The 60357-nt window shown below is 40.2% G+C and overlaps 5 protein-coding genes across 6 annotated transcripts; 3 read left to right on the top strand and 2 right to left on the bottom strand.

The window, feature by feature from the left end:
* The first annotated feature begins 1124 nt into the window (after positions 1-1124).
* Positions 1125-24760, top strand: mospd1 (motile sperm domain containing 1). Of its 2 annotated transcripts, XM_072439899.1 has the most exons (7): positions 1125-1247; positions 3801-4067; positions 4458-4533; positions 6205-6434; positions 7290-7451; positions 8591-8625; positions 24749-24760. In XM_072439899.1, exons 2-6 carry the CDS (start codon positions 3914-3916, stop codon positions 8620-8622), a joined length of 654 nt encoding a protein of 217 aa, XP_072296000.1. In that variant the 5' UTR covers positions 1125-1247; positions 3801-3913; the 3' UTR covers positions 8623-8625; positions 24749-24760. The 2 variants fall into 2 exon arrangements, with proteins under 2 accessions (XP_072296000.1, XP_072295999.1); XM_072439898.1 differs by lacking the exon at positions 24749-24760 and having other exon boundaries at positions 8591-10323.
* mmgt1 (membrane magnesium transporter 1) lies at positions 14252-18462 on the bottom strand. The gene is made up of 4 exons (XM_072439896.1): positions 18325-18462; positions 16469-16521; positions 16278-16381; positions 14252-15320 (listed from the first exon to the last, which is right to left on the bottom strand). The coding sequence occupies exons 1-4, from the start codon at positions 18422-18424 to the stop codon at positions 15167-15169; spliced, it is 411 nt and encodes a 136-aa protein (XP_072295997.1). The 5' UTR covers positions 18425-18462; the 3' UTR covers positions 14252-15166.
* Positions 18621-20525, top strand: pfdn6 (prefoldin subunit 6). Its single transcript, XM_072439897.1, has 4 exons — positions 18621-18829; positions 18956-19026; positions 19315-19439; positions 19984-20525. The coding sequence occupies exons 1-4, from the start codon at positions 18766-18768 to the stop codon at positions 20102-20104; spliced, it is 381 nt and encodes a 126-aa protein (XP_072295998.1). The 5' UTR covers positions 18621-18765; the 3' UTR covers positions 20105-20525.
* On the bottom strand, positions 24449-25347 carry her5 (hairy-related 5). Its single transcript, XM_072432431.1, has 3 exons — positions 25213-25347; positions 25020-25121; positions 24449-24937 (listed from the first exon to the last, which is right to left on the bottom strand). Exons 1-3 carry the CDS (start codon positions 25258-25260, stop codon positions 24449-24451), a joined length of 639 nt encoding a protein of 212 aa, XP_072288532.1. The 5' UTR covers positions 25261-25347.
* Positions 25348-30897: 5550 nt separating this feature from the next.
* her11 (hairy-related 11) lies at positions 30898-33273 on the top strand. The gene is made up of 4 exons (XM_072432419.1): positions 30898-30951; positions 31563-31658; positions 32120-32204; positions 32636-33273. The coding sequence occupies exons 1-4, from the start codon at positions 30898-30900 to the stop codon at positions 33271-33273; spliced, it is 873 nt and encodes a 290-aa protein (XP_072288520.1).
* Positions 33274-60357: the final 27084 nt, after the last annotated feature.

Raw genomic sequence — 60357 nt, 5'->3', positions numbered from 1 at the left:
CTTTGGGCCTAGAGCGTGTTGTGTTTTCGTGCTACAGTAACTAGGCTAACAATAAAAAGCATATCTTCACATACCAGTTGTAACCACTTGTGTTATTATACATATACAACGGACCTATAGAAGTCTCGTTTAAACTATGGTGTTGATATTAAAACTACACTGTTGCATTCGTTGTTTTGATAAAACATTGATATTATGGCTGTGTAATAGGATCCAGAGCCTAGATTTATGAAACAATTAATATAGAGTGAGTTTCCAGGCTGTCCCATGACCTCGTGCAACATAGGACAAATGCTGCTGCCACATTAAAGCAGACAGTATAGATTTGATTCTTACTGTATAGCTACAATCCAGAAGTCCCACAACACACACACCTGTAATCTATGCTTTATAGCAGAAAATTGGTATTATATCTAAGCCGAAGTGGGCTTAAGCTACAGATACTCGTGGGAAAGTCCTTTGCTTCTCTGTTTAAAGAGTCTGCTGGTTATAAGCGGGTACTACATGTTAATACAGTCGACGCATTTTGTGGCAGGATGTATACGTGTTCAATGTACGTAAATTATGAACAAAAAACAGTTGCGTAGCGTGGTGTCCGACGTAAAGGCACGTTCTCACGCACGTTCTCACGCACGTTGTCTAGTCCGATGAGGCAAATTGAACACTAGAATAACAGTCGCCCTGGCAACCTCCAGAGACCGAAGAATCCAAGTCCACCAGCCATGTTATGACTGTAAAACGCACTCTGGAAACCCGTTCAAACAAACCCACGCGTCTCAGCTTCAGGACTTTCCCCCCCATTCAACAGATATAATATTTAGTTGTGAATAGTTCGTTGCTATGACGACGGTGCTGGTTTTTATCACCCCGAAACCCGCGGAAAAGAGGAAGCTGTAGTATGTTTAGGGGGAATATTCACTTTTATAGTTCAGGGATAGAGTTCGTGCATTTTTAGGGCCACAAACACACCATTATATATGCCTTTAAACCCTTTGATTCATAAATGTTCTACTTTCTACGTGATTTTATACTAGAACGCAGCTTTTTCCACATTCACAAGATGGCCGCCGCGATTGCCAGGACAACAAATCCCACACTAGCTCTAGCTTTTCTTACACCCACAATGCACTGCGCGAGGGCTGCATAAACGACAAAGAAAAAGGGCCAAAACAACAACACCAGGGTGGGATCTGAACCTAAACTGGCGATATCTTCCACGTTAAACCCGCCCGCGCCCCGAAAAGAAGGTAAACAATGAAACCTTTACGCGAATAGCATTGAAACGTGTTCTTATTTTGAGATGTCACGTCCTGTAGCTGGCGTAAAGTGTGTTTAAGCGACATTTTTTTCACCATTTGTACGAGCTTGCTAATGCCAGCTAGCTAGCCTTTACGGTGTTGTTTTGTTCATGTTGAGCCTTTAGCTGACGTTAGAGTCTTTAAAGTTTACCTTCAACTTGTAGCGACTAAACCAGGAATACAGGACACAGTCAAGACTAAACTAGGCCTTACAAAACTAGAGAAAACCCGACAAACATTGGACTAAAACAGGACTAACCCGCGATTAAACTGTTATAAGCAGCTGTAATTATGCTGGACCAAGCCGAGACTGTAATGTCACTTGAGTTTTTCAGAAATCTGTGCACGATCTTGCCCTCTCTGGCATTTATTTGGTCAAATGTGTGCTAAAAATGACACTTAATAAGCGTGTAATAACATACGCGACGTCGCCCTCGACTATAATCATTAAATATGCATCATCAGTGTTTTCCCTGCGGTTTGTTTACATTGTTTGTTAGCTCGTAGCGATTACGCAGCACATTTATGTCAAGTTAGCTGACATTTGTACCACCGATCGGTCGATTTGGTGAATACGTGTATAATTTCAGTTGTCTTGAGTGCGAGTCTATGTAAATAAACGAGTCACATCATAAAATATCCGCTGTTTTTTTTTAAACGAGGGAGAAAAACATTGTATAAGGCGTTGCAACATTCGACTGTGTCCATGTCAACACGGGCGACCACGTGATCCCCACATGGCGTCGACACCGCACGTGTTTTTGTCGTCATAATATCTGTTTTTAATGTGTAATGAGTGTTTGTAATGTTTTAGTAACGCGGTAATAAACGAGTCATTAACGTGTAAAACTTTGTAGTTGTCTCGCGTGTACAGGGCATTTTACACTGGGCACTGACTTCTAGGATGTATTACTCTTAATGGGTACTAAAATGATGATGATGATTCTTATTATTATTATGATAAGGATGATGACTATTGTTTTTATGATTCTTATTATGTCTATGTTTAAATTACAGTCACTGCTGCATGGGTTTCGGTTTCCTGTCAGTGGCACCATTTTGAGGACTGTTTTGTTGTTGAATATTTGCTCTTAAATAGTTAATTTCTTTGGCATTGGCAACAATCCTAATCTTTTATCTCTTAAACCCATGGACGCACACGGTTGCCATGAAGTCCTGTTCAAATGTGGTTGAAGTGTAGCTTAACCTTGACCTTAAACTGTTTTATATGTTTTGTTAAATCATCGCATGTCAAGTTAATCCTCAATAAATCCAACCTAATGTCTAGACAGGAATAAAATCCAACTAAAATGTCCTTAACATAGAGAACATATCTGTTAAAAGTAAGACTGCAACTAATGATTGTTTTGCTTACTAAGTGATTATTCTTTCGATTAATCTATTAGTTGTTTAGAACATGAAATACATGTAAATATGACATTTTTACTAAATTTTTTCCCAAGTGAAGTTAAGATGACGCTGCTTGAGGTCGTCCTGATACAGTATATCACAGATCAAATCTTTTTTTTTTTGAGGAAAAACGCTAAAAGTACATGTTTCCCCGTGTCATTTTGATTTCATTCCTGCTTTGTGCGAGTCATAAAACATTTCCTCTCATGACATGTTTTGGAGTCTGTTTATTATTCCATTACTAAATTAGTTGACAGTTATCTCAAAATTGATCAGTTGCAATTAACGTGTCGCCGCCCTATTTAAAAGTCCAAGCTAGATCCCCCTAAGAGGACAAACAAGAAGAACTAACCAGGACTGAACAAGTAGATTATATGATTCACACATGTTCACACACTGGTTTGGTCCTGGTTTCATCCCGGTTTTGTTGTCTCAGTGTAGACTTGGTCCTCTTCTGGTCCTCTGCTCTTTGACGAATGTGCGCATGATTGTGCATGTTGTGTTCACGTTGAGCCTTTAGCTGACATTAGAGTCTTTAAAGTTTACCTTCAACCTGTAGGGACTAAACCAGAAATACAGGACACAATCAAGACTAAAACCTTACAAAACTATAGAAAAAACGACAAAACTTGGACTAAAACAGGACTAACCCGCAATTAAACTGTTGTAATTATGCTGGACCAAGCCGAAGCTGTAATGCAACTTGAGTTTTTCAGAAATCTGTGCACGATCTTGCTCTTCCTGGCATTTATTTGGTCAAATTAGTGCTAAAATGACACTTAATAAGCGTGTTATAGCGTATGCGACGTCGCCCTCAACTATAATCATTAAATATGCATCATCAGTGTTTTCCTTGCGGTTTGTTTACATTGTTTGTTAGCTCGTAGCGATTACGCAGCACATTTATGTCATGTTAGCTGACAATTGTACCACCAATCGGTCGATTTGGTGAATACGTGTATAATTTGAGTGTATGACTGTGCCCCAGAGTAAGCAGAAACTCACAACCCGCCTTTTTTTATATGTAAATCGTGCCGCACTTTGCAGACTTTCCTTCACTTTCTACTATTTGTATTGACACTCTCGTTGCAGCACTGTGTTATGGACTACAGAGGCTGAGAGCTTCCTGAAGGGGAGAGATTGCGATCGCGCGAGCCTGAGGCGAGCGGGGCAGCTGTGGCACTGAGACAGAGCAGCGGGCGCCAATGCAGCAGCAGCATCGTCAGCCTGATCTCGTGGAGGGCAGCCTTCCCGTCTTCGTTTTCCCCACCGAACTCGTCTTTTACGCAGATGACCAGACCTCACACAAACAAGTGCTCACCCTCTACAACCCCTATGAGTTCGCCCTCAAATTCAAAGGTTTGTACAGAGACGGTAAACATGTGTAAATACTATGGTAAGCTGTCGTAAAAAAAAGTACATTGGAAGTTCACATTACCATAAAAATCCTACTTGATGGGTGAGGCAATAAATAAATCAGAAAAAGTTAAGATGTTCCAGTTGTTCGATTTATAATTATTCAATACAGAAACCGATGTATTTGATATAAACTATGAAAATGGAGAATAAGGGAAGTTACGATCTCTCACGCTCTTTATAATGTAATTTGAAGTGTAGAATTATGCACTTTTTACACACTATATCTACAACTTGACCTAATTAAAGCAATCTGAACATTTCTCGCTTTGACCAGTTCCATTTATACTGAAAGAATGTTTTGATCTCACAGTCTTGTCTTTGCTTTTCTAGTTTTATGCACGGCTCCGAACAAATACAGTGTTGTGGACGCGACTGGAGCGGTCAAACCACAATGTTGTGTCGACATGTGAGTAGTTCTCTCCAAACAACACATGTATTCTTCATTTTGTACTTAAAAACAAGGAAAATACTTGATGATATGTCAATTTTATGCCTACTTGATGTATTCGGGCTGCAGTCGACTAAAGACAGGCTTAAATATATCACTGAACAGCACAGTTATTTGTAAAAACACAGAATAAACTCATGATTTGCTCTCAAAACGCCAGATTACTCACTCAGTGCTTCCTCATTTCTGTGGCGCTCCATATATATATATATCTTTATTATTTATTTATTTGAATTACAGTGCGTATTTATCAGTGTTCCAGCAGCAGCTTCAACATAAATATGCCAAAATTTACATAAAAGCTGCATTTCATCTGCAGATAAAAAACATTAAACATTGAATAAAACAGAGAAAACAGAGACTATTTTCAGTAATGATAAAAAAAAAAAACAGCCAGAAACAAAAAAGAACAAGAAAAAAGCACAAAATCATCAAAATAATTAGTCAAGTTAATCATATATTCAGTATTTGTCCCAAGAAAAAGCAGAATTTACACAAGAATCTAAAATGAAAAATGGCAAAATATATATTAAAACCTAAATTGTGCCAAATAAAGTATAAATTTGTACACTTTGAATAAAACCTAAACAATGTAAACCACCTACAGCTTGGAACAACCTCCACGTTATGACCTACTCGTGCCCACTTGAGCGACAGCCGAGAGGAAAGACGCTTTTTAACTGGATGAAAAGCCTTTTGTGGATTTGTCAGGAGCAGCTGGGTTTAAAAGAGCGACGGGAGAAACGGGACGCTGCATTAACGAGATCGGGACGAGGACAAAACGGCTCGGGACGTATCACGCTGCATGTAAACCAAGTACAGGATGTCGTAAAGGTTTAAGGCGGGGCTTTTAAAACGTTTCTAAGATGACGAAATAACAAAACGCGCAAAAGACTTGAACGAGTTTGAAGGAAAAGGTGCGAAACACTTCACGAAGTCATGGAAAGTAGTTGTCAATGTGATGCTCTTTGGTGAAGGGGACGTCAATGTATAGAAAATATATATGTGAATAAACAAGGCACTTTCTTAATGCCTTTATTAATTATGACATGTCGCAATGGATCTGGTCAGGGGGAGGAACAGGAACTCGCTGGTTTCCTTTGTTTATTTGTCCGTTCTTTTATATTGCTGCACGTGTTCACCGTCTTAAAACGTCTTTCTCTGTATTTATTTTCGGTACGTTTAAAGGTGCACTGTACATAACGTGTTTGTTTCCTGCTCGTCTCCAGGAGTTTGCAGTAAGAATGGGCGGTAATGACAAAAATGAATGTCTCGGTGTTTTCTGGAGCTTCCTGAAACTATTGACAGAAATGTGCTAAAACGTGTCTTTAAACGCGTTAGCCAAGGTGGAATTGTCAGACAGATGTGAAGTCTCAGTCAAATTGAACGCAAAAGTGCAGAAATATCACTTTTTTGAAATTTTACAACCAAACTTTTTCTAATTCGTATGATTAATCAGGTCTTTTTTGCATTTCAACTCAAAACGATAACATTGATGTTCAGATTTTGCGATATTTTCACATTATTATCTAAACGTTGATGGTCTCATCTCGTTTTGTGTCTGTCTGACGTTGTAACACCCTTCGTGCTCCGTAAGCTCCATGATCTTTGACTTTTCCGCCCGCGCAGAGTCATCCGCCACAGAGACGTCCGCTCCTGCCACTTCGGCGTCTACGATAAGTTCCGGCTGCAGGTGTCGGAGCAGAGCCAGAGGAAGGCGCTCGGCCGGAAGGAGGTGACGGCGACGCTGCGGCCGTCGTCCGCGCACGACCCCCCGACGCCGCGGCCCCCCGACGACGAGCGGCGGAAAGAGCACGCGCCGGACGCCGAGTTCTACGAGCAGGCCTCGTGTCCGACGGGTGAGGAGAGCGGCAGGGCGCGGCCACAAGAGGGAGCCGTAACGCCCGATACGCAGAGAAGCGGCGGTAGTATAAAGAGCAGGCGTCTTCTTTTGATTCGTGGTCAGTGGTTCTCGTGGCTCAGCACTCTGTCTAATTTAAGATTTACTCTGCACAAAGAGGCAAAGTTAGCGCAATGCTACAAGTCATTTATCAACGTATGCGAATGAGAGACTATTTTTCCCAAAACTCCTGACTGAAATGAGCCCCAATTCAAACTGAAGTCGTCCTTGAACCCGTTAGAGAACACACAATTGGCTGGACTCTTTGTGTAGCTGTAGTAGTTTTAGCCTCTGATTTACTCTGATCAGAATAATAATATACACAGCGATGCTAATCTAACGGGACGTAATTGCAGACGCGGCTGTCTTCACTCTCACGCGCATAACGTGTTTTCTGTCGGATATATAGCTCACTATTTTACATTTTTGAACTCTAGGGTCTTTTTTTTTTGTCTATTTCTTTTTAAAGAATAGGAAAGCAAGTGAGTTGTACAAAGCTGTGGGTAAATTAAGGCACAGTAAGGCCACATGCTTTTATTTTGGGGCTTTAACAGTTTGGTTGTTAAGCCTGGTTTGGAATCTGTTTTTGGTTTATTCTTAGTGTAGTTTAGACTCATTAACCCACAAATAATTTCTAGTTGTCCTCGTTAAGATCTAGCTGGGCCTAGATTGGTAATAATTTGTCAAACTGGAGAAAAACTCTTTAATCGTTTTGTGTTTTTAGTGAAATCCGTTGTCCTCCCGGTGTTTTAACAGCGCTTTTCCTCTTCTCCCCCTGGCCCCTCCCCCTCTCCCCCTGGCCCCTCCCCCTCAGAGCCGCGCCCTGTGGCTGGCGGGCCCAGTTTGTTGACGGTGCTGCTGGGCCTGGTCTGTATGGCGGCGCTCATGCTCCCGACGCTGGGCGAGCTGGAGTCTTCTGTGCCTCTCTACCTCCACTTAAGTGTTAATAAGAAACTAGTAGCTGCTTACGTTCTCGGTGAGTTCAAGACGCCACAACATGCACACAAAAGGCTTAACACGCACTGTCGCGAGCACGGGCCGCGAGCACGGGCCGCGAGCATGGGCCGCGTCCGAACGTCCACGCTGCGTCCGAATGTCCAGCAGGTGATAAACTAGTCGGTATAGACCACAATGCACCGCGAGAGTCAAGAAAACAACAGTGTCAGGAGCTAATGAACAAAGCATTCGTAAATGTGTTAGTTTGATAGTTTCCCATCTGGGACAAACGTCTAGTCCTAAAGCTGGATCAATATCATTATAGTCCACACATTTTTCAAGTGCACTGAAGTCTGATAAATTGTGCTATCGTTTAGTACATTTGGGATTATACTGCCAATAACACAAAACATGACACTATTCTCTCAGATATCATCCTTTTGGGGCGTATCATAAATGTTAAAACAGGCGATTTTCCCAATTTAAAGGAAAATATTTACCTGCATTTTATATCTTCATACCAAGATTTACCAAGAACAATATTAATGTTTCGTTCAATCAAACATGAGCAACAGGCCTAGACATGTTATTAAAACAAACATGGCAGACTTTAGAGTCAAACACATTCTAAAATTCAATATCACACAAAATAATAGATCAAGACTTTTCTAAGACTTCAGGAAAGATTCTAGATTTAGTATTGATTAGTAGCTAGTTTTTTTTTGTATTTTAGTATTATATTTCTTTAGTATTAAATCATCTCTGTGTAAATGTCTCAATAGGTCAAAAGGTCACAATATAGTCGTAAAAATAATCATCATAACCATTTAGAAGCTAAATTAAGTCTAATCTATCGGCCAAAAAATAGACTTAAATGTTTTTTATCAGGCTTTTTTGTCACAGTTAACTTTATTTTGTCTTTCAGAAAGTAACATTGCGTAAAGTCGGTCACAAACTTGAGGAATAAATAACATGTCAGACCAAAGGAATGAAAGAAAATGAGAGATTTCACTGTTGTTTAGTCTCGATAAGCGTGAAGAATCGTCAAATCGTCATGTTTTTTTTAACACTGACATTTGACATCGTGACACCCCCATAGTCACAATAACACATTTTCACCACAGAAAAAAACTTGTTTGCGGCAGGCCTCATTCTCGTGTTTGTTTCGTCTTTTCGCAGGTCTTCTCACGATGGTCGCCCTCCGCACATGACGCAACGGAACCGACTGTGGAAAACACGCGTTAAATGTACAAAACAAACTGGCGTCCGGCTATAGAGCGACACGCCAATGACACAGCGGTGTATATTGCGGTATGGCGGAGCCGTCCGGGGCGCTAGAGGAGCCGGCCCCGCCTTGACAAAGGGGAGATTGTGAAGAAAACGAGGCCAGTCGAGTATCAAAGGCCTCGGAAACTCTTGTGTTGTTTGTTTGTTTTTTACAGTAAAGGGTGAAGCGTGGAGGGGTTTCGGTGTAAGATGTGTTCATGTACAGCTAAGCCCAAAGCTGTTCCTGGTTTATACTCATATTCTGAAGAACGTTTTATGTGATCTTTTAATGTGCTGTAATTTACACAATCTCCAGCAGAGGGCGACGATAAGACGACCAATCCGTTCTTTGTGCTTCAGTAGAATAAAAAACAGGATTTCTACAAAAATAGTCAGAATATTTTAAGAAAACATCAAGAATGGGCTAAAATGTGCCTGTAAGTGTCTCAAGTATCGCCAAACGTGTGATTGAACCATGAAATGAACCTCAAAAGTGCAGAAACATCACTTTATACCCTTTTTTGAGGTCATTTTAAATAGTTTTAATCATAGGCGATACACTCGATATTCTAATGTTGCATATCTACAAAATATGGGTGTCACAATAAACAATTTTATTCATTTTAATACATTTCTGTTGCAATTGTTTTTGCAGTAAAGTTAGGCGTAACCTCTTTTTGAGTGCGGATTGAATTGAAATGATGACATTTTCCATCTTAAACAGTCATTTTTAGTCCTTACTGTTAAATTGTGACCTGAACACTCACGATTGTCTATGTTGACCGAATGATGTCAACACCCCTACACCAGTACGAGCTGAATTACGAAAGCAAAGGAGTTTAAAATGATTTCAAAATGCCTAAATAAAGATAATATCTGTTCATAAACTGTGAAACAATCCATCATTGAACAGTTTTGAGCAGATGGGGGGAAATGCGCCACTTTTTGTAAACGCAGCTGCCCCGAGGCGACCTGACAGAGATGTGGCTGCCATTCTGCGCAAACAAACTCCCTCGAACTTGTTTGCGGAATATGTTTTGTAAGATATTTTTTGCGCATTTTGGAAGAGAAGCCAATGGATCTCCGGTTTCGTGATTGGGCTCAGCTTTCGACTCCGATCTCGTCCTTGGTTTGGACTCTGGTCTGGACTCTGGTCTGGATTTGGGACTCTGCCTTAGACTCTGGTTCGGTCCCTGGTTATGTTTTTAGCCTGGTCTGGTCACTCTGCCTCCAGGTCTGCGGTTTGGTTTTGACTCTGGTCTGGACCCTGGTCCGGACCCTGGTCTGGTCACTAGTTTGGTCCGTCGCCTGGTCTTTCATCTGGTCTCTGGTATTTTTTGTTTTCCGGTCTAGTCTCTGCTCTGGACCCTGGTCTCTAGTCTAGTCCCTGGTCTTGACCCTGGTCTAGTCCCTGGTTTGGTCTCTAGATGGACCCTGGTTTTAGCTATACAGTCCCTGGTCCGGTCTGGTCCCCGGTCTGGTCCCCGGTCTGGGCCCCGGTCTGGGCCCCGGTCTGGTCCCCGGTCTACTTTGGGCTCAGCTGTACATAAAGATTGCGTGCTTGTTTTGGACGAAGCGTAGAGTTTGTGTGAATCTGAAGTTTGTCTCTTTTACTTTTCTTTGTTTCGTTTTGATGTTTCACCAAAGTCTGTTTCTGGAGACGCTTGTCCGTCTGCCACATCCACTTGTCATCAAATGTTGAATAAAGTCTCAAAGTTTGCCAAACGTTTGGTTGTGTTACTGTTTTCTGTACATGTGTGTTTAGTCCTGGTTTATGCTCTTTTTATCACGATGGAGTTTGGTTTAAACTCTCCTCAGAGCTGGTTTGGGTCGGCCACCTGGCTGTTTCCATGGAGATGACATAAGCTTAATAGGCCCTTCAGACGCTTTGTCAGCAGAACGTTCAAAATGCCACAAACAGACCAAACATCTAAATGTTTTTAAGTCTTTAAAACTAAGAAATAAACAACAATTTTGAATTTCCAAAGTAGAAATATCAATTGGTTTGTTTCTCCAGATCAAAGGATGGAAATGTTTTTAGCCTCAAAATGATATTTGAGCTTCATATGTGTGTGATATTTTCCTGATGCTGATCCAATTTCTAATCAAGGCCAGACAAGGCTCTTTATGATCCCAGAATACAGTGAGTGTCGTGTCTCATGAACGTAAGACTGCAGAACACGCTTCAATGAGTTTCATCTTCAACACTAAATATAATATCACTTTATCTCTTTATTTAACGCTGAAGGGCTTTCTAAAAGTGTAGGAAAGAACACATCTTGTCATGTTTTTTTAAAATAATGTGTTTGTATTTATACTTCAAATGTCTCTAGTTTCAATTCTGGTTTAAATATCGATTAGTATCCGATTTTCAACAACTTTACAATGAAATTTGTTAATGTAACAAATGCAGCTTATACAGGATTTGGACGAGGATTTGAATTACAACAAGTTCAGTCAATAAATCTCAACTAATTGCTGGTTGAAAGGATCGTCAACTAATCGAGTAATAAAAGGATTGATAGAATAGATAAGGCTTGAATTTAACACGGGAATTTTTTTGGGATGAAAAATGACTTCAAGCGGCTTCACTTTAACTTTATCCTGATGTTGATTTAGTAGAAATCTCATTCACTTTCCTTTTATAACCTAAACAACCACCAATAATCCATTGATTAAAAAAAGAAGGCCAAATGAATCAATTAACTAAATAATACCGTAGTTGGTTAGATTTAATGATTTATTAAGTTAAATTATGTCACTGAACAATAGGCAAGGCAAGGCAAGTTTATTTGTAGAGCACATTTCATACACAAGGCAATTCAAAGTGCTTCACAGCAGGAAAAATGCATTCAAATCACAAATAAATTACAGAAATAGAAATACAATAAAATTAACTAAATTAAAAATGATCAATCCAACTGATTTTCTAAACTAATAAAATCACAAACAAAAGAGAAGAGTGCAAAGAAAAAATCCTTTCAGTCATATGCACAGCTAAACAAAACTGTTTTTAGCTTAGATTTGAACATTGTCAGAGTAGAACCTGTCTCACATCTTCAGGAAGACTGTTCCAGATTTTAGCTGCATAAAACTGAAACGCAGATTCCCCATGTTTTGTCCTGACTCTGGCACCAGCAGGAGGCCGGTCCATGTTTTGTCCTGACTCTGGGCACCAGCAAGAGGCCGGTCCCTGAGGTCCTAATAATAATAATAATAATAAAAATACTTTTACTTTTGTTATGGGTGTTGAACAACACTTATTATTATCAAATATACCCTTAGGGAAGACTACGGAACGGGGAAAATAGCATGATATTAAATCCAAAATTGTAGATGAAAATAATACTACATTTTTCAAAATGATCCAGCCCTAAACACAAGTTTACAGCCTTTCAAAGCTGGTTTCAATTCAGAATTTGTTTAAAAAATAATGTTTCTGAAATCCCAAATGCAAGAAACACTGTCAGTTTGATGTACTTAAGAACCATTTATTATAACGGTTGCATTGGTGCAAAATGTATGTGGTGTTTTGTTTAAAGGGTCTCACAGGTTAAGGATGGCTGACAACGTTTAAGAGAGAATAACATTTAGTAAAACATAAATCTTTTGAAGCATTTGAATTACTTTTGTGTGAAATGATTCAGGGGTAAACTTATGACATTTGTCTGTGACAACAAACAAAGAAGATGAAGACTTCCAATTTCTATCTACTCTCTTCAGAACCATGGACAGAGAAGAGATAAAGAGCTTCATTCAGAAGAAATAATATGGTTCAAAAACAAAAACAAAGCATTTAGAAAGATTTAAAATGTATGATTTTATTTTAAAGATAAACTGAATTAGTTGTTTATGCTGTGCATTTAACCACATTGTCTGTTTCAGCATATCTCACCGTCCCATCACCGTTCATGCTCATGCTCATGTTTGTGTTCATGTTCATGTTCATGTTCGTTCTTTGTTGTTTGTTCAAACTTATATATTTTATAAATGAGTTAATTTTTCAAATACATGCACTTTCTGTTGTTGCAAGGATTGTTTTTTATTTGTCCACTCCACCTGTGAAGCAGGTTGATGAATAGCCACAGTTTTGACCTTTCATGCATTTTTTATACATTTCATTGTCTTCTGACAACAGGAAAATGGCCTTTCTTAAACTATTTTCTCAAGCGTGGTGCGTGTCTGTATGAGTTGTATTATTTTGAACCACAGTTTACTTTAATTCTGTGTAAAATGAATTAACTGATGGTGTGTGGATGATTTTACATGCTGTAGATCAGGGGCGCACACACATTTTTGGCTCACGAGCTACTTTTATGTTCAAAAAGCTGGAGCTGCAGCACGAGAGTAAAATATTAATGCCACTTTTGTAAAATTGCGTAAAAGGTTGGAACTTTTATGAGAATGTTTTGTAATAAAACTTGAAAATGACTGTGTTGTGGCTGATTGTCTCCTGTTTGTAATAGTTTTGTGTTGTGTGTCAGAACTATTTGGAGTTTAAAGATGTCATATTTTTAATGATCATAAAAGGAGATGATAGAATAAATACATGGCACACTCGACCTTGAATACTTTGGGGACATCTTGTGAGCAACTGCAAACTCACTGTTAGTTTCCCAACGTATTTAATATGAAATAAAAGCATATTTTAAAGGTTAAATATATTTAAACATTTAAATTTGATGATGTGAGACATTTAAGTGAGAAGAGGAAAAATACCAAGACAACATTTACAAACACAAAAAACAAGTTCTGAGCAAACTTGTGTTTCAAAGTACAGGGCACATGAAAATATTAATTTATTCAGCTGAAAATCACTATTAAAAATTCTTTATTGCAATTTATTTATTCAAATTTATTTTATTTATTTTTAAAGTCTTTAATTTGAAGAAAAAACAATATTTAAGTTCTGGGGATATAAAAGTAAAAAAGACAGGAAGCCACAGTTTATAGAAGACTTATTCTGATTCCTTTAGAATACGTTTCTGTTGGAGAGTCGTCCACCTGCTCGTTTCCACGGTGACGTTCTGAACTCACTGACACTGACCTGCGTTCCAATAAAAAAGTAAAACACACAAACAATATGTAAATTGCAGATGACACTGGCAGGACGTTTGATGAAATTCTCCAGTCGGTCAAGACGAGTCAAAGCGGTCGCGAGGCTCAGATTTGTGATGGAGTTTAAGAGCTCGTCAAAGAGAAGTAAATGCAGCCACTTCACAAGAAAGACAAGAAGCAGTGCTTACAATCACACCCATTGAACAAAGATCAGTCTTCTCCAAAGAAATCTCAATGTTCAATAGAAATAACCGTTTGACTCGTCGACCACTAAAGCATCAGTTTCACTCCTTTATCTTTAGTAAATAAATACTTTTACCTTCAATGGTTCAACTTTCAAACACTTTGCTGCTGAAGAACAAACTACGCCCAGTGAACCACGGACGTGAAGGAAAACGCAGGCAGATCTTGTAAAATCAAAATGCTTTTATTAAATTAAAAACCGTAATAACAAAAAACAACAAACAAGGATAAACCCTTTTCCCCCATAATGAATGTACCTTCCCCAGAACTTCAGCTCTTCACAGTATCATTAGCGTCGTTAGCTCAGTCATAACAGTCCGTCCTCAAACATCTCCATCAACTTTTTATTGCAAACTGGACATCGAGGGCCCTGCACACGACACGGCGACGAGAACAGGGGGAAAACAGCAGGTTTCTGATGATAAAGTTGGATTAATGTACATTTATCTAAAACTACGGGTTAGAATCGCATCTCATTATGTTCCAGCTTCATGAACAAAGCAGGCAAATTAGTTAATTAGCAAAATCAAAGTTTAACATTTGTTTTACACGTACCAAATGTTTACTATGAATTTAAGCAGGTTTAGTACATTGATCTAATTGTCTAAATCGTTCATATATTAGAACGTATTCAAAATTACGTGGCAGAGGCCGTTTTTTTGCAGAATAAGTGAGAAAAGGGCGACATTTTTGAAAAAGCTTACACAAACCAAACGGCTTCAGCAGAGGAAATAGAGTTGTCGTTACACCATCAGTTCCGTTCCAGCATAAACGTTTCAATAAAGATTTACCGCGATTGAAAGTGAAACATTTACCAACACAAAATACAGTTTCCGAGCAAACTTGTGGTTCAAAGTACAGGGCCCAGGAGACCAAACACTGCCGCTTTCCTTCCACAACTAAACCTAAATTGAAATATCTTTTTTAAACAGTAACAAACAGGCCTTTAATCCCCCGGGAAAAAGATGGTCGGGGGCGCCGTTTCTGCAGTTTAAGACTCCTATTTACAAAGAAAAACTGAAGGCTTGGCACAGTCAGTCAGAGAGTGGATGAAAGAGTGGCCGTCGTTTCAAATTAGCTTTATGTACAAATTAAGTTAAGGTTAATGTTTGTTTTTCTCTGGTTTCAGTGTCTAACAAAAGGGTTTCTCTAAACATGACGAGGTTACAGGCGGGAAAGGGCTCAGTCTCAGTGCAAGTGCTCCAGCTTGCGTAGTCGCATGGGGTGGGGCGCCGCCTGCTGGTTGCGTTCGGACGGCACTTCCTCCGGCGATCTGAACAGCACTCGGCCTCTGTGGTTGAAAAGGTAGAACGACGGGTGGTTCGTCAACGTGTCGAACGTTCTGCGGGGGGGAAAAAAAGGAGAGACGTGAGTTTTATTATCGGCTCGGCGGCTGAAGGCGGAGGAGGGATCTGGGGCGGAGAGCGGCGACAGGCGCTCTTTCAGTAACCACGGTAACCGGAACCGGCGGCAGACGTCGGGAGAGTTTGCCGCAGGTTTCATGCAAAAGCAGGTGAAGAGGCGGCGTGTAACTTTTCTGCTTTCGCCACGTGCTCGTCTCAAATGTTGTTGTGATTTAAGTGCTGAAAAAGCTCAAGATGAATCCAAAACTGTTCCAACTAAAGGTCAAATCGATGCGAATTGTTAAGAGTCCAGTTTTGATACTAGTTTATGTGATTTCTGGAATGTCTGACAACCTTGAACCAGGGATGTTACCATTATTATGACGAAAAAACAATGACTATTCACGATTACTCCTGTGAAATCTCATCTCTCACATTCATATTTCTCATGTTTGTGACCAGCTTATGAACTGTAACTCAATCCGAATGATACAATAAGTAAATGAAGGTATATTTATATTTAGATGTATTTTTTTAACTGTAGCTTGCATTAAAACCACTTAATTTTGCTTCTACAACTGTCACAATTATTATTTTTTGAAGTTCTTACATTTAAATTCCAACATCCCAAACCGTTTTCATCGCTCAAAAACTTCCCGGTGGAGTCGCCCGCTCGTCTCTGTGGAACGCCACGAACCTTCCAGCTAAACTGTACCTATGGAAACAGATAAAGGTGGCCGACCGTCTACCAGAAAAGTTACGCTTTGCCCTTTCGAGCTTCAGAATCTCGACTCCATTTCCCTGGCTTTCTTCAGTGACGGAACCTCAGGGGGAAAGACGATGATTTACTTTGGGGAAACGCGATATTAATAGCGACCTTTGTCTCCAAAACGTCTCCCTCGTAGAACGCGGAACGAACGACACTCATTAACGGGATTGTTGACACTTTAACCCACTTGTTTTTCAGCTCGGAGGAAGCATCCATTTCTTTGAACTCCCCGGCGATGTGGACAATCCCGTAACAGGTCATGACAAAGGCTAATAACGTCTGCAATACAATCTGCAACAACCAAAAAAAGAAGACGACGACACATTTAACGTCAATAACACATTTTCACAAGTGCGCGCGAAACAAACGCACACTCACGTCTATCGGTAGCGTTTCGTTCTCCTTCTCTGTGAGCCTCATGTATGATCGATCTGGAAACGAAACAAACAGAAGCGCGTGATGAGTTCATATTAGACACTTTTGTGCTTCTCTACAACAAATCCAAATGCAGAAACAACGAGAGGTGGCAAATTATGGAAGTATCAATGATAAAGTGACTGTGAAGATACAGAAAATTTGAATATTAAGCAGATTGTGATGATACAAAATAAATAAAAGTAGTGGTGTAATTCATTGTGATATTGCTGTCATTTTGTGGGTAAATTTACAAGTCTTTTCACATGTGTTTGATACTTAAAACCTTAAATAATACGTTTAAAAGACACAATTGTTGGATTGACAAAATATCAGAACATAGTTATCGGGATATTCGTATTATTGTCAATATCGCCAACTGACGCTTTAAAAATTACAGCTATTTTGCGTTTTATTTAATTTGGCGACTTTCAATTGATCGATTCATTGTTTAAATCCCGAAAAGAGAATGAGATTTTCACTCAATTTGACCCAGATATTAACCTCCTACAGTGATGCCCGTGAATAAGATAAGATAAGATAATCCTTTATTGTCCACACATGGGGAAATTTCATTGATACAACGCAGTAGATACAGAGGAAAAGGACAGATCACAGAATATAGGAAGTTTAAAAAAGACTCTCAATAGAACTCTTATAAAACAAAAACTCCTATAGACAAACCTCCCATTTCCCAACAAGGGATGGAGGGGAAAAATTAGGATGTCCGCCGGGATAACGTGACGATCTCCGATAAGATTATTCTTATTATTACTCGTTGCACCTTAAAGCCAAATTTAGTTCCTCGTTTGTGCCTTCGGTTCACTGACAATGGCAATAAACCCTTTTCTGATTCTGATACTTATGGACAAAATGGTTTCTCCATCAGAAAACTCCCTCACACATGAATCAAGCTCATTTTTTTTAAGACTTCTAGATTGAGAATATTTAGAAATAAACTTGTCTTATTGAGTAACATCAGAAATAGTTGATTACATTTTTTAAAATACATTTTGGATTGATTATAAAAAACCTTGTGCATTTCAGAATCTGTAAAGTCCACAATGACGATTCCATTACTAAATTAGTTGATTATTTCAGCTCTGACTCATGTTAAAAAATGTGTTTACAGATTTATAAGAACTAAAATACGTATTTACAGCGAAACTTTTTTTTTTTTAGATCATTCTATTAAATATTTCTGACGTGCCAATTCCTTCGTGTTTAACAAAACACACACGCACGTTTTCTAAGCTCTTTTAATAAAATAAAAAAACAATCTTAATGCGTGTAAAAAAGATTGAGCAATGGATTTATCACATTGGCAAATCAATGTAGCAATTTCCCGTCGTTGTCTGCAGCCAAAATGAGTCACAAAGAAGAGTCATGACTTAGCCATAAATATAAAAAAATGAAAAAAGAACCTTTGAGCAGAGGAAATGTTGAATTACAAGCAAGATTTCCACTTAGTCGTTTATTACAGACAACACATAGATCACCTTCAAATGAATGGGAAACGGCACCAATTGTTCCGATACGATTTGGACACATTTAGGCCATACACGCGGCTGTGAATTCAGGTTTAGTTTGAAGATAAAAGCAGCACAAGTGTTTTTAAACGACAGCTGATCGAGCAGAATTACATCTTTTCCAAACGCCGGATATTACCGATGCTAAACTGCGCTAGCCTCCGTTAGCATGGTTACTTCGCAGCCAAGGCCCGAGCGGACATTTATCAAAATATCCCTCGCCATCAAGCCACAAATTCAACACGCACATGCACCGACACTCGCGCCGGCATTGCGCTCGTTTTAACTCACGTTGTGCCGCGGAAAAGGCCGCATGAGCTAAAGCAAAAAGACCGACTCCGACAACACCTTTCCAAAACGACGACGCCATCTTGAACTGAGGCAAGAGCATCGCGGCGCCACAAAATAATACCCGAATTCGTTTTAATTGTCAAAACACGGAAACATCTCAACGTTTTCTGATAGGTTCTCACGTTGATACATATATGTAGGCTGAATTGTTATGTCACTTGTAGAATATGGTCTATTTTATTCGATTTATCGCAATTGGAAAGTGAGCATCGCTGTTATTTTGAAAGAAACGGAAACACGGTTGCCGTATCCGGTTGCTTGTCCACCCTGGGCTCTTCATGTGGTGCTAAACTGCATCATCTACCAACGTATATATCTTAATTTCTCTACATTGCTCGCGTCATCGTTACAATCAGCCTAAATTATTAAATTGTTAAAAATATGGCTGAAGCGATTCAAAAGAAACTCAAAGCCGAAGTAGAAAAATTCACACAGATTCAGAAAGGTTTGTGTTAGCTTCAAAGCGGTGCATGTGTTAGCAGCTACCGACTTCATAAGGAAAACGAGCAATGTATCATAAAAAAGTATAGTTTAATAACATGAAAATGACTGTTATTTGTTTGTTTTATAGATGTCAGCAAAAGCATGTCCTTACGACAGAAGCTCGAGACGCAATTGACAGAAAACAACATTGTCAAAGAGGTATGTCATTTTATTTATAATGGGTGAATATAGTATTAAAATAAATGCATGTAGTCAATGATTTCATTTCAATTATAAAGATTTATATGGAAAACGTTCAATACGGAATATTCTTGAGAGCTATTCTTTGTTGTCTTTAGTTGCCTGACCAGCTAAGACCACACACTTCTGCATTTGAACAGAATGTAGGAGGCTGGTCATGCAACTACAGCACTAATATTGTACTTATGTATGAGTAAATGTGATGTCAGGATTTGTGTTTTCAATTGATGTATTTCTCTTTTACAGGAGATGGACATGTTGGACAGTGTGAACACCGTTTATAAACTGATTGGTCCAGTTTTAGTAAAGCAGGATCTAGATGAAGCCAAAGCTACTGTCGCTAAAAGACTGGAGTATATCAATGGAGAGATGTAAGTACCTGGTGCTCGGTAACCTCTGAATGTACACCGTTAATTTACATGATATATTCTCTAAATTCAATGATAGGAATGTGTTAATATGTAAACATGTATCACAAACGTACACAAATATCACCTCATACCTTTTTTGAAGGTTTACAACATTACTTTTTTTCAATTTTATTTTTAATTTGCTCTTTTTTGTAGCTTTTTTAACTATAAATGAATTACTCCATACTCACATTTTGCATCTCTTCTGAATTTTGAGTTTATTATTGAATCAGTGTCCTTAGAGATGAGGTAAACTCAGTCTCTGCCTGTTTTTAAATCACTTTTAAAAGTGCGACTTTTCTCATTAGCTTTTAACTTTCTGTGAGGTTATTATTATGTGGTGTATGGCACGCTTAGTTTTATTAATTAAGTTGGTATTGTATGGTATTATGATTATATACAGCTGTAAGAATGAGAAAAGGAAAACTAAATTAGGTCATGGGTGTTACATGTATTCTGATTTGTAGATTAAACGCTAACGCCCTGTTTTGTGGTCTTGTTTCAGTCAAAGGTACGACGCGCTGCTAAAGGACATGGAGAAGAAGTCTGACCAGCACAGAGAGGTCTTGTCCAGTTTACAGCAGGAGTTTCAGAAGGCACAGGGGCTCGCTGTGGGAAAAGCATGAACTACCGCGTCCAACTGCACACAAACACAAACACAAAACATGTTCACATTCAAAACAGTTAAGTGGGCGTTCTAAGTAAGGAGTTACTGCTATTATAAATGAGGACTCTGTTTTCAGCTTGAATAAAAAGAAAAATGAAAGCCAAGCCAGTGAGCAAATGGTTCTTGTGGTATTCATAAACACCACGTTGCATTTTGTTTGAATTGATCTCAATGTTTCATTCGCTTGTGGATTCATGTGTTCTCCGCCTTTATTTCTGTAATTTAATAAAATGTTATTTGCGCAAATGTTCATCTTGTAAAATTAGCCCTTCCAAATAACTGTGGTCACTATTGTTTTCACAACATCAACGCAACAAACTGCTTGTAGCATATGTGTTATTTGTTAATACAGTTTCTTTTTCATTAAATACAGAACTTTGTTGCTCTTTTCAATGGAATCATTCATAATCATGCATACAATGAGTAATAACATACATGTGCTACCAAAAGGCTTTAAACAGTATCTAATTCTTTAGATAAAGTTGGCGTGTATAATTCTAAACTTTTCTGTTGAAAATTCTGAGCTGATCCAGTTTTAATCCTGGTACTTGATGGTCCCAAAAAGAGTCTTTTAAGAATTTCTCATCAATAATATTCCAAGCAACAGAACAGTCCCAAAACAATGCTTTACCTCCTGACAACCACATTTTCTCCAGCAGTCAGAATTTTGACATTGAATTAAATTAAATTTATTTTTGCAATGCCCGAAATCACTACAGCAGTCGCCTGGAAGGTCGACAGCGAAAAACAGATTAAACAATGTTCATAGGAATTTAGTGATGTCCCAGCATCACCTGTCCTTAGACCCTCCTCCTCGTCAAGGAAACCCCACTAAACCCTTTGGAAAAAAGTAGGAACACAGTGAAGGAGAGATCAGACTCCCTCATGACGGAGCGGCAGATGCACTTCCATTTGCACTGTGGAACCACTGAGGAGTGATTGTGTGTTTTTCCATTAAGCTGTACATACACTTTCCCACTTCATCCGTCAAAACAAATGTAGATATTCTTTCCCATTTAGTTTTTATACATTTAGACTGTCCAAATTATGAATGCATTTATATAATTAGATATTATTCCCCTTGAAAGTTTGAATTTATCATTTCACATTTCTGAGGGTTATCATTGCTTAATTGCTTGATTATAATAACTCCTTTTTTGTTAACACCTATACAAGTCATGTTTCTCCAAGTCAAAGGATTCTTCCAACATATCAAAGCTTTTCATGTGATTTTCTTTTGCAATCTGGAGAAAAATATTTTCTTATTGGAACATGGCTTTAGGTTTAAAATACGCACCAACGCGTTCCAGTCTTAACGTGGCCTTCCTCATGGTGCAAATCTGTGCTGTTCGGCATAAACCAAGCAGATTAATACTTTAACATCTTTGTTTAGGTTGTTTGTTTTTATCAGCTCCTTCCATGTTGTAAGTATTCTCAATATGTTTCCATTGAGCTTCATATTCTGGGTCACACCTGTACAGCAATGCTCTGATATCATCTTAAATAAAATCATTTTTCAGGCATGGTAAACCTCAACCTCCTTTTTCTTTCAAATCCGATGTGAGGTTCTTTCCTTGCCATTCAAACCTTGAGATTGTTTTGGGCCAATCATTTTAATTGCAGAGGCAGTGGTGAGCACCAGAGCAGCTGCTGCTCCTCCTTCACAAACACAGAGAAAGAAAAGCTCAGTGGTGGAGCTTTGTCTAGAAAGAATAATTTATGTAAACGTCAACACTGCTTTTTACCACCAGCAGAGGATTAAAACTGCTTCAATGAGTTAAAGAAAAATGTTCCTTTACAGTGATGTGAAAGGATGCATTAAAGCACTGCATGGAATAAAAGGCAGTTTTATCCAATTACCTGTTTTAATCTCTTCAGCACAATATGTAAATGAGGGAAATTATGTTATCTGCAATATAAACCCACTGACTTTGCTTGACTGTATTTCATGGAAATAAATTTGTCATAAAACAATGTATAATTCATTATGGCCACACCTGGTTTTCAATGTCCAAAGCTAATCGAGACTTGGGTTACTCTGATGCGAGATCGCTGAACAGAAAAGCTGTGGTGTTCTTCAGACACTTATATTTCCTGGTTTGAATCTGATTAGACTTGTTGAGCTGTTAGCTCTCAGCTCATTGATCTCAACTGGAATACTCTTTGCCTGATCCAAGAGATGCTTTCAAATGTGGTTTGCTTTGTAATGGGCAGTTACATGTATAAAGGCAATAAACTCCACAGAAAGGCTCTACAAAATAATAATAATAATGATGATAGTATAAACATAGACTTAGGCTTATTAGTGTGAAGTGTGTACAATATCAGCAAAAAAACCTTGCTTGTAGCTTTGAGGGATCTTGGGATCAGTCATCCTGGACGACTGTAGGATTAAAACAATAAATATAATATTATTGTTGATAGTATTAACCCTTAAATGAAGGCATGAAGCACATTACAGACCAGAGCAAACATATGCAGTGGTGACAATGATGACAAATGCATTAAAACAACATGACCTGCTAAATGATGTGCGAACTTGGAAAGTGTTCAAACTGACACAGTTTAAGTGCGTAAAGATAAAGCACGTACCCAGCTGTTCGCGCACGAGCCCGCGCGCTCTGTGGCGCGTGGGTCTCACCTTGAGGTGAGGAACACTGGGAACGGCATCGACACGTGGCCAACTGGACTGTCCCAGAACACAAAACACAACACATTCTTCAAATGGTTTCTTTATGACCTCTGAGGTCAAAGTTCGGGTGGTCAGGTGGAGAGAAGTATCTTCTTATTGATACTTTCACACAAATGTGTACAACATTGCACAAACAACAACAAGTATCTGGGCATCACAATAACATAACTAATTGTGTTAATATGACCTTTAATAAACATTGTGCACTACTCTTACTCTGGTTTCCATGGGTTTATATGGACCTAAGCACAAACATCCGCCGCTCCCTCCAATGCCATTCACCTTTAAGATATAACAATACAACTTACGCCAAATAGACCCATTTAATTCAATTCAATTTATTTTTAACACCCAATATCACAACAGTAGTTGCCTCGAGGGGGACAGTGAATAAGTAGATTAAACAAGGTTCTAATCTCATTGTGTTGAATGTACTTTGTCCTTGGGAGTTTCTCCAACAGGTTCAGGAGACAAAGGAGCCTCGCTGCAGAGCCACAGGGGAACGAAGTCTTCATTTGTTGTAACGATGGGAAATGAGACGCATCACTGCGTTATGTTTAAAATATGGAGAGGAGAGTTGTATCCATTCAAGTTGATTTGTTTTGCGCCCAAAATTGCCCCTACACCTGTGGAATTGTGGGCTAATCTGCAAAGATTGTCTGGCCATTCACTTGCCATTAACGCGTACTTGATGTTGATGGGCCGGAGGCTTTGATGAGGTTCGCCAATTAATGGCTCTGTTGAAATGCAAATCCGTCCGACAGCGGCAATCGATGGTTGTACAACCGCGAGACTGTGTCCAATCTACAAAAAAAAGTCTATTGTCTGGAATATGACTCTCTGCACACAGAGAAGGAAAACCAGTCATGCGTAAATTACGCACAGTCGTAGGACGCAACACAATTCAAGTTGAATACTCTATAATTACAATTTGTTTTAGGCGTTTCGTACTCACTAAATATCAAAAAATATAAACCAACGACAAAATAATTTTGTTTCCACAACCCTGGGTCCAGTGCGTAATCTGGCACATTGCGTAAAACATTCACGCAAGACAGTGGTTGATATGAGTTATGTTATAATTGTTTCATAAAAACCCACCTGGATAAAGGACAGCGCCATAAGGTGAGTCTTCACATGTTATGAGACATCTGGTGCTCATTACACAGCCATTATCACATTAAACACGGCATTGATGTGTCCATTAACGACCGCCTTTCAGACCAAAGATGGTCTGTAGTTGTAGAGAAAGAGGCCACTTCACGGGATGAAAGAAAGGTATTTTTATTGTACCAGACTAACAATGTTGCTTATAAAAAAACAACTTTCCAAAACTCATGTTCAACAGTACAGAGACATTTTCACAAGGTAAAAACACAAGTGTGTTTTAACTGAAATCATTCACTCGTTTCATGTTGTGTTTCAGCAGCCAAAAATTACAGACACAAACTAAGGTGCAAATGATGCTTCATTCAAAAAAAAAAAAAAAATGTAGAGATTCTGTTCTGTACTAAAGTACAAGTTCTGCAATCTGCACATGCCTTTACATATTTACAAATGTACAACAGCTGCGTATAAAAATATAATCTTTATCTAAAGTGTTCAAGAGTTTCACTGGGGCCATGGCCTCCACACGGTGTCGCTGTTGAGCTTCTGTGACATGAAGCTGCTGTGCTGAGTCTGAGTGTGGACCAGGCTGTGCCTCTGGAGCTGTGGAGGAGAGAGACCCGGGGATGGAGAGCACATAAGAGCCCTGCCGAAGCGCCCCGGGGAAATGAACTGGCCCGGGGCAGAGACGTGTCCACTGGGTGAAACATGCCCCGGGGATGAGCCCAATACATCCAGGGATGAGGCGTACGTCGGGGAAAACTCCAGCAGACTGTGGCGCTCACTGTCCTGCGCCGTGTTCGCGATGAAGCTGCTGACTCTGCGCAGACAGGTCCTCATGCCGTCATCATAGTTCTGCTGTCTCGCCTCCTCCTCCTCAAAATCAAGCTTCTTTCCAAAACGAAGAGCCTTCTTCTTCTGAGTTTCAGCTTGTAAGAAGACAACCACGCTCTCCAAGATCTCTGCCTTTTCCACTTTGGAATTTTTCAGCCTCTAAAAGATGGAAAACACAATCACGCACTGACATTTTTACAGACACTCACCACTGACAGTTGTGGCTGGAAAATAAAGTTACCTCATCGTCCATGTTTTCCAGCAGCAGAAGTCGCAGTGTCTCCAGGCTGTGGTTGATCCTCTCCCGCCTGCGTTTCTCAATAACAGGTTTTGCAACTTTGGACTGGGAAAGTAAAAAGACAGTTTTAGTGGCGTGTAACTTCACAATGAGTGCTGCGTGACGTCATTAAACGATGATCTTGTGCCGTCCTTACCCTCCTGGAAGTCCTCTTTGCCTGGGTTTCTGATGTCACAGCTCTCATGATGAAAACCTCCTGGGGTCAACGTAAAACTGGACTGTTTGAGGCGCGTGTTTACCTTCCGCGTTATAAGGGCGTCGCCCGAAGGCCACGCCCCCGTCCATATACGCGCATCTCCAATGGGACGAGGCTATCAAAGTCAATGGGTCCACTCCCCTCTCTCCACACGAAAGGGGGGATTAGTATGCATATTGTGCCCACATGTTGTTATTGTTGTGGTCAAAGCTTCAGTGCCCAAATTTGCACAAAAATATCTATGTAAAGATAGTTACATTTATGCATTTAGCTGGCCAAACCAGAGAGACAGAGAGAGTTTTGACATCAGCCTAAACTATCCCTGACTGTGCACTTATATATGTTTGAGCAAATTCCTACTGTTTTGTTTTAACTCTGTGGCTGATAAATGTTCATAAAATAGCAGTTATGGTGAAGTCAGCCAAAGTTGGCCACAATAGTAGGGCAGTGTAACTTCAAATCATCAAAGAAAAGACCACATCTAAATCAGGTCTATAGCAGGACTATTTCAGGCCTAAATTTGGTCCAAACAGGTCTTAATTAGGAATGCACCATTGCCACAGCAGTTTTACCCAAGAAATTACTCAAGAAAGAGCAGAAATGTGGAAAAAAAAACCTCTAGATCCCACAGTTTGTTGATATCATTTAGTCTAAACCTTATTTAATGCATGCTTTGATTTAATCACCACTTTTCTTAGGCTATATATTGCTGTTCTATATTTTCTATACATAATGTGACCAACGCGCATTATTCTTATGTTGTTTGGGAATTTTGTTCTCACACTGACAATGGCAAAATGCTCAAACCTTTTTATTTGAAACATTTGGACTAATAATGTACATGTTTGCATTTAAGCTTTCTAAAGCCTAAACTCTAAAGCCCCTAAAGCTTCTAGTCTATAACGCGTTAATCAGAATAGACTCAAATGGGCCTGTGTGTTGTGTCTTTCAGCCTTTAGTCCTTGATAACAAGTTTATTTATGTAAAACAGAAAAATCAACAGTTCATGTATCTGCTTAAAACCGGGATTTGCCAAAGTTGTTTCAGTAATGTTCTTATGCGTCTTCCCTCTGCACTGGTGCGTCCCGGCCGTGCGTCGTTTCCATGGCGCCCGGTGCGCGTCTAAAGGCCGCGCTAATCGCTCTCTCTTTGATTTCAAACGGAAGTATCTGAGGTGAAAAGCCCCTTAATCTCCCCCTGCTGCATGGCCCTGATCGGATCATCCCGGTGTTATCTGCGCCTTTTAGCCCATTATTGGGATCAGGCCCGGCCGCCAACGCAGTGCAGAGAAAGGCACAGCAAAACTTCAAGGCAAGCGGACCGTGACTTAAACTTTAATCTCCAAAATGAAAGTGAACGCATTGTGGCAAGTCGCATTCAGACTTGGTTAGAGGTGAGACTGTCACTGGAGAGCAGATGTGGGTGCGGCACAAGCCTTTCACGCTTGTAATTGCCTTAAAGTGTGAATAGTGCACTTAAAATCTATTTAGCACAAAAATGTGATGGACCACTCAGTTCACATGTTTGGAAATGAGTCAGAGGCTGATGTCTGAAGGTTTACACTGAACATAAAAATACTGTTAGCCCAGAGTCTATATACTGAAGTGAGCTAAATGGAAAACAACAAAACTAATAATAAGTAGCATATATGAAAGGGAGATGTTTTTCTTATTTTTAATTCATGCAGTGTGAAAAAAGAGGAGACTTGATGGATTAACTCCATAGCAAACACTCTTTTATGAACTTAAATTATGGAAAAGCTAGATTTAAGCAAAACACACAAGAACAATCCATAGTTCACGCTCTCACACAATCACAGCCATATTCCAATCAGCATCAGCATCATTCACACCAAGGCGCCTGTGATAACTGCGTGTCTTATCTTGTTTATTCTTTATCTTTGTTAATGTCTTATCAAAGTGAACAAACAGCTCAGGCAAAAGTTTGGACACGCCTTTTCATTTTAACATTTGTGTTTATTTATTTTTATTATTTTTATTTACTGAACAAAACTGAACAAACACATTTAGACTTTAGGAAAAACACGTCATTTAACGAAATCATATAAATAACTCCACGTTTAAGAGGATCTGTAAACAAAGTAAAGATTTTAGTGACACATATTTAAAAAAAGCTCCATAATTCCTGCTTCACTGTTGTCTTTGCACACAATAATGTAGAGCATCAACATAAGGGCAGTTGTCACGTTTTTTCATGTTAGCCTATATGAAAGTGTGGTCGAAATGCAAAAGTCAAACTGAAAAAATGAAAACAATTTTACAATTATGGTGAAAATCAATAAGTTGACACATGCGCGCGCGTCAAAGGGCCCGGCCACGCGGATCCGCCTCACAATTTGGCCCTTAAAGGCTGTGATAGAAGTGAGGAGCGGCCCCTAAAAACACTCTTCGGTGACAGTGAAGTGGACCGTTCCGTGCCAATATTGTGTCCCCTCAAGTGTGTCATCCACTCCCGCTGGTGCGAGGCTGACCCGGGGCAGACACACTTTGCACTCGGGTGTGAAAGTCTGCCCCGACACCTCGACTGGCGCGGAACAGACCCCGCGCCTGCGCCGTTTGCCCCCGGCACGAGGCCGCGGGACCGTGGGACCAGCGGCGACTTCTTCCCCTTCAAATTAATATTCATAAGTCACACGCAACCGCCACAACACCGCCCGGGTTCATTTCCCACGCCTCTGAAGGGGGTTTTGAGAGTGCGACGCGTCACATGGCAAGAGCCAGGATTTCACTGTTTTCCAACGAAATATCCCAAAAAGAAAATCTACAAAAGCAGAATCTGATTATTTATGATATTGAGTAGACCTTAGAATTGGCATTTCCAATCGAAGTCCGTCATCATTGTTCATATTTGCGGCCCCAATTTGTATTAAATAAGCAACTGTTGGTCTAGAAAGTTGTAATGTTAAAAAACAGCAATGTAAACTGCGTCACTGAGTTGATTTGAATTATTATGCTTTATAATTAGTGGTACATTCAGTCCCTAATTTAAAGTTCATGAGTTCTTCACTGATAAAAGGGTTTCACAGTTCAGGTTCAAGAATAAGGTTCATATTTTAAATATCGATTCATTTGGCACAATTTAAAACAAAGACATTTTCTGAACCTTTCATTCCTAAACTCGTTAATTTAACTAAATAAAAGTGTCTTCGTATATTTTATTATTCAAATCATGAATGTTCCTTCATATAAAAAAAATCCCATAAATTCAATATTCTTAGCTGTTTTAGTCAAGTTAGTTGTCCAAACTATAGGCTCTTTATCAACGAAACAACACAAACTTTTGAAAATAACCCCAAAAGTGACCGAACAGCCCAAACCCAGTGATTAGGATGCTACAGCACTTTCTATTATTATCCATGTGTTTCAGAGTGATGGAAATCCAGCACCATCGCCATAGCAATTACAGAGTAAACAGGAAAGTGCTTATTTGGACAAAGTCATCCAAAAATCTAAATTAAGAGTCAAATTTGTTGGAACCATCCTCCAACACTTCTGAGTTAGAAGCTTGAGGTTTTGCACTAGTATTGATTTTATTTTATTTGATCTATTTTCAATATATATTATATTTATTTTGAGGAAGAATAAACATAGAGCATAAAACACTAGAGAACACAAAATTAAACTACACTACAAAACACACACAAAATAAAGATAAAAATAAATAATAATACAATGGAAAACAAGATCATGGCACATTAAAATACAGGTCCCAGCCAAACTTTTATTTGTGAAGGCCTTTTTTCCTGCCCCCACATGTACGCCCCAAAGGTATCCGTTTATTGTGTCCATGGCAGGAGTTTTGAGGCCTACGTTCTGAAATGGAGTGGAACTGCAATGTCAAAAACAGTCTGCAGTGTGCTTTTTAAATCTCTGAACAGGACAGTCCCAGAACACGAGATAATGGTTTGACTCCTGGACACGACAGTTTCTCCAGTTTCTTTCCTCGTGAATTTGACACATTTTTCCAACAAAATTCCCTCCAGACAAGTGACATAACACCAGTATTGATTCCCATCCATCCATCCATCCATTTTCTACCGCTTGTTCCCTTTCGGGGTCGCAGGTGACTGGAGCCTATCCCAGTGACTTGGGGCTTTAGGCGGGGTACACCCTGGACAGTGGCCAACTCGTCACAGGGCCAACACTTAGTATTAGTATTGATTTCCATCTGTTAAATTGAGTTTAGAGCTAAACGGTAAAATATCATGATCTAACGAGCAGAAATATATCGATTAGGACTGAAATTGTAAATCATTATCTTCATATAGGAAGGTTTTTGGTGTAAGTATATATACACATGAGATGGATTGTACTTTAAAAAATAGAATCAGAATCAGAAAAGGTTTATTGCCATTGCCAATGAACAGAATTCACAAACATGCAACATAAACGAATGAGCAATGATAAAACAACCTATATAAAGTCAAAAAGGGCATGTGTTACAGACAATCTATTTAAATTTGCTGGCAATTTGAGGAAACATTGAGATTTTAAATGTTTGAATGAAAACGTCTAATTATGTATAAAGTGCATTCATTCTGTCTGATTTTCTCTAAAAAGACTGATTAAAATGTGTCTCAATTCAAACTGAACCTGATCCTGAACACTTTCAAATGTATTTGTGAAATATATAAGTAAAACTGCATGTTCAGGGTTCAAGAATTAAGGTCAGACAAACTTTAATCTGAAGCCAGTTTGTGGGTTGATGGGACGATTGGCTCATTTGGTCATTTTAAAGTGCCATCTCTTGCACATCATAAAACCTGCTTGATTTGACACGTTATTTCAGTTCCCACGGGACAAACTCCAACTTTCCCATCGTTCCACACACGAGACGGTTCTATGGGAAAGTTCACACATCTGATCAATGAATAAAACAGTCTGGGACATTCTAATTTGTTATTTGGGACCTTAGAAGACACGTGTTTCTCTCTAACACGCTTGTCCTGGTCTTTTACCTGGTCTTTTATTTGCCGACCAGAAACATTTCTTGGAACGAAAAGTACAAGTCATTACGTGATAACGCGTTAGCTTCTTAGTTATTACTATAAATATATCAGTGACGTTGTTATGTGCAAAACAAGGCAGATTTTGGACACTGTTTGGAATAGTTTTGATCCACGTGTCATCGCGCGTAAGAAGTAAGTAAGTAAGAACAGCATTTAATCTAAAATGTATTAAACTACTGTCTTATGGAAACTGTTTATTTATATACTCCATACTTTATGATCAGACAGTGGAATTATCCTGGTGAAATAAATAATGACAAATAATGGTAAAAATAAAGACTAAAACATGAGGTTGAATTCCCATTTTACGTCGTCGTTTTTAAATGTTTGAATAAAATATAAAATAATCGAGGCGTTTTACACATAACTTCACAAATAAACGTGTTTTAAACCAAATGTTCTGCCCCCGAAAGTTAATAATAAGAGAAAAGAGGTGTCATCATCAGTTGTCCGTTTCTCTTGAGGCGTTGTCGCTCGCACCCGCCTCGGCCAATCAGAGGCAGCGTGTGGCCGAACCCGGAGGCAGCGCGAGGCCTTCTTAAGCCGCGCGCGCACGAGCCCCCTGCGATTACTCTGTTTGGAGACTGCGAAGGAACATGACCAGGACGCTGCCCCAGCCGACCCAAGACGGGCCCCGGAGCAGGAAGAGGGTAAGACTTTGATTCGGCCGCCCCAGAATGTCCCGCATTGGGCTTTAACTTCACTCACGCGTCCAAAAATCAAACGTGATCCCAATCTCGCGAGCTTTGATTTAAGTTTAACTCTGACGTTTTTGAGTCCCGGCCGCCCGCGCTGCAACGATTAATCGACCGATCGCGACTGTTCGGCGAAAGTAGTCGTATTTTCATAATTTACAGATGAAAATGCATTTTTATAACAGACTTTTGGCCTAAATATTCTCTACCTAGATGTCTTCAATAACCGTTTTTCAACTTTTATTTACTCAAAAATGTATTGATATTGCCTCGATGTCCAATCGAAATGATTGTGTGACTCGTCGACCAATCGAAATGGAATTTTCTCACCACTTTTTAAAGAAATCTGTCATCATATTTATATTGTACTGTTTTAGCCACGCGTGTCCCAAGTAATTTCACCTCGTGGATCAACGAACTGTGTCTAATCGTGGATCTGTTTTGGAAATTGTAAGCTTCCCTCGCAGTTCAACCATCGAGTTTCCCCATTCTGTCGCATCTCTCTGCTCTCTCACGCACTCGGCGGCATGTGAACTGATCTATTTGCTTTTACGCTTTGGCCGTAGATACTTAAACCCGTTGTGGAAAAGAAACGGAGAGATCGGATCAATCATAGCTTGGCGGAACTGCGAAGTCTCCTGCTGAACTCCACGTCCGATCCTGTAAGTATGGCAAAGAAGTCGCGCCATTTGCTTCGGGCCGGCCACACTTACGACGCCTCAGAACGCCACTCGAGCCAGTTCCCCCGGCTTTTACGATCCCCCGGCTTCCTCCTTTCTTTTTATTTAGTATTTTGTTTTTATGGCGCCCGTATTGTCAAGGGTGGCCAAATGGAGTGTGCTAAAGTGCCGGAAAGGTCGCACATAATTGACACAAGCTGCGTTCACACTTGCACGCCGAACGGTCGTGACCAAACTAAACTAAGTAAACTTAAACACGGAACAAGGACTGAACAGGGACTAAGACGGGGCCAAACCGAGTCAAGACAAGACCAAAATGGGCTGAAATCTGGACCAAAATGTGCTGAAATTGGCACCGAATGACCACAAGTGTGAACGCGCCCTGGAGAGATCCAACGCTTTACTCAATGTATTCAGTGCATTCTGTTTTTCTACGTTTCCAGCGGCTGCAGAATCCGAAGATAGAAAAAGCGGAGATTCTGGATCTCGCTGTTGAGTATCTACACAAGTGGACCACCGGGGCCAATGGTGAGTTCAAATCCAAATGAGAAACGCCACTCAGTTTAGCTTTCCCCATGACAACGGATGGATAAAACAGCCTTAACATTGTATCTGAGCTTGACAACAAGTAGAATCTGCGGTAAAGTATGTCGTATATCTGTAGATTGAGTGAAAAAACTAGTGTAGCATCAACATTTCTAGTGTTTGACCAGTTTAACCTAAAAATCAGGACTTTGCCTCCATCAAAAAAGCCAAGTGTCCGTCATAAAGTCCGACAAAACCACCTGGATTGTTCACACTTTGTTCCACTTCACTTTTTCCTCCATTCAGGATTTTAGAAAGTATTTGTTTACACGTCTTTAAAGGTTCTATATAATCTAATCAACGAGCATCATCTACAATCGCTTCGGAGAGTTTAATGATGTTGTATTATTTATCGTGCTTCTCCACATTTCCAGACGCCGCGAAGACGAGACACGCCCAGGAAGTGTCGCCGCCCCGCCTCGGCCCGCCCTCCACCTTCATGGAGAGCGCCGGCTTCAAGCAGTGCATGGCCGACCTGGCGAGCTACGTGCACAAAATCACGCCGGCGCAGAGGACGAGCCTCATCGACGGACTCGGGGGGCGCCGCGCGGACATGCAGCCGCCGCCACAGCCGCCACAGCAGCCGCAGCAGCCGCCGCCCCTGCCGCCGCCGCCTTCCCACCCCGAACTGGAGCAGCGACTGTGCCACGCGCCGCCGTCCCTGGACTCCAGCTGCTCGTCGGCGTCGGAGCGGAGAGACGACTCGCCCAAGTTCCCGTTCCTGTCGCACTCGTCGTTCAGCCACTCCCCCCACTGCTCCACGCCGCTGCACGACTACCTCTCGCCGCCGCACTCCCCGTGGTTCTCGCCGCTGTCCGGTTACTCCACGACGTCGCCCCCCTTCGTGACGTACGCGTGCCACTTCACGTTCCCCCCGACGCCGCAGTCCTGTAACAGCAGCTTGTCCACGCTTCCGGCTCCTGTCGCTTTCACGCCGACGCCGGGGCTGTTTCTGCCCCTGCAGCCCCCGCCGCAGCGGTGGCCCTGCGCCTCTCTCTGGAGGCCCTGGTGAAGGAGGAACGACGCCCCCTAAAGGACACAGGCTGTTATGGCAGGAAATGAATGAAATCGGTCACAAATGCAATATGTAAAGTGTAAATAGTATTATATTGGTATGTATTTATAACATTTAGTAATAAAATGGAAAAATTAATTAAATGTTTGTCTCCTTGTGTTTTTTATTTTTATTTTTTTTATTATGTTTGTTGACAATATGCACACAGTATAACATAGGAACATTTTGGCACACAAAATATAATGTAAACAGTAACTTATCAAATTCAAATGATAAGTAATGATATCAAAACTAGATTTTAATTGAGTTAATCATCTTAACAAATTCAAGCATATTTGTTTCTAGTCTTAAAGTGTAAGAAAATTCCTTAATAATATAGATTTAATAGATTTCATCAACCCAGCTGTCCATAGTTGTCCTCAGGTACTCCATGTATTTTTTACAGATAATAAATATAATAATCAAGCAGCAACATTTAACATTTTAAAGCACATTCTTATCATTTAAATTGCCTTGAATCTTGAATATCGTCTCACATTCTGTTTCTTTAGTCATTATAAATTCGTATATTGCCATTTATAACTTACATTTTCTTGTTTTATTGATCGTCATGCCAATACTATCCTACAGAAACTTCTTAATGACGTAAAATGTTCAACAAAGAACATTATATTTAAATACTTTATTATACTAAATAATATAAATAATGCCAGTAAAAGTAAAATTTTGTTAAAAGTTTGTGTAAATACAACCGAGTACGAGTTATATCAGGGCTTCCAGATGAATAAGTTTGAAAACCTTTCGTGATTGAATTTCCTGCTAAACAACACGAGCTGCAAAATACAACGGCAGTTTTGGTTAAAAAAAGCTTGAGAAAGAGGTTTTATTTTGCTGTTTTGCTTCGACCAAACACCACAAAAGACTCATGGATGTTGAGATACGGAAGAGAACAGTTTGACTTTTCACCGTCGCTGTGGTTCTTACTTTTGAAACTACAGTCATTGTTGTGATGAAGCCGGGAGTTGTCGTTTGTCACAGAGCTGAGACTTTGACACCAGCCGAGGCCACACTTCTCACTCAGGCGTGAACTTCCTCTCGTCTTTTGGACTTGTGCCGTTTGTCCCATTTTCCCATGTTCACAGTTTGGAGCCTCTGAACATCTGTGCGAGTCAAATCTAATCCGACAAGTTGCTTTTCTTTCATTGTGATGATTACAGAGCCCCGTAAAGTGATACTGAGCTATATTTTGTGGATTTTCTTGACGAGAACCAAATACATTTTCAAATTATACTAAAATAAACTCATATTTTTTCAGATGTTCACTTTAAGGCTGTAAAAGCACATTTAATTTTGTACATGCAACACACACACTAGACTGGGCTCAAACCTGGACCAAATCTATTCACTTGGTCCTGGTTTGGTCCTGGTTTGGTCCTGGTTTGGTCCTGGTTTGGTCCGGGTTTGGTCCTGGTTTGGTCCTGGTTTGGTCCGGGTTTGGTCCTGGTTTGGTCCTGGTTTGGTCCTGGTTTGGTCCTGGTTTGGTACTAGTTTGAGCCTAGTTTAGTCCTTGTGAGTACTTGCTTTGGTCCTGTTCTAGTCCTTGTTTAGTCCTGCTCTAAAGCAGGTTCAGTTCTGTGTTCTAGTCATGGTTTAGTCTGTGTGCAAGTGAACGCACTCGAAATATGTCATTTTAAATCATTATGATGAAAATGCACATGTGCATTTTAATCAGTGCATTGCACAAAAATACCTCGCACATACCTCTAAATTGCACTGATTCCCATTGCATTTTAATCAGGAGATTTGGTTGATATTATTAACATTGACATGAGCAGCTTTTAAACATATTTAAGCTCACACATATTCATGTTTGCGTCTCCCTCAGCCATCATTTCAGATGTGAGGGAACCTGTGCTTTCCCTCACTGAGAAAGTCACATCATAGTATGACAGAAATAACATGGTTATATATAAGATTTTATAATTAAATTGTCACTTCCTGTTTGCACACAAGCAGCAAATGTGACAACACTTACCAAGCAACCATACTGTAAACAAGTTAAATGATTTTCAAAAAAGTAAATTGTCCGTTGTGCGTTAATTGTCTCTGCATTTTCGATGGAACGTCGCTTATTGATGACATCACAGAGGGATTCTGTTTTTGAACTCAGCTCGACTTGTTTATATTACAATTTTTCTTCACAAATTGCAACTTGACTCATGTAAAACAATGATAAATATTCACTCTAACTACAGTACGGAATAATAATTCAAAATAACACGAGAACCTGTCACATTCTCTTTAAAGGTGACGTGTGGAAAGTGAAACAATTTGGTGAAAGGCGACAGCCCGAGAATCGTTTTTCTGCTTTATTTCAGTGTCTCCAAGGAGCTACTTTTGTCTGTCAGAAGTGTGTCGGGTAAAAGGGGGACTTTCACACCTTGTTGCTAATGATGGCATGAGTTGAGTTCAAACGGAAACACGGACCCTCAAACGGCACAAGGCCAGGTTTGAGTCGCACCCGAGGGAGAAGTGTGGCCTCGACACCTCAATACAACAGAGGCAAATGTATGTATGGATGACTTATATGGATTTAGGAAAATACAAACACAATTACAGCTAGACCACTACTTTTTTTGAGTTTCCCGATGACAATGTTCAAGCGATATTATGTCAGTCCAGCAGAAATGTGTTAAAACATCCCCAGACAAATGTGGAACGCTCATTAAATCAATCACAAAATACAAAAAAATGAGCTTATTTAAAAGTTTACAACAGAGAACTCTTCTGCATTTTTATTTTCAGCTCTTTTTGTATTCAAATGTTGCATATCTTCTGAACAACGGTCACGATATCACGATATAACATGTGGATTTATTGCCCACTTTTAGACACAATACCGCACAGGAGGACTGACTTTGGATCTGAAATAACAGTGATGTGGCGCTACAAACATTTCAAACACGATTTTGATTCTAAGGATTTGGCTTGATACGCAATACTGTCACCACAAACAACAACAACAACACATTTTGAGGTGCAGTATATATTTACTACAGAAAATACAACGATAAACAAGACTATTCTAACCGCTTTATACTACTGAAACCACAACATTGAAATAGTCTTTTACCTTTAAAAAATGAAAAATATTGTAAAAATCATGAACTGCGATGAATTAATAGCAGAATTCTTCAGCCCATTAAACAAATGAGCGTCAGCCTGGACTGACAGTGTGTCAATGTTTATGTAATATATGTTTTAAATTTATTATGTCATGTCTGATGATGATGCTATTGCCTCTTAAGTACTTAGTTAGTATCTATAATGAGTCACATATACGTTCTTTTTTTGTTATACAGTAATACTTGACCTGTAGAGTGTTGAATAAGTAACATTATTACTTCACCAATGCAAAGAAAACATACCCACGATCAAAACTTAATACAAGTACCGAAAATACGCATTCGGATACTCGTTTTGTTCAGTTACTCTTTCTTTTGGTGATATTCAGAATACAGTTACTTTTCCAAGATCAGAGGAATACATTGTGGTATTTGAGCACACAATTTAGGCTTCAAAGGTCACTGAATTAGTGAGAAAATAGAAAACACAGCTTCTGATTCTTTTACTGACGGTTTGTGTAATTTTCCCTAATTAGTGATAAAGGCTCTCTTATTTGAGAAATGCCTTACAAAAGGTTAATCAAAAATAAATAGTTTTAATCTTATGTTGTGTCTTATGCTGTAATATAATGCAGCTCAACATTCTATTCTTCCCATCACTGCACACAATGTATATTGAGCCTCAAAAGTCCTGATAAAGCTCAAGATCCTTCTAAAACTGTTCAAGAAAGGCCTCAAGCGCAGAAAATGACCCAATGACAACGCGCGTTCATCCAGTATAATTTATAGTTTCTTCACCACAGCAGAAGACAATCACTCCCGCAGGTTCTTACTCTACACGTTTGCATTTATTCATTCATTCATTTGGCCTTCATTCCACGTGTCGATGTCTCACACTTCATGAAAAGGCCGTTCACATCGACACTTTGGTCCAGTTCCCACGAGAACCTGCTCCGACGCTGGAAGACGTGCTCCACCTAAACTCCTTTACGTTTCTCAAACAATCCAAATGAGCTTTTAATTAAGAGAAATACAAAGCAACACCGTGGATGTAATGAAGTTATGTTCAACGTGGCCAGTAGAGGACAGCAAAGAAACCTGGTCCAACATCTTACTTTACCTTATACTGTAGGGCTGAGCAAGTTCATCCAATAATCACATCCATTTGATTATTACTGAGATAAGTTTGCAGTTAATTTAATGTTTGAAAAAATTGTTAATTGGACATTCTCCCAAAAAAAACTTGGGTTCTGGTTTTATGACACAGACAAAGCAAATAATTACATCAAAACGACACAGGAAACGTGCAGATTTTGTGTTTTTTGCTTGTTTTGAAAAGCCTCCAGTAAATATCCCCTAAAGATGTCTTCACCTTTCACCTTGACCTTTCCCAATCCAAACCACTAATTGTTTAATTGCAGGAATGATTACAGACACGAATAAAAGCAAAACAGTCGTTGTTTATGGCCCTGGACAACGGTTTCTTTACTGGCCAAACGCTGACTCCGGCCAAGAACATCGCACTGATACTTTAATGTGGCTTAAGCGTATAATTGATCAGCTTCTGTAGTAATAATATGCAGTACTGTGCCGCACTCATGTATACACTTACTTATTGGACATAATAGTGTTGTAGCCTCACAGTTTTATCAGTGTTGCGTTGCATTATTATTGTTTTTCTCCTTAAAACATGTATAACTAAGTATATTTTAATATTATAGTTAAATTGTAAGATTTATTTAGATGTTTCACTGCATATTTTCAGTTCTTCAGCTGTTTTTGTGCTTTTTTTTTTCTTTTGCAACACTGAAAAGTTCTCATATCTTAATATTCCATTACATTGTACTGATTATTGCCATATTAATGCAGATTTACTCAATATAAACTGACATTACCATACTCTTTAAAGGTGAACTATTCTCCAGGTAGAGCAATAACATCTCCATGGAGACGGGCAAGAAAAGTTACATAATGCACCTTTAGAAATGCATTGTGACTTCTTGGAGCGTGCAAGAGATGAACATTCTCCATAGTTGAACTTCAGTAAAATGCATGAATCAAAAGGTTTATTTGAACACATAACATATTATATTATTAATGTAATAATAATGATAATACTAGCAGTAACAATGATAAGAGTAAGAGAGTGACTGAGGCTAATGACCTGGTGCATGTGTTTAAGGGAGTTATAAAAGAGATGTGAGAGTATTTCATCTGACTCTGCAGAGACTGAACCTCAACCAAGACAATACAATACAATACAATACAGAAATGTGCTCAAATAAACATTTGAGCACATTTCTGTAATATCATCTTTTTATCGCCATCGGGATGATTCTAAAATATATCAAGATTAGTGATGTATTAATCATGTGCAATACTGTCATACTCATACACAATAATGTCATATTCATGTGCATAAAACTGCTGTAAATAAGAGTGTTTACTTACTAGTGTTATTTTTTTGTCTTATTTTATTTTTCTTTCTATTCCTTATCAAGAATATGAGAGGTTTTGTCGATAAGAGTTTTGTTTATAAGAGCTTTTCTATTAAGAGAGTTTTTTTCTACTTCTACTACTGTATCTACTTGCGTTGCATTGTGTGGACAAATAAAGGCTTATCTTATCTTATCTTATGTAGATTTCTGCACGATCACCATGGTAACTGTTAGGGCTTGGTAATAAAGTTTGGATCTTGATTTTATCCATGTGCTATTTTAATGGTTTTGAGATGTATTCATTACCTGTTGTTTAAATATGCTAGTGGACATGGGTATTAATCTAACAGAGAGCAGTATTTGAAATGTAATTGTTGAATTAAAGAAATAAGATAAAAATAATGTATATTCTTTTGAAATGAGAACAACATTTTATTGGGGGCTTGTGGGCGATAAGGGGCTGCCCTAGTTACAGTTGATCATTATACCAGATGACATTGGGGCTTTAGTGAATCTGTGGGTTTGGCAAAGCTGTTGTTATACAGCAGTGATATTTATCTTAGCATCATTTATAGTCCCTTTCCCACAGGAGAAGAGGCTAGTTTCCTTAGTTTCTTATTCTAAACGTTTGCATTCATTCATTTGGTCTTCGATCCACGTGTCGATGCCTCACACTTCATAAACATCACCGCAGCCGTCCACGTCAACACTTTGGTCCAGTTCCCATGGGAATCGTCCTCGACGCTGAAGGACATGCTGGAGAGAGAGTGCACCTGTTTGGGTTTACGATTTTAGACCCCGAAAGGGAACAAGCGGTAGAAAATGGATGGATGGATGGATGGAATTTAAAGAAAATATCAAGCCAATTCTAAAGTTTTGTGACCTGTAGAGGGCAGCATTGTTCAAGTGAAGTAGCACAGCGCCATCTGTTTATTCACAACTGTGGATTTATTCTACTGTTTCTATACTGACCAGTGCAGATCGAGAACTCCTGACACGTGTTTGGTTTAGTGTCATTTTAGACCTGGTTTAGTCTCATTTTAGACAGAGTTTAGTCTCATTTTAGACCTGGTTTAGTTTCAGTTTAGACCTGGTTTAGTCTCATTTTAGACAGAGTTTAGTCTCATTTTAGACCTGGTTTAGTTTCAGTTTAGACCTGGTTTTGTGTCATTTTGGACCTGATTTAGTCTCATTTTAGATAGAGTTTAGTCTCATTTAGGCCCTGATTTAATCTCATTTTGGACCTGGTTTTGTCTAATTTTAGACCTGATTTAGTCTCATTTTGGACCTGGTTTAGTCTCATTTTGGACCTGGTTTAGTCTCATTTTGAACCTAATTTTGGACCTGGTTTAGTCTAATTTTGGACCTAATTTTGGACCTGGTTTAGTCTAATTTTGGACCTGGTTTAGTCTAATTTTAGACCTGATTTAGTCTCATTTTGGACCTGGTTTAATCTAATTTTGGACCTGGTTTAGTCTCATTTTAGACATGATTTAGTCTCATTTTGGATCTGGTTTGATTTAAATTTGGACCTGGTTTAGTCTCATTTTAGACCTGATAACGTCTGGATTTAGATCTGGTGTTACTCGGGTGAAGTAAAAAGTGTCTTTTTCAGATTTCAGATTTCAAAGTTGGAACAGAATATAAAACATGACGTTAATGGTTCAGTGGGAAAGTCAGTCTCCTTTAGAGCAGAAAATATAAGAGTTATAATTGGCAATAAATTGGATTTATTGGGTTTATAATGACTAAAGAAATGCTGGTACATGATATAAGTGAGACAATACAAACCCATAATGTTCCACAGTGTGGCATTATCTAGTTCTTTGGCAAACAACTTAAAAAAAAACAACAACAAAAAAAGAACAACCATGATCCTTTGCTCCATTTTTTATTTTTTTTTTATTTTTTTATATGACAGTAATAATTTGTACTAAAGTCTTGGATTGGAAGAAATAGCAGATCAACAATTCTGTTTGTTTTTTCAAAAATATCCAAAGACTGAAACATTTGGATATGTCCCTAGAGACCCCCAGTGAGGACTCTTTGGGACCCTCTGGTGTATGCAATCTGGAACATACTCCACATTCATACTTCCTATACATTAATGATAGTATGATATGGACAGGATCATGTGTGTGTTGTATTGAGGTGTCGAGGCCACACTTCTCCCCCTGGTGCGACTCAAACCTGGCCTTGTGCCGTTTGAGGGTCCGTGTTTCCGTGGGAACTCACACCATCATCATCAGCAACAACAACAACAACAACAGTAACAACAACAACAAAAACAACAACAACAATGTGGTGAAGTTTTACCCGACACGCTTATTGGTCATAAATGATTATAATAACATGCCCCGTTTAATGTATACATCACCTGTTTCCATTTAAGTCTAATATAAATGTATCATCTTAAATGGTGAATGTTGAAATCTAGATAACCGTATTTTCCGGACTATAAGTCCCACCAGAGTATAAATCGCACCAGCCAAAAAATGCATAATAGAGAAGAAAAAAACATATACAAGTCGCACTGGAGTATGAAATGTGGTTGCAAGTGTGAAAATAACAAATAAAATCACATATAAATTGCTCCAAAGTAGAGGTATAAATATAAGTCGCACCAGAGTATAAGTCGCACCAGCCAAAAAAGCATAATAGAGAAGAAAAAACACATATAAGTCACTCCGGAGTATAAGTATATAAGTATAAATATAAGTATAAGTCGTACCCCGGCCAAAACGATGAAAAAAGGTGCAACTTATAGTAGGAAAATACGGTAATTGCTTAAGATAAAATCATTAAATGGGAAAATTTGACATAATGTATCAATTTATTTAGGGCTGGCATTACATTTTTTCATAGCCACAATTAGACAGTGATTTGGGAATGAGTAGAATCTATTGTTGTTTAGATTTTCACTCGTTCATTTGTTTATTTGACCTTTATTTTTCAGGCGAGAACCCGTTGAGATCGAGAGAATGTGGATATTTCTGGTCGTATTTGCGAGGGATGTTCAGATTAATTGTAAATAGTTGACTAAAAATGATCGTAGGCACATTTTGATAATTGAAGGCTCTAAAACACACAAAACACTTTTTATATAACAAAGACAGTGGCAATATCAAAACAAAATGTCAAAAAAGAATAGACAATTGATCATTTTCATCAATAATGCACTTTAATCGTAAATATTCTTCACCTAGAAACCTTCAGTCATCGTATTTCACCCTTTATTTGGTTGATAATGTATTTAAGAAGTAGAAATCTTCGTTTGAGAAGTCGACTACTAAAATAATCAACAGTTGCAGTTGTAATATTTATGATTCTTTACACAACTAAGCACAGCAAAATACATTGTAATGATCATATCAGGGATGTCACCATATCAAACGTGAAGTTCAATTATTGTGGAATGGAACATCGCCATATAATTATTATTCACGATTATTGACTCAAAACAAAAGTTAAATCCTGTTTTTCTTTGCCTTCATTGTAACACGTTAATGTTCCAATAGTATGTGACATAGTTTCATGGAAAAAACTTACCACAAAAGTAATTATGACATAAACAGCCCCATTAAAAGTGATTATATATATAAATATACTTTGTTGGAGTGCAGACTGAATTGAAAATACTTATTATTAGACTTTTCTTGTTGCGATTGAGACCGAAGAGCATTTCAAGGCTCCAATTATTCATTTTAAGCAATATAACTCTTGCAAATAACAACATATTCTGCTTCCACCTGATCCTGGAGCTCAGACCTAGAGTTTCAGATTCATATTCCAGTCTTTTCTAAAATGTCAATGCTCTTGATTAATAATCGCACACTCAAAAATCATGTCCAAAGTGTCAGTTTCAATTGCTCCGTTGAGATACAATAGGTCCGACACTATGGATCCCGTCCGGAGCCCTGCGGAATGCACCGGTGACGTCGCGTTGTTTACGGTGAAACTTGCACAATCGAGGGTTTGACGCCATTTTGAAACACGGAGGAATGTGTGGATTTGACGCAGGCCACGACAGCAGTGGGACGTCCCACGACAGCAGCGGGACGTCCAGCAGACTCTCACCTTCACTCAGACAGGAACAGGGATCACACGCGCCGGGATCAGGTCCGGTCAGCCCCTGGAACGCTGCTGTCGGGTCACTTGGCACTTTAATCACGACCGCTTGGCTTTCACGTGTAGCAGTGAAGGACTGGGCTGAAATACAAGCTGCAGGTCATTTTGGGCCAGTTCTAAGTGCTAAATAACATGACTACAAGGAGAAGGAGAAGGAGAAGATAATGTGAGATAAACTTTTGTGTTGAAACTGACCCTGGTCATGTGATCATTGTGGGATCTAAATTGATACTGAAGATCTAGACTTTTTATCGGTGTTAAAATCAAGTTTGAAACTACTTTTGGCAACATCATTTGAAATCGATCTGTTTTGTATTTTATTTCCAGATTTTTGCTTTGTTTAAATCCTGTTTTGTTTGTATTAAGTGATGATGGAGCGCCACCTCAAGGCTCCAAAAGGAAACTACCTTCATTTTCCAGACTCCAAAAACAAATGTGTGAAGCTTGTTCTGAGCTATGTGGCGACTCATTCTGTTTCTGAAAGTTCATAAATCACCACGTTATTGAAATATTTGGCAGAATTTAATGTTTAAATGTGTTGGTCGTGTCAATCTGCCATTTTCACTTTCCTCTGCCACGAGTGAGGAGGATTCAACCAATCACAGTGAAGTGGGAACTCGTGGACGTTTCATATTGTTTTCCCTTTCATCATTTGCAGTTGTGCTTCAGTCTCGTGCGTTTCATCGTGTTTACCAGGTTGTCTTCTCTGAGCGCTCACAAATTTTCCCTGGATTGTTGCATCACAGAACAATATTGATTTCTCCTGCACAATTTTACAAACCAGACCAACACTGGACTCTTTCTGTTGTCAAAACAAATGGCTCTAAAGGCAGAAATTTGACGATTCCTTTACAAAGCTGAAGCTAATTTGGACTTAAGGACTTGTAATAATGTTAAAATGTTTGCACAGAATTCCTATATAAGGCATTTTCATTTATTTCTTAATTTAAAGTGTTTTATTTGTGGGTTTGGACCCTGAACATGACCCTGAGTCCTCCAAGTCTGGTTGATTTGACTGAAAATAAGTGGGTTGTAGCTTTCTTTTCTAAATTTGAGAAAACAAAATGGAATAAATGCATTGAACGTCAACCTAGTTTCTTGCTCCAGAATTTGCCACAACCTTTCAATACCTTCGTTGACGGACCGAACTCCAGCGTCGTGCGCCGTCCGTCCGAGCGGCGGCCGCGCATTCTTTCGCCGCTGTGTCAGTTTGTTTTACAAGCCACATTTTGTCACCGAACACCGCGGCGTTTACCGTCTTCCCCTCGACAGAACGTTAAAGCGGCTCTTCGCCCGATCATCGCGTGTCAACGGTCGAGAAATCTGTCACTACACCCACAGCGGAGTGTCACTCTCCCGCTTTTGCCTCGCCGCGTGTCGCCTTTGAACTCCGGCGGTGAAAGGGCCGCCGACCGAGGCAGCAAATTACCGTCGAGGCTGAAGCATTTTTGACATGAGTCCGAAGCCACTTTTCCCGGCGGCTCCTTTTTTGTTGTTGCCTTTTTTTTCAAATCTGGAACCGCTGGTGCTGACAGAGCGACGGTTTGGAAATGCTTCTTCTGGGGCTGTGGGCGAAACGACAGCCAGCGCGGAGGCTTCTCTAAAGAGGCATCGAGAACGGCAGCGGAAGGTTCCAGAAGATGCGGCGACAGGAATGGAGTCCAGGGTAGTGACAATGGGCTGGGGAAAAATGTTCCACGGTGATTTTTACTGAGAAACGTCGCGGTGACGATTCAGTTTGCGGTTTACCGGTACGTCTCGATAGCAGGACTCTACAGCTACAGGCTCAGTTTACTTTTTATTTTTCACGTGATAAGAAATCATAATTAGTTGTTCTAATTCATTCAAAGTCACAAGTCTGGACAGAATTTGAGCCGTTTCTCTAAAATGCCAGGTCAAAGTGCTCATTATTCTCAGGAAAATGCTGAATGTTGGAGAAATTGACAATGATGATGTGTTTTGGGACATGTCGCACAAAGATATTGGACAGAAATGACCGAAGCGCTGCACAGGTTTTGACATCAACATCACACTCAGTTTTTTAGTCCTGCCGCGGACACAGTGGTTGGATACCTTTGGAACATACAGTACTTCTGGCAGATGGGAAAAAGGCCATCACAAAAAAAATGATGACACAAACTGGGCCGACATTGTAATCGGCATTAATGCAAATAAATGAAAATAAATCACATTTGGACTAAACATGAAAATGGACCAATTTGACAGAAACTGGACTAAATGGGACTTTTATTTTGGACTTTGCCTGTTTTAACTTTCTTTTATTCGGATGCCTCACTTTCCAATTTATTGCTTTTATTATTTTTTTAATTTAACCTTATTTGTTTTCTCTGGTGTTGTCTTGTTTTTTATTCATCTATTCATTTTTTAGGACATTTTAAAATAGAAATTAAAATGAAATAATAAAATACAACAAATCGATTCTATTGCTATGTAACAATACCTGTGATATTGAAAGTCTCATGATATTATGGACTTTTGTAATATATTCATAAACTCTTGGCTAAAATTCTTGATTTTTTGACAGATTTTCAAATAAACAACAACTTTGCCCATCACAAAGAGCTTACTGTTAATAAATACTACCATGTTACATGCTTTACCTGGAATGTTCCACAGTACGGCGTTAGATCTCGCATTCATTCAGTTACATATGTTTTTATTGGCTTTACCTTGAAACACATGCTTTCGCCTCTCCACAGATTTGACCCGTAACTTGGTCTGCTGGTGTCATCTGCTTTCTTTCATTGGATGTTATAGGAATAGATTATTAATAAAGTTTATAATATTCTGGTGCGTAATTACTGGGCCGATCCACATGGGAAAAAAAACCCAAAACTGGCCCAAAGTTCAAAGTCTTCTCTGTCCATCAGAAACGGACCACATTAAATACATCTTCAAAGTGATTTTAATTCAAACGTTAAAATTCGACAGATTTTTATGGCAGATTGAATGACGCCGAAACAGCTCACTGGCGCCATCTGGCTGTCAGTTGATATTACCGCGTCTGACAAAGAAACAACTGAGTAAATTGGCACAAATGTCATTTCCATTTTGATCATTTGATACTCAAAAAAAACAACTTGATATTTCTGTAAATCCTTTAATAACTTATTCATCACACCTGTTTGAAAACGTCTGTAAAGATTCAGATTTTTAGCCTCGTGCAAGTACATTTTAAACGTTTTTAGGAAAGGAAATCGTTCGGATTGGCCGAGGACGGAGCCAATGTCTCCTCCGACTGCAGCGTGGTCTGGACTAGAATGAGACACAAAACTACGATGTGTTTTCCGGTGTCTGGTGATGGTATTGCACGGCTGAACGATCTTTTTAACTTAAACTTTAAACCAGCTCAGTTTTTAAGACGCTAAATACTACAAGGCGTCAGTGCAAAGGTACGATGACTACAGCGTGACACACGGTTTGTACCAGGTGTGACACGTCAGTTTATCGGGTTTATTTTTTTATTTATTCAATTATTTGCATGAAAAACACCTTGAAAAACATGAATTCTTCCAGTGCACGAACTCCCTTATCCACAGATCTTACCTGTAACTTGGCCTCGTGGCACCACCTACCACCCAAAAAACGTACATACTTCACCTTTAACTAATATATACGCTTTTAGTAGTTATGCACCGACTGTTGAGCTGTCGTAAATAAACTTTATACGGTAAAATGGAAAGCAGTTTCTCCGTTTGCTTGTTTGTTAACAGCAGGGGGAGATAAAGGACACTACAACTCACCTCACAAACACTCATCTGCTCGACAAACAAACACGGAAACATCTTCAAGGAGAGAAAGGCACGCCGTTCAACCGTGTGTGATCAAATTTAAAGTGAGCGTGGCTTGTCAGGTTTTCGGCAACTGTTTACTTCATTTTCTATATTTTAGACGTACAAACTAAATAGTGTAGAGCGCTTTAGACCTTTATGCCTGGTATTGGACTGTCGCAGCTCTCTCACATCTGTGTTTCGGGCTCTTGCAGGAGAACATTTCACCACTGACGCGCACACTTTCGCCGGTCGCTGCTAAAATTGTGATCCGTTGTGACCTGCGAAGCCTCCGTTGTATCAAAAAAGTTTGGCTTGAACGCAGCACATCTGCTTCCTCCGTCACGGGATCGCACGACAGACCGACACAATGACTTTACTGATCGTGAAGAGCAGATCAGTTTCCTCGTCCTTTCCCAAAGACAGCGCCCGGTGCGTCCTCGGATCCCGCTGTCGGACCCAACACGCTTTGAGCTCAGAGGAAGAAACTCGAGCCACACAAGACGGATCGGGATCAGACATCAGCGGCAGAAGGGTTTTCACGATCGAGGTAATTATATCTTTGAGGTTCTCTTCGCTCGTGCCCCGGCGTTCTCCGCTCCACCGCCGAGCCGGTTCCTCGCTCTCAGTTTTACAGAGTCATTTGGCGGCGGTTTATGAACAATGGCTGCCTTTTCAGAGATCCCATAACCTTTTCCTCCTCGGGGATTACGCCGATTTCCGAGGAGCACGCAAGAAACTATTGTACTTTGTTTTGCCCAAAGAGCTCCAGAACATAATCTCCCCTTCCCCCCCCGTGCTTTCGCTCGCAGATATCTCCCGGTTTTATGTTAGCAAGCTGCGAGCGTGAGCCGACATGAAATTGGTTTGTCGTTTGCCAAAGAACAGAACTGTTTACACAAGAGCTGTTGATCGCCTGTTTTAAGGAGAAAGTACTGCGTTAGTGCGACCCGGGGCCAGAGGTACGCACAGTATACAGCACAGTATACAGCATAGTATACAGCATAGTATACGGCACAGTATACGGCACAGTATGCGGCACAGTATACGGCACAGTATGCGGCACAGTATACGGCACAGTATCACAGTATACGGCACAGTATACGGCACAGTATGCGGCACAGTATACGGCACAGTATACGGATACGGCACAGTATGCGGCACAGTATACGGCACAGTATACGGATACGGCACAGTATACGGCACAGTATGCGGCACAGTATGCGGCACAGTATGCGGCACAGTATACGGCACAGTATACGGCACAGTATACGGCACAGTATGCGGCACAGTATGCGGCACAGTATACGGCACAGTATGCGGCACAGTATACGGCACAGTATACGGCACAGTATACGGCACAGTATACGGCACAGTATGCGGCACAGTATGCGGCACAGTATGCGGCACAGTATACGGCACAGTATACGGCACAGTATACGGCACAGTATGCGGCACAGTATGCGGCACAGTATACGGCACAGTATACGGCACAGTATACGGCACAGTATGCGGCACAGTATGCGGCACAGTATACGGCACAGTATGCGGCACAGTATACGGCACAGTATACGGCACAGTATGCGGCACAGTATACGGCACAGTATACGGCACAGTATACGGCACAGTATACGGCACAGTATACGGCACAGTATACAGCACAGTATACGCACATTTTGAGATGAATCAATCAGAGAATCGCTCGGTCCCTTTGTGCGAAAAAGTGGCGGCGCACGAGAACCAAACGATCAAAAAATCACAAGAGAATCACAGACTTTCACCGAATTAGCAATAAGTACAGTATGTAAGAGTGACGTTACTTTAGAATAATCACTTGAGCTGTATGTACTGTGCAAGTCAAAGTGAAACAAGTACAAGAGAAACAACTGCTGCTGCTGAGGAACAGTTTGGAGGCAAAATGTATTCAAAATAAAACTATATTTATGTTTGCAATTGGACCGACAAAACGTTAAATAATGCACAAATCCTGTATTTTTGTTTAAGAATCAGCACAAAAAATGAGAAAATCTAAATGATATCACGAATGTGCAAATGGTTTAACACGGTGAACGTAAAGAGTTTGACACGTTAAGAGTTAGTGGGAAGAGTAAGAAGTAAGAAAACGTGTTAAATATATCACTCGAGTAGCAGTAAAAGTATGGTGTCTAAAAACTACTCTGAAAAATGCAATGTCCTTGAAATTGTTTGAAAATAACACGGTCACTAACACAAAAAGACGTACTGATTCGCCTCGATGCGCTATAGATAATAATCGAATCGATATGAGGACATTTGAGAGCAAAAGTCTAAACTGGCAGCGAAAGATTGGCGTCCTCATTTGCTGGTCCCAAGCTGCGTTCAAACAGAAAGCGCACAGGGAGGACTGTTTTATTGTTGTTTTCTTCATTTTTATGGCTTTAAATTCATTGGATTTCAAACTCACGATGCAAAACCGCCACGTTTATGTTCGATACACGTGTTTGGCGCGAGTGGGGGGGAAAGTCTGTGGCTTTTCCGCGCTGTAACCTCATCCCGCTGAGAAAATGTCAGCGCGGCCGGTGGACATCAGTCTGTGGCGCTTAAGGGGCCCGCTCCGACAAATAGAGCAGTCTGTCCTTATCTGTCCATCACACGACGACCTCTGCCGCTCCGGGGTTTAAAACGATTGAGACGCGCAGGTTAAATAGCTCATCTGATCTGGACATTCAGCATATTAAAGGAGCAAATCTGTCACTCTGTTGGCTGTAAGTGGTGAAAAAAACCACTGTTGCGTGTGTAATTTGAAATATTTTGAAATGGTTTGGCATAAAAAGACCAAACACGGTGAAAGGGGGGAATTAAAATGATCTTAATTATCATTAGATTGTCGTTTTATTGGGAAATGCAATGATTATGTTCATAAATACAGACACAAACTGAAGAAATCCTGTATTCCCCATAGGATTTCCAAACCTCTCTGTAAACACATCCAAAGGCAACTTTTTTGTCGTTGAAAAATTACGATTATTTCATTTCAAAAAGTTTAGGCAACGAGTTTTAATCATTGACGCACTTTTTTATTGGAACCAAGAAAGGAAATACATATGAGCCACAGATGAAAACATAAGCTAGAGTTTTCAGAGTGAATTTTCTTTGTTTTTCACACAAAGACACTGTTTAATATTAATAATAATAATAATAATAATAACTTTTATTTATATAGCGCTTTTCAGTGACCCAAAGACGCTGAACATAATAAAAAAGGGGGGGTATTTACAGACAGGGGGGACAACACGTACAGAACACATTAATATACAGATAAAATGAACAAGACAGAAGAAGTAGAGAGAAAAAGATGGGGATGTAACAGGGGGTAGAAGAGTAGGCAATGGGGTAGAGGAGGCTAGGGGTAGGGGAGGTCATAGGCTTGGGTGAAGAGGTATGTTTTTAGGCGGGATTTGAATGTTGTGAGTGAGGGAGAGTGGCGGACAGGTTGGGGGAGGGAGTTCCAGAGTCGGGGTGCTGTTCGGGAGAATGCTCTGTCGCCAAAAGTTTTGAGTCGGGATGTTGGTGCAGCCAGGGTGAGAGAGGAGGAGGATCGGAGAGCTCGGGTGGGGCGGTGGGGGATGAGGAGGTCAGACAGGTAGGGGGGGGCAAGGTGGTGAAGAGCTTTGAAGGTGAGGAGGAGTATTTTAAAGTTTATGCGCTGCTTGATGGGGAGCCAGTGGAGAGAGCGGAGAACGGGAGTGATGTGTTCACGGGACCGGGTGTGGGTGAGGAGGCGGGCAGCGGAGTTTTGGACCATTTGGAGTCTATGGAGGGAATGGGAGGAGATGCCAGTGAGGAGGGAGTTGCAGTAGTCAAGGCGGGAGGAGATGAAGGCATGGATGAGGGATTCAGCAGCGGGGAGGGTGAGGCAGTGTCGGATTTTGGCGATGCGGCGGAGGTGGAAGTATGAGGTCTTGACAATGTGGCTGACATGGGGAGTGAAGGAGAGGGTGGGGTCCATGATGACACCGAGATTGCGTACCAGGGTGGAGGGGGTGATGGTCGAGGTGTCGATGCTGAGTGAAAAGGGACCAGTTTTATTGAGAGTGGATTTGGTGCCAATGAGGAGGAGCTCTGTTTTGTCACTGTTCAGTTTGAGGAAGTTGAGAGTGAGCCATGATTTTATTGTAGAGATGCAGGTTTCAATGTGGCTGAGGGGAGGGTTTTGGGTGGATTTGGTGGTGAGGTATATCTGGGTGTCGTCAGCGTAGCAGTGAAAGTCCAGGTTGAGTTGGCGGAGGATGTGACCAAGGGGGAAGATGTAGCAGATGAAGAGGAGGGGGCCGAGGACTGAGCCCTGGGGGACCCCCTGCGTTACTGGGGAGAGGGTGGATGAGTGACCGGAGAGGGAAATGAACTCTTGCCTGTTGGTGAGGTAGGATGTGAGCCAGTCAAGTGCAGAGCCCTCAACACCCAGTTGGCGCAGCCTTTGTAGGAGGATGGAATGGTTTATAGTGTCAAAGGCTGCGCTGAGGTCTAGTAGTAACAGGATGTTGAGGGCCCCGGAGTCTGCAGAGGTGAGGAGATCGTTGAGTACTTTGACCAGGGCTGTTTCAGTGCTGTGAAGTGGGCGGAAGCCAGATTGGAGGGGTTCATAGAGGTTGTTTGACTGGAGGTGGGTGTGAAGTTGGGCGGCGACGATGCGTTCCAGCGTTTTTGAGAGGAACAGCAGGTTGGAGATGGGGCGGTAGTTGGAGAGGTTGGCGGAGTCTAGGGTGGTTTTTTTGAGGATGGGGGTGATGGAGGCCAGTTTGTAGATGGAAGGAACATGGCCGAGGGATAAAGACTGGTTGAAGAGGGTGGTGAGATGGGGGATGAGAGCAGGGAGGCAGGCCTTGGTTAGAGTCGTTATTATATTACTTTCTGTTATTGTTTTATGTCCGATGTTGGGTCAGATCATACATCGATGCACGTGTTTAGTTGACCAAGAATGTTTTTAGTTGTTAATAGCCTTAATTTCAAAACATTTGTGGAATTAGTGGAATTATATCTCCTTTTAAACTCATGAGCTTAACCACAAGATCTATTTGTGCTGGGAGATGTTTGCCCTTGAATCCGCGTCATCAGAGGAGCAGAAAGAACCACTGAACTGAACACATTATATAAACTTTGATGAAAGAACAAGACCTCGCCCGGTGCCATCCACAGACCACAGACGCTTCAGCACCGGTAAAGATTGAGACAACAAATCCCATCAAGTCTGCTCACATAATGCCAAATAATGCATTACCCGTGTGGAAAAAATGTTTTTTTATTGCGGTGTCAAAAGTTTGACATCTGGCAGTGTGGTGCAGCGGAGCCTGAATGCGGCGTGTTTTTGGGACGTGGGGTTTCCCGCTGGAGCAGAGCCTCGTGCAGGGACAAGCCGCGAGCAGTAGCGCCGGTAAAAGGAGGAAATTACAGCCCTTTGCTGCCAACAACCAGCAGCCACAGTCAAGCTGCTTCACGGGGGTCGGACGGGGGAGTCGCACCGGCTGTGGAGGGAAAAGATGAGAGAAACCATAAAACAGGTTCTGATGACGGTTTCATCATGATATCAACGAAATAGCATTGATCCCGTTGATCAAAATGAATCGGAACAAGCGATTATTCAATGAAATGTTGATAAAACTGTCATCTGTACATTTTGTGTGCATAGTAAGCCTATTTTTATTTTTATCCTATAGCAGATTTAAATGTTTTTTCTTTGACGCACACCCTTTTTTTAAATCTTATATATGTTGTTTTCTTATCGTTTTCTTATCGTGCAGAATCACCAATGCAAAATCCTGTGAAACGGACACATTTAAAAGAATCTGGACTAAATGGGACAATTATCTTGAAACGTATGTGCCTCAACTTTTCTTTTCATTGGATGCTCTTAAAAAAACAAAAAACAAAACAAAGATTCAATTTCCCCTGGCCCCGCCCTTGTAAGTCTCTTTTTCCCTCTCTTTTTTTTCATTTTCTATTTATTCTTTCCGTTTGAAAACATAAATATATATATTAAAAAAACAAAAACCTTTTTGACGACCTGTGCATGGATTGATGGATTAAAAGAAGGCACTAGAAAAAGCTAGTGCGCAAAACAACTTTTATTTTTACTTTTTTTCTTTTCACTACTGCTCATAACATTTAATTTAGACCAGCATCTTCGTCATGGAAAACGCTTCCAAAATTCTCTAAACTCCAGTGAACTCACTCCTTTCTGTAGTGGTCTACGTTAAATCTTCATCATCAAAAGAAAATGATCAGCTACGGTAATAAAAATACAGACTGACTAAGACTCCATTGACTGATTGACATTGACAGGTTTGAGGGACTTAAACGCTGCGCTTTCCATTTACTGTCCACAATTAACCACAGAGCAGTACAAAGCTTAATAATGATAATAATATTAATAATATCGCTTAGGCAGGAAATATAAGAAGACAAAACTGCAATCAATCAAATATTTGTGCATTACCAGCTCTCACTACGGTCTTCTTATAGGCATTTCCTCTTGGTCCACATTTAAAAACAACCACAATAGACCAAATGACTGAAAAAAGGCACTGACAGTTTGAATACATAAGATTAAACCACATGAATCAGCAGAAACAGTGAGAAAAATGAAGAAAACGCTCGCTTGATTTGCGTTAAAAGGCACAGAAACGACTCTACGCTCCGAGAAAAGGATGACGCGATGTCCTTTATTCATACCTCTACCTGTGCCATTGTTCTGCAGGCAGAGTTTGTAGTTGTAGATATTAGATAAAGTGCATGGCGTTGTCTGAAGACAACTTTGTGCCTTGTGGAACTGAGCTCTTGGAGATAAAAGTCTTCGCACGTCACACGTCTGATACACTCACACTGATAACTGTCTCCGGCTCTGTTTATTTTTGTTGGCGGTGGGTTTTTTCTGTCAGTGCATGTTGCTCTTGACATCCAAACACGCAGGCTCTCCTTCGGCCCACACTGTAACACTCTAGGAACAGTAGTAGCTCTCAAACGTGTGCTTCTTTGTGGCATCCTTTTACACGACTTTACTGTTCTGTGAAGGCCCCGATTCGGACGCCCGTATGGTTTTAATGGAGTGTTAAATGTGGTTCGATTATCATTATTTTTTATTGTGTTTATTGTGTAGCAAGCCGAGAAATCAAACTTTTGTTGAATCCGGTTGATAGAAAAACACTACATCTTTCCCGTTCCCACAAATGCACAAATTAAAGCACAAAAAAACACGTCGTACATAAAACAAATGCGTGTGTATTTCTGCTGAAGTGTTTGGTTTGTTTGGGTGCGTCGCCTTTGGCTTCGGTCCTGACCACGGTGTGATCGGTTCTCTGTCCGAGAAAAGATGTATTCTCACAAATATTGAGGAAATTCATCTCGCTTTTCATCTATTGACCTGCAGTTTAGTCATAATATTCACTGGTTTGTACCTTGTTTCTGTTGTGAAAATTGCAGCTTTGTGACACTATCATTTAGTTGAATTCTCTGCCACGACCCCTGCCAGCGTGGAGTTTGGTAGTGCATACCGGGATTGCGTGACGGCATCGCTTCCTGCACAGTTTAAAAAGGCCGGACAACAATAGCTAGGTCGATCTTGAGATTCCTGACAACGTGTGAGTAAATCTTCTGTCACTGTGTTTCATTTGTTTGGCTGAAGTGTCGCGTGAGACGCCTTCTCTAACCTGCTCCGTGTATTTGTATGTTCTTCTGAAAACACTGTCGAATAAAGCCTCACTTTATCTGCTCCTCTGGCCCCACAGACCACCAACCTGTCGGGCCCCGGAGCAGCAGAGATGTTGAGCGAGACCAAAGCGACCCGGGCTGGTGGTACTTTGTCTTGCGCATCTAGATCGGGCCGATGGAGTGCAGCGATAGGACATGAAAGTGCCCTGTCATCAGCTTTTTTTCTTCTTCTGCCCCTTTGTGCCTCTTATAACACGGCGATGCGCACCTATTCATCACGCAGAGAGTCGGGCTGAACGGTGAAAACAAACTTCAATCGTTTGCTCCTATCGCTCGACGTCGCATCTTCGGATTTACGGTTCCTTGATGACAAAACACAGCCTCAGATGTAAAAAAGTCTCCTAATCCTAATCAATCTGAATAACAATGGTTGGATTTGCATGCACGTTACAGTTTTATACACCATAACTTTTCTGTTGAGGTCATGCCACCGTCTTGTCTCCATGGAGATGCTATTGCTCTGCATGAATGTCCCATAGTGTGGTGCTTGATATAGGATTGGATAACTGACGGCATATAATCATTTCTCATCAAACGCTGATTGATCTTGTGATAAACCACTGCATTTCCAGTGTTGAACCGACAGCAAATCAAAGTTAGCGCTCGTTAGCAGCAACCGTTTCCTGTTTATCGACACGCGGCACATACTTTAGGTTATTATGCATTATCAGCCAAACTCGATGCGTTACATGAAGAGAAAAGCTGATGATAACCCGGAAGTAGTTTCTTGTTTACTCTTTACGCCAAATTTTCAGCTGTTCCAAGAGGCTCCAAACTGCTCTGAGTGACAGATATGTAAAGATAAAGTATAGATATATTGGCTTTAGATAGACACAGTAAATACAGATGGATATATTTATAGTTATAGATATAGATACAGAGATTTGACCTGTAACTTTGCCTGGAAGAGTCACTAACTTGTCTCCATCAAGGTCAATTTAATGCAATACTGTGGGACATTCCAAAGCTGTGACATCTCCACGGAGACGAGGACCGAGTGGCCGACCCTCCATCGGAAAAGTGACATAACGCAGCTTCAAATACATTTAAATACAGTTGATTATTTTAGACATTTACGCTCTGCTAAATTCTGCAGTTGCTCGCCAACATCGTCAGTGCTCAACGCAAAAAGAGACATAATTACTACTATTATATATTATAAGTGACATGTTGTATTTTGATCATAATCATAATCATTACCTGGACTAGACAGACTTTAAAGCACATATGAAAAGACTGTTATGATCACAGTGGCATTATTAAACCAAAATGTCAAAGCTTTATTTGAAACACTTTATTTGTACATTTTCTCTATCTAGAAGTCACCATATTTCAACGTTCTCCCTCTTTGCTTCACGTTCTCCCTCTTCGCTGCACGTTCTCCCTCTTTGCTGCACGTTCTCCCTCTTTGCTTCACGTTCTCCCTCTTCGCTGCACGTTCTCCCTCTTTGCTGCACGTTCTCCCTCTTTGCTGCACGTTCTCCCTCTTTGCTGCACGTTCTCCCTCTTCACTGCACATTCTCCCTCTTTGCTTCACGTTCTCCCTCTTTTCTGCACGTTCTCCCTCTTCACTGCACATTCTCCCTCTTTGCTGCACGTTCTCCCTCTTTGCTGCACGTTCTCCCTCTTCACTGCACATTCTCCCTCTTTGCTGCACGTTCTCCCTCTTTTCTGCACGTTCGTCCTCTTTGCTGCGCGTTCTCCCTCTTCACTGCACATTCTCCCTCTTCGCTGCACGTTCGCCCTCTTTGCTGCACGTTCGTCCTCTTTGCTGCGCGTTCTCCCTCTTCACTGCACATTCTCCCTCTTCGCTGCACGTTCGCCCTCTTTGCTGCACGTTTGCCCTCTTTGCTGCACGTTTGCCCTCTTTGCTGCACGTTCTCCCTCTTTGCTGCACGTTCTCCCTCTTTGCTGCACGTTCTCCCTCTTCCCCGCACGTTCTCTCTCTTCGCTCTTCTGCTTTTGGACGAACACTCGACAGCTGCTTGTTGACACAGACCTGCATGTCACGTCTGCAGTTTGCCCCACATTTCAGACGTCAATGCCGCGGTGATTAGACGCTGCAGATTTCTGGGTCAGACCAAAGGAACGAGGAGGTCCCTTTAGAAAATAAACATTAACCTGGAGCATCGCTGCCAATCGTAGAACGCGCCTCCGTGACAGCATAAACCTGGCCCCAGGGCAAGGATCGGGCGACTATTGTGGTCGGTGAAGGCAGGTGAGGCAGGTGAGGCAGGTGAGGCAGGTGAGGGGGAGCGAGCGGCTTTCACCTCCTGCGTGGAGCTGACAGCCGCCGTGTGTGGCTAAGTATCACCACGAGAGAAGATGCACATTCTGTTCAATTGTTTAGTTTCTGCTGCTTTATTTGTCTATTTCTTCTTTTTGTGTCTCATTACAGTAAAGTAAACCTGCGGCGATTAAGCAGCGAATTGTGACTAGTTGACTCTAAAAAATACTGTATAAGTCGCACCTTTTTTCATAGTTTTGTCCGGGGTGCGACTTATATATTGATACTTATACTCCGTAGCGACTTATATGTGATATTATTTGTTATTTTCACACTTGCAACTGCATTTCATACTCCAGTGTAACTTATACATGTTTTTCTCTTCTCTATTATGCATTTTTTGGCTGGTGCGACTTATAGTCCGGAAAATACGGTAACTGTATTGTCGTATTTTGATACTATCTGAACTATTAAGACTCTAAAATGCCAACAAAATACCTTATTTACAACAAACAGTAGCATTATTAGATGAAATGTCAAAAAAATCATTAACTATTTCCGAATTTCACCAATAATTCTCTTTATTTGCAAATACTCTGTGTCCAGAAGCCTTCAGTTCAATCTAATAGTTTGACTTGACAGGTACACTACTAAAATAATCGTTACTGCTGCCCTTTTCTACATAAATACACGCCATAATCACGAGAAACTGCTCAAATTTGAGTCTACAGACGGACGTTTTCGTGGTCAGCAGCAACCATCCACAACCACAAGTGCCCCGGGGCCGACAAAGACTTAGCTCGCCGACAATCTGCGCCAATTGTTTACGACGCTCCGCCATTCGCTCTTCCACGCGTCACATTCAAAGGCGAGACGGGTCGAGTGTCGCGCCCGGAGGCACAACAACAGCTTTTGGGCACGAAATACCGGCCGTTATAAAACAATCACTCTACAACGTGAACCGTGGTTTTCCTCAACTCTGTAGCTTTTCAAGTTTAATTCTTGGCTTGTCAATCCGCCATTCGACTACCGTATTTTCCTGAGTATAAGTCGCACTGGAGTATAAGTCGCACCAGCCAAAAAATGCATAATAGAGAAGAAAAAACATATATAAGTCGCACTGGAGTATGAAATGCGGTTGCAAGTGTGAAATTAACAAATAATATCACAAATAAGTCGCTCCGGAGTATAATTATAAGTATAAAAGTAAAAATATAAGCATAAATCTCACCCCGGCCAAAACTATGAAAAAAAGTGTGACTTATAGTCCGGAAAATACGGTATATGTTTCCCACACATACAATCAAAGCCATGTGCATCACGAAACGCTCTTCAAACAAGTTAAAAACGTAATCTACCAAATTTCACAGCTTCACCGTGAGTCTAAAGAGAGATCAAACGCTTTTGGGTCATTAATTTCCCATTTACCGTAGTTATTTATTAATGAAGTGGTTACTGTGATCTAAACTTTTACTACTTTTTTTTCTCTGGACTGAGCTCTTTTCTTACGTGACGAGTGAGTGCAAACCACACAGTGAAACCAGTGTGAGTTTGTGTTCAAAGTGTTTTCCTTCTGTCATGAACTAATTACAATGCATCAAATCGACTTGAATATTCTCTGCTGCAGCTAAATGTGAAATATTACTCGCTGTTTCATAACACGTCTTTGACCACCCGCCCTGCTCCGATTGGCTGATAACGTCTGGATCAAGTTTAAACAAACGTGGGTCAGCAAAGGACAGCGACCAAACCAACCGGACCGGCCAAAAGAGCTGAGCCAAGTCACATTTTTATCAAAATGAAATAAAAAGCAGCGCACGGACTTTAAGTTTGAAAGGAGGTGATATTTAGTAAAAGAGCGATAAAAACAAGCTCAAAACATTTGTCATTGTCATTTGAATAGATTTGATTTTGTTACTAAAAAACAAAAACAAAAAGCTAATAAATAAATACATAAATACAAGAAATACCAAGATAAATATAAATAAAATCAATAAAAAATAATTAAAAAAATAAAAAAGTTATTAAATACATGAATAAATAAATAAATTAATTAATAAATACATAAATAAATAAAAATAATACAAATAATTAGTAAGTTAATTAATGAATTAATAAATGAATGAATGATTACATAAATAAATTAGAATAGTAAAAAAAAAAATACTAATACGTTAATAAATAGATGAATAAATAAATATATACATACATACATACATACATTAATACTAAGATGAATATAAATAAAATAAATAAAAATAATAAAAAAGTTAACATATACATGAATAAATAAATAAATAATTAAATACATTAATAGATAAATCGATAAGTTAAAATAATAACAATATTAATGAGTTAATAAACAAATGAATAAATAAATGAATAATAATAATTGATCATTTTATTTAGACTTTCTTTTCGTCTTTACCGTGACTTTGGCGCCCGCCGGAGCAGACCACACGGACCTCTTCTCGATCAGCGCGGTGGAAATGAACTTGGGAAACTCTAGAAAGCTCGAATATGATATTTCCTGCATTTTTGTCAGCTGCTCTTGTCCCGGCCAGATCTCCGTGGCGATTAGTTACTGGGACGTGGAGAGGAATGCCGCCCCTCGACCTGCGGCGCAGACCTCAGTGTCCCACACGCACTAATGTGTGTCCTCGTTAGACCAGGCAGCGAACCGTGAGACCAGGACCATTTTCAGGACCATTTCAGACATAATGCACGTATCATATTATCGTCATATAGACTGAAGGCTGAGGTATACGTGGAGAGGAAACGCTGTAGACAATTCCCATTCATTTTATGCAGCTTATGATATTATTTGTCCCCCATAAGCTTTATTGAACCGAGGTAAACATTCAGCAAAGTGTTTAAAGTTTGAGTTATAGGTATGTTTGAGGTATAAGTGTAAGTAAAGTACTAAAGTATCTGGGTCAAACCATATAAAGTCTAAGTAAATTAAGTTATTGTAGCAGTAAACTGGGGCTATAATCACAAAGGCTGCAATTTTGGACCATTATATCCTCCACAAACAGCAAAATATCCTCTAATTCTGCATAAAAAACTGCAAACCATGTTGTTTAGATCTGCCCTAAAACTAAAACGAGTGTTATTCGTGTATTCGTTTGTCAGTTCATAGTCTATTCCGGTCTTTGTACTTTGAACAGAATCTCATTAAAAAATAAACTCCAAATCTAATCGCAATGCTTGTCAGAAACATCGCAATTTGACATGTTTTTCCAGAATTGTTCAGTCCTACAGCAAAACCACATGTTCTGCTCTTGTCCTAATGTGATCTTAAGAGTAGAAACCGTCACCTTTTTAACACAACGTCTTTTCAAACTGCACATTATAACATCTCGGTTCATCTCGACTCACTCGCTCTTACTCCTCTTCCAGACTTCTCCTCCAAATGTTTGAAATGTCTGAATGCCTTTTTGAAAAAATTCCTGCCGTCTGACCTCACACTTCCCATTGTTCAGTCAGCGTTGTAAAGGTGTGGAGCGCCGGGACAGGGGGATTTCCTTCTTCCTCCCGCTCGGGGTTATTGCTGCGGAGGAGGAACGGGGCCGCCACGTTTGAAGTTCAACGCAGACACGTCGCGCCCAACGCTCCACGATCACAGG

The sequence above is a fragment of the Eucyclogobius newberryi genome, unplaced genomic scaffold (assembly GCF_026437365.1).
Source record: "Eucyclogobius newberryi isolate DKJ021-1_F unplaced genomic scaffold, fEucNew1.0.hap1 SCAF_11, whole genome shotgun sequence".
Classification (NCBI taxonomy): domain Eukaryota; kingdom Metazoa; phylum Chordata; class Actinopteri; order Gobiiformes; family Gobiidae; genus Eucyclogobius; species Eucyclogobius newberryi.
This window is presented reverse-complemented; position numbering and strand designations above follow the sequence as displayed.

What these genes read in the sequence shown, in the direction of transcription:
- mmgt1 (XM_072439896.1), bottom strand. Translation starts at nt 18,424, where the DNA reads ATGCTCTTGCCTCAGTTCAAGATGGCGTCGTCGTTTTGGAAAGGTGTT. An exon ending in ACGAAACGCTACCGATAGAC is followed by an intron (nt 16,382 to 16,468) that starts GTGAGTGTGCGT and finishes TGGTTGTTGCAG; the next exon opens with ATTGTATTGCAGACGTTATT. An exon ending in TCCTCCGAGCTGAAAAACAA is followed by an intron (nt 15,321 to 16,277) that starts GTGGGTTAAAGT and finishes TCCCCCCCGCAG; the next exon opens with AACGTTCGACACGTTGACGA.
- her5 (XM_072432431.1), bottom strand. Translation starts at nt 25,260, where the DNA reads ATGAGAGCTGTGACATCAGAAACCCAGGCAAAGAGGACTTCCAGGAGG. An exon ending in CAAAGAGGACTTCCAGGAGG is followed by an intron (nt 25,122 to 25,212) that starts GTAAGGACGGCA and finishes TTACTTTCCCAG; the next exon opens with TCCAAAGTTGCAAAACCTGT. An exon ending in TGGAAAACATGGACGATGAG is followed by an intron (nt 24,938 to 25,019) that starts GTAACTTTATTT and finishes TCCATCTTTTAG; the next exon opens with AGGCTGAAAAATTCCAAAGT.
- mospd1 (XM_072439899.1), top strand. Translation starts at nt 3,914, where the DNA reads ATGCAGCAGCAGCATCGTCAGCCTGATCTCGTGGAGGGCAGCCTTCCC. An exon ending in GTTCGCCCTCAAATTCAAAG is followed by an intron (nt 4,068 to 4,457) that starts GTTTGTACAGAG and finishes TTGCTTTTCTAG; the next exon opens with TTTTATGCACGGCTCCGAAC. An exon ending in AGTAGCTGCTTACGTTCTCG is followed by an intron (nt 7,452 to 8,590) that starts GTGAGTTCAAGA and finishes GTCTTTTCGCAG; the next exon opens with GTCTTCTCACGATGGTCGCC.
- pfdn6 (XM_072439897.1), top strand. Translation starts at nt 18,766, where the DNA reads ATGGCTGAAGCGATTCAAAAGAAACTCAAAGCCGAAGTAGAAAAATTC. An exon ending in ATTCACACAGATTCAGAAAG is followed by an intron (nt 18,830 to 18,955) that starts GTTTGTGTTAGC and finishes TTTGTTTTATAG; the next exon opens with ATGTCAGCAAAAGCATGTCC. An exon ending in AAAACAACATTGTCAAAGAG is followed by an intron (nt 19,027 to 19,314) that starts GTATGTCATTTT and finishes TCTCTTTTACAG; the next exon opens with GAGATGGACATGTTGGACAG.
- her11 (XM_072432419.1), top strand. Translation starts at nt 30,898, where the DNA reads ATGACCAGGACGCTGCCCCAGCCGACCCAAGACGGGCCCCGGAGCAGG. An exon ending in GGCCCCGGAGCAGGAAGAGG is followed by an intron (nt 30,952 to 31,562) that starts GTAAGACTTTGA and finishes CTTTGGCCGTAG; the next exon opens with ATACTTAAACCCGTTGTGGA. An exon ending in GTGGACCACCGGGGCCAATG is followed by an intron (nt 32,205 to 32,635) that starts GTGAGTTCAAAT and finishes CCACATTTCCAG; the next exon opens with ACGCCGCGAAGACGAGACAC.